The sequence below is a fragment of the Micropterus salmoides genome, unplaced genomic scaffold (assembly GCF_014851395.1).
Source record: "Micropterus salmoides isolate LMB-PRFRI ecotype aquatic unplaced genomic scaffold, ASM1485139v1 Ms_hic_scaffold_1, whole genome shotgun sequence".
NCBI classification, from domain to species: domain Eukaryota; kingdom Metazoa; phylum Chordata; class Actinopteri; order Centrarchiformes; family Centrarchidae; genus Micropterus; species Micropterus salmoides.
In genome coordinates this window covers 60,129,869-60,201,957 of record NW_024040040.1, presented here as the reverse complement: position 1 = coordinate 60,201,957, position 72,089 = coordinate 60,129,869, and the positions used below count along the sequence as shown (strand labels likewise).

The window sequence follows — 72,089 nt, the reverse complement described above, 5'->3', positions numbered from 1 at the left end:
GGTCCAGTGACAAGGACACTTCGACATGCAGACCGGAGGAGCGGGGATCGAACCACCGTCCTTCCAGTTAATGGACAACTGCTGGTTAAAGGTGCAACCGTCAGTGATGCCTGGTGTTCACAGTGTCTCTGCTCTCCTGAACGTCTCCAGAAAGTGTTTGTATTTGTATCTGAGCAGAAACTGACCTCGGTGATGTTGTTGTGGTCCACGTTGAGATTCTTCAGTGCTGGAAACATGGCTGTCTGAGACCCTGCAGAGAACAGGTTCAGACTTTATGGCTGGAGTTTTAGACCAAACGCTAGATAGGATGTGGATGTCTGGCTTGAGGGTGTGGTTAAATGTTTAAATCATATTTTTACCAGGAGCGGCGTCATCGAACCGAATGTCTGTCAGTCCGGTCTTGGACAAGCTCAGCTGCTCCAGTCTGCAACCAAACAGCGCAGAGTTTATTTCAGGAGCTTCAGATTGGTGTTTAAAAGTTTCATGGTCAAGAAACAAACTCAATTCTAGATAATCCAGAAATACTCATATGTATGTGCAATTATTTATAAGGAAAATTCAACAAGGGCCGCCCCCCCAAGAATATGGTATACTGTTTTTATATATTATAGATTATATTATGGTTCTTTATTAAAACAGACAAAGATAAGTATCATTACTTAATCATATATCATATATATACACATATAATCATAATCATATATTTCCTGGTACTGATCACATACGTGTCAGTTTTGTTGGTAATTGTTCTTATTTCTATTTTTTCTGCAACACCTGACTTTCTCCTCTGGGGATCAATAAAAGCTTATTTTATCTGTGCGGTTCAACATGTGCAGAAAGTTGTTGGTTATGGCTGTAGTCATATGAGAGGGGACCACTAACAGCATTTTTAAAGAAATGTTGCATAAGTCCATATAGATTGTATATTTTCATCTACCGGCTCGTGCAGTCTGACACCAACAAAAGGCACGAAGAAGAAGAGTGACAGCTGGCAAACATGAGGTAAACAATTCAATCTAAAAACTGCACGTAACAGAAACAGTAAACAGAAATTTGTTTTTGTGATAAAATACTTTTAAAAATACCGACTGGCTGTTTTTCATAGCTTTCAACTGCATTTCACAGTCGGTGAACACTAAAACACTACGTAGACCTGAAGATTAATTCATCACAATTCCATCTGATAAATACTTCATTAAAATATTTTTCTCAACTCTTAGATTGAACGCTCGGTCCTGTGAGACGCTGGGTACTGTACCTGGGCAGAGCAGCTATCCTGATCAGACTGTCCTGCACTACAGGGTTACTGGACAGACTGAGACTCTTAAGGGACTGCAGGACTCCGTCGGGCCTTTAAAACATCAAACACATCGGAAACGTTACACAGAGTAAAGCCTGAACGAATCAGAAGTAAGAATGAAGCAAACATGGAGGACGGCGTTACCTCTGCAGCTCTGTGATGTTGTTTTCTTCTACGCACAGATCCTCCAGCTGTGGCCACATGGGGGCGCATTCCAGGATCTGAGTCCAGCAGAGAGCCACAGATAATCAGTGTGATGTAAAAATAAAATATACACACCAGGACGAAGGATTTCTTAAAAACCAACAGGAAACAAAGTAGGGCGTTCACCGATGCTTTTATTTTGAAAGGTGACAGGAAGAGAGATTTGAAACTAGCACTGTAAATTTGGACATTTATCAACACGGAAAATACTTTAATCTAAAGTGATTAAAGTTTTATGTGAATCATTTCTGTAAGATAAATTACAGAAATAAATTAATTTTTCATGGACTATAAAAAACGACAATATAAAAAATATAGTTTATGTGAAATGTGATGGAAAACTTATTGTAGTAAATAAATAAACACTTATATTCAGAAATTATAAATAATATTTTAATATGTTTAATATGTCTATGAAGATTCTCAGTCATCCAGGTCATAGTTATCCAACGAAGGTTAAAATGAAGGGCAACTGGACTTGGTTGAAGCTACTGGAAGACGTTTTATAAAATAAAATGCAAATTCATTATTTAAAAATCATACAATGTGATTTTCTGGATTTTTGTTTTAGATCTCTCACAGTTGAAGTGTACCTATGATAAAAATTACAGACCTCTACATGCTTTGTAAGTAAACCTGCAAAATCAGCAGTGTATCAAATACTTGTTCTCCCCACTGTGTGTGTGTGTGTGTATATATACACACACACACACACACACACACACACACACACACACATACATATATACACACAACAAGTATATATAAAACAAGTATTTGAGAACCAATAAGAATATACAGATATAAATATCCGTTGCATTCGTTTCCTCTTGAGAGTGGAGATAACTACAGTAACTGTAAGCATTTCTAAACTGACCCTGGTGATGAAGAGGTGAGCACAGACTGATAGAGAAAGGTGTACCTGAGGCCAGGTGAGGTCGCAGCTATTGAGGGCAAGGACTTTGAGGCTGCAGAACGCCTGGCAGTGAGCCGACGGGTCGGACGGCAAACACAGTCTGTTGTTGCTGAAAAATAAGACAAGATGAAGAGTCCATTGGAAGGAGAGAATTCTTTCAATCACCTCAGAGGACATTACAATGACATATCTATTTCCTGGACTAACCTTAAACCAAGTCTTCACCCTAATGATTTACGTTATGGGGATCACAATGTGACTGTGCAAACTGATGTTTGTCCTCACAACATGAGTAATGAACACACACAGCTGTCCTCTGTACCTGAGCTGAAGTCCCTCCAGTTTGTCCAGCTGCTGGGTGACGGCAGCCACGTCCTCCCAGCTGGACAGCAGAGTCCCACTCAGGTCCAGCCACTGCACGTCTGATCACTGCTGTGAAGGAGTCACTCACTGAGCACGCTGACATTCACACAGACACGACCATCACAGTCAATCACATACAATCACCATAGATGAGCGACAAGCTCCGAAAATCACCTACAAGTCAGTGTCAATCAAAACAATCACCGACAAGCTCATACAATCACCGTCAATCAAAACAATCACCGACAAGCTCATACAATCACCGTCAATCAAAACAATCACCGACAAGCTCATACAATCACCGTCAATCAAAACAATCACCGACAAGCTCATACAATCACCGTCAATCAAAACAATCACCGACAAGCTCATACAATCACCGTCAATCAAAACAATCACCGACAAGCTCCAATAATCACCTTCAAGCTCCGACGATCACCGACAAGCTCATACAATCACTGTCAAGCTCCAATAATCACCTTCAAGCTCCGACAATCACCAACGAGCTCCAATAATCACCGTCAAGCTCCGACGATATCCGACAAGCTCATACAATCACTGTCGAGCTCCAATAATCACCTTCAAGCTCCGACAATCACCGACGAGCTCCAATAATCACCTTCAAGCTCCGACAATCACCGACAATCACCGACGAGCTCCAATAATCACCGTCAAGCTCCGACGATATCCGACAAGCTCATACAATCACTGTCGAGCTCCAATAATCACCTTCAAGCTCTGACAATCACCGACAAGCTCAGACAATCACAGATGAGCTCCAATAATCACCGACGAGCTCCAATAATCACCTTCAAGCTCAGACAATCACCGACAATCAATATCAATCACCGACAATCAATATCAATCACCGACAATCAATATCAATCACCGACAATCAATAACAATCACAGAAAGCTCCGACAATCAATATCAATCACCGACAATCAATATCAATCACCGACAAGCTCCGACAATCAATATCAATCACCGACAATCAATATCAATCACCGATAATCAATAACAATCACAGAAAGCTCCGACAATCAATATCAATCACCGACAATCAATATCAATCACCGACAAGCTCCGACAATCAATATCAATAACCGACAATCAATATCAATCACCAACAATCAATATCAATCACCGACAAGCTCCGACAATCAATATCAATCACCGACAATCAAAATCAATCACCGACAATCAATATCAATCACCGACAATCAATATCAATCACCGACAATCAATATCAATCACCGACAATCAATAACAATCACAGAAAGCTCCGACAATCAATATCAATCACTGACAAGCTCCGACAATCAATATCAATCACCGACAATCAATATCAATCACCGACAAGCTCCGACAATCAATATCAATCACTGACAAGCTCCGACAATCAATATCAATCACCGACAATCAATATCAATCACCGACAATCAATATCAATCACCGACAATCAATAACAATCACCGACAATCAATATCAATCACCGACAATCAATAACAATCACAGAAAGCTCCGACAATCAATATCAATCACCGACAATCAATATCAATCACCGACAAGCTCCGACAATCAATATCAATCACCGACAATCAATATCAATCACTGACAAGCTCCGACAATCAATATCAATCACCGACAATCAATATCAATCACTGACAAGCTCCGACAATCAATATCAATCACTGACAAGCTCCGACAATCAAATCAATCACCGACAATCAATATCAATCACCGACAATCAATATCAATCACCGACAATCAATAACAATCACAGAAAGTTCCGACAATCAATATCAATCACCGACAATCAATATCAATCACTGACAAGCTCCGACAATCAATATCAATCACCGACAATCAATATCAATCACCGACAAGCTCCGACAATCAATATCAATCACTGACAAGCTCCGACAATCAATATCAATCACCGACAATCAATATCAATCACCGACAATCAATATCAATCACCGACAATCAATAACAATCACCGACAATCAATATCAATCACCGACAATCAATAACAATCACAGAAAGCTCCGACAATCAATATCAATCACCGACAATCAATATCAATCACCGACAAGCTCCGACAATCAATATCAATCACCGACAATCAATATCAATCACTGACAAGCTCCGACAATCAATATCAATCACCGACAATCAATATCAATCACTGACAAGCTCCGACAATCAATATCAATCACTGACAAGCTCCGACAATCAAAATCAATCACCGACAATCAATATCAATCACCGACAATCAATATCAATCACCGACAATCAATAACAATCACAGAAAGCTCCGACAATCAATATCAATCACCGACAATCAATATCAATCACTGACAAGCTCCGACAATCAATATCAATCACCGACAATCAATATCAATCACCGACAAGCTCCGACAATCAATATCAATCACCGACAATCAATATCAATCACCGACAAGCTCCGACAATCAATATCAATCACCGACAAGCTCCGACAATCAATATCAATCACCGACAATCAATATCAATCACCGACAATCAATAACAATCACAGACAAGCTCCAACAATCAATATCAATCACCGACAATCAATATCAATCACCGACAATCAAATCAATCACCGACAAGCTCCGACAATCAATATCAATCACCGACAAGCTCCGATAATCAATATCAATCACCGACAAGCTCCGACAATCAATATCAATCACCGACAATCAATATCAATCACCGACAATCAATAACAATCACAGACAAGCACCAACAATCAATATCAATAACCGACAATCAATATCAATCACCGACAATCAAATCAATCACCGACAAGCTCCGACAATCAATATCAATCACCGACAAGCTCCGATAATCAATATCAATCACCGACAAGCTCCGACAATCAATATCAATCACCGACAAGCTCCGATAATCAATATCAATCACCGACAAGCTCCGATAATCAATATCAATCACCGACAATCAATATCAATCACCGACAATCAATATCAATCACCGACAAGCTCCGATAATCAATATCAATCACCGACAATCAAAACAATCACCGACAAGCTCCAATAATCACCTTCAAGCTCCGACAATCACGACAATCAAAACAATCACCGTCAAGCTCCAATAATCACCTTCAAGCTCCGACAATCAATATCAATCACCGACAATCAATATCAATCACCGACAAGCTCCGACAATCAATATCAATCACCGACAATCAATATCAATCACCGACAATCAAAACAATCACCGACAAGCTCCAATAATCACCTTCAAGCTCCGACAATCACCGGCAATCAAAACAATCACTGTCAAGCTCCAATAATCACCTTCAAGCTCCGACAATCACCGACAATCAAAACAATCACCGACAAGCTCCAATAATCACCTTCAAGCTCATACAATCACCGACAATCACCGTCAATCAAAACAATCACCGACAAGCTCCAATAATCACCTTCAAGCTCATACAATCACCGACAATCACCGACAAGCTCCAATAATCACCTTCAAGCTCCGACAATCACCGGCAATCACCGTCAATCAAAACAATCACTGTCAAGCTCCAATAATCACCTTCAAGCTCCGACAATCACCGACAATCAAAACAATCACCGACAAGCTCCAATAATCACCTTCAAGCTCATACAATCACCGTCAATCAAAACAATCACCGACAAGCTCCAATAATCACCTTCAAGCTCATACAATCACCGTCAATCAATATCAATCACCGACAAGCTCCAATAATCACCTTCAAGCTCATACAATCACCGACAATCACCGACAAGCTCCAATAATCACCTTCAAGCTCCGACAATCACCGGCAATCACCGTCAATCAAAACAATCACTGTCAAGCTCCAATAATCACCTTCAAGCTCCGACAATCACCGACAATCAAAACAATCACCGACAAGCTCCAATAATCACCTTCAAGCTCATACAATCACCGTCAATCAAAACAATCACCGACAAGCTCCAATAATCACCTTCAAGCTCATACAATCACCGACAATCAATATCAATCACCGACAAGCTCCGACAATCACCTTCAAGCTCATACAATCACCGTCAATCAAAACAATCACCGACGAGCTCCAATAGTCACCGTCAAGCTCTGACGATATCCGACAAGCTCATACAATCACTGTCGAGCTCCAATAATCACCGACAAGCTACGACAATCACCGACAATCAATATCAATCACCGACAATCAAATCAATCACAGACAATCAATATCAATCACCGACAATCAATATCAATCACCGACAAGCTCCGACAATCAATATCAATCACTGACAAGCTCCGACAATTAATATCAATCACCGACAAGCTCCGACAATCAATATCAATCACCGACAATCAAAATCAATCACCGACAATCAATATCAATCACCGACAATCAATAACAATCACAGACAAGCTCCGACAATCAATATCAATAACCGACAATCAATATCAATCACCGACAATCAAATCAATCACCGACAAGCTCCGACAATCAATATCAATCACAGACAAGCTCCGACAATCAATATCAATCACCGACAAGCTCCGACAATCAATATCAATCACCGACAATCAATATCAATCACCGACAAGCTCCGACAATCAATATCAATCACCGACAATCAATATCAATCACCGACAATCAAAACAATCACCGACAAGCTCCAATAATCACCTTCAAGCTCCGACAATCACAGACAATCAAAACAATCACTGTCAAGCTCCAATAATCACCTTCAAGCTCCGACAATCAATATCAATCACCGACAAGCTCCGACAATCAATATCAATCACCGACAATCAATATCAATCACCGACAATCAATATCAATCACCGACAATCAATATCAATCACCGACAATCAAAACAATCACCGACAAGCTCCAATAATCACCTTCAAGCTCATACAATCACCGTCAATCAAAACAATCACCGACAAGCTCCAATAATCACCTTCAAGCTCAGACAATCACCGACAATCACCGTCAATCAAAACAATCACTGTCAAGCTCCAATAATCACCTTCAAGCTCATACAATCACCGACAATCACCGACAAGCTCCAATAATCACCTTCAAGCTCATACAATCACCGTCAATCAAAACAATCACCGACGAGCTCCAATAATCACCGTCAAGCTCTGACGATATCCAACAAGCTCATACAATCACTGTCGAGCTCCAATAATCACCGACAAGCTCCAACAATCAATATCAATCACCGACAATCAATATCAATCACCGACAATCAAATCAATCACCGACAATCAATATCAATCACCGACAATCAATATCAATCACCGACAAGCTCCGACAATCACTGACAATCATCGTCCAGCTCTGACAATCATTGAAAATACCTCCTGGCAGAGGAACCCGTCTTCAAATGATTTAAACCAACACTGAGTAATTTCCCCGTAGACTAGAAGTCCTCACACACCAGACAGCCGATTGTCCACCGCAGATGAGTTTTGAGAATCAGCATGTTGACAGGACACGATGAACTACTGACACGAGCTTCAACTAATAGTAATTATAATTATTCATACATCTGCCAATTATTTTCTTGGTTAATTGTTCAATCCTTATTTTAAAGTATGTCTTGAAATATTTTCTTCCCCCTTCACTCTGTGTGTTTCCATCCACCTGTCTTTATGCACAAAAAAAAGCTCTGACGTCACATCGCTGTGTCCCCTTCTTCTTCTGCGATGGTTTAACAGCAGCAACTGGAGAATCAGCTCCATAAGCTTTAATCTCCATCAACCAATTAGCTTTGCACTGTGTTCACAGCAGCAGTGGATAGAAAGAAGCATTCATTCACATTTTCTCAAAATGTTACAGTCACAGTTATTTTGTTTGTTTGTCCGACCAACAAATCCTCACAATTTAGAAGCTTGAACGTGTTTTTTCGGCATCAAGACAGACTTTAGGCCTGAAAACTAAAAATATCCTCAGGAACACCAACATTCACATCACCTCAATGACAAGAAGTAAGAACTCTGCAAAAAGATACTCGGCGTTGTTTTCCTGATTTCTCCGTCGGCTCCAGGCCCGTTTACTTCAGAGCGGCTCAGCAACACTGTTGGAAGACTCTCAAAACTGTGGAGACAAAAGGAAAAGAAGCACAGTGTCATCAGTCAAAGGAAATAGATCCTCACAGCCTCTCCTGTTTAATAATGTTACCTCCTCGTCAGTGATACTTCGCTCTCTCCACAGCTGTGAATCCAGAGGCAGAACATGATTCATCTGTAACTTACAGAGTCTTTGCCCTGATGTACAGTAACTCTCACATTAAAGCCAGGATTATAATAAGAGGCGTCTCAACCACAGACGGTATAAAGAAGTGGACGTAGCCGCGGCGACATCTCCTGTTGGCTTGTGGCCCGCCGTTTTGAAACCTGGAGTTTGGCATCTCGGGTTTTTGGAACCAGACAAAATTAACTGTGATATTAACTAGAAAAACTGACTTAAACCAAAATGTACTAAAAGGAATAATGAACAGCCAACTCATTACAGTGTCCTTTAGTACAACCGAACCCGAATTGATAATAATATTAATAAGATTGATTCATCGTTTCAGTAATTTTTTTAAGCAAAATATGAAATATTTGCTTCATCTTCTTAAATATGAGGATTTCATGATAGTGAATGAAGAGTCTTTGGGTTTTGGACTGTTTAAATACGTCACTTTGTGCTCTGGAAAATTGTGACGGTCATTTTTCACAGTTTCTTGACATTTTATAGACTTTATAAACAGCACTTTATAAACCGTTCTGTAAATGTCTGGCTATTTGGTATATTATCACAATAAAACCAAAATAATCCATCTGACTCTTATCAATGTGCTGGAAAATGGATTAGTGTCATTAAGTCAGAGCATATTAATGAGGAAAATATTTGTTTACTACCTATTTGACGGAGATGGTGATGAGCGTCGTACCTGCGCTCCTTGATATTCCCCCACTTGAGCTTCTTGGAGGAGATGGAGATCTCCTCCCTCAGCACCTCCTCCGAGTCCACCTGGTACACCTGCTGCACGGCGGTTAGGAAGTCCACGCCAAAGCTCGCCTTCGCTGGACGGACGAAAGAGCCTCCTTTAGGGTGTCTGAAGCAGTGGAGAGGAAACAGTTACTCACTTCAGATGATCACATTTTTAAGTTAAATCATAAATGAAAGGATTGTTTTCACTGTGGAGTGATTCTTATTCTATTTGTTGAATCTACCAAATATCACAAACAAGCACGTCATTTGTTATCAGACTACATATAAACACAGAAATTCACATATTTGGGGAGAAATTAAATTGTTTTAAAACCCACTGAGCTTTAAGTAAATCTTTACATCCTCACAGGAACCCTCCAGAGGGTCCTCACCTTCTGCCAATGAAAAGCTTTGATAATTAACTACACGGGAACGTCTGCGTGTGGATTAGAGCCGTAACGGTTCTGAAACCGAGACCTGCAACATAGCACACACCTAGCTTAGCACCTAGAAAAAGAGAAACTTTACTGAGTGCGAGATCAAGATGCTGATCACTGAGGTGGAGCTGAGAAGAAATATTTTAACATGATGGTTTGAAATCTGGGATCAACAACAAACACAAACCGACGGAGTGTCACAATGGCAGTCAGCGCAATGCCACAAACCCCACAGACCAAACCAACTGGTACATCTGCAGCGGTGCGTTCACTGTCGCTCCGTGCTTGTAAGATTTGCACCGTGTCATTGTCATGTAACGTGATAACATCTCTCTCTATGTGTCTCTGCAAAATGCTAAAATGTGTCGCCAAGTATACTTTGGCAACTGTTAATATACCTGGACAGTAAAGTACATGTCGAAAACACTGTAGTTAAAGTTGTGACGGCCTATTTTTTGTAAAAATTATACAACACATCTATTTTATTGTCTTCCAACTGTCACGTGTGACATGTGACTATTTTAACACAATCATGATTGAGAGATCATGCCTGCAAGTTAGACTAGTTTTATTAACCCAGGGTGGATGATAATAATAATAATGTTCCTCCTCCCAGCAAAAACAGGGGAAAACCCCCCAGATATTAACCGAACTGTGGATTTGGATATTCATTACGCCCCTAAAGTGGATAATAATTTGTCAAATTTCAGCATGTGGCATCAAAGTGGTAATTACCTGCAGGTAAAATACTGAAGTCCGTCGTGGCTGCCGTCGTGTTTGCCTCTCTCTGGGTTATCCCACTCGACGCCGAGCCACAGCCCTGAACACACAAAGCATGTTTCATTGACCTCTATTTATACTATACATCTTCTTCAACACTAATGATGAAAGTCACATAATGCATAGGTTTTTAAGAGAGTATAAAAAGTGAACAAAAGTTAACATTCAACATTTAATAACATATATATATATAACAACTCTCTCTCTCTCTCTCTCTCTCTCTCCTTCACCCCAACCGGTCGAGGCAGATGGCCGCCCACCCTGAGCCATGGTTCTGCTCGAGGTTTCTGCCTCTTAAAAGTAAGTTTTTCCTTGCCTCTGTCTCCTAGTGCTGCTCTTGGTGGGAACTGTTCGGCTTCTGTAAATAACATCACAGAGTACGGTCTAGACCTGCTCTTTTATGAAAAGCACTGTGAGATAACTGTTGTTGTGATTTGGCGCTATATAAATAAAACTGAATTGAATTGAATATATGTACCTATGGTGTAGAAATCCTTATAAGACTAAATAAATAAGATTAACTGGCTTTTTATTGTGTCTGTAGATGTTGACAAAAACTAAGTAAAGACAGGCAAAACACATATTTTATGAAAGAATTGTAAATCAGGAGGTTGCACCAAAATATTGTTTGATTGGTGAGATCTTGTACAATAAACTCATAAATGTAGATTTCTTAATACAACATTTTAATTCTTTTCAAAAGTAAAAGCTGTTTTATTGAAATTCTCAAGAATCAGTGGCCTAACATTACAGTTATGCTCTGATGCTAGCAGGGCTGTTTTGCTAAATCTCTTGTTTATTTCAATGGGCGTGACTGACTAAACCTTGTGGGGAAGACACCTTCTGCCAAACTCCATTTAAAAAACGAGCCTTTTATCGCTGCTTTATTTATAAACATGTCTTAAGATATTTACATTGACTTCACAACCAGTTCGGACTGTGAATCGTCCACCTGACACCCCGGGTATTGTTGTTGTTATTATTTTTACCTGCTGTCGGCGGCACCGGGCCCACGTACCGCACCGTGGCCCGCTCCCCGCCGCAGGACACCCGCCTGCCCACCGCCTCCGCCGGCACCTCCGGTTCAGTCTGGTCAACTCCCATCTGAGCCTCCCGCTGAGGAGAGAAACCCAGAGATCAATAACGTGCAGAGGCAACACACGTCAGGTTAGCTCACCCTGTACTCCTGTTGAAACGGTTCACATTATGCACGTCGGACGCGCCAGATAAGTTAGTTGCGTTACTTCGCGGATATATAGATATAGATATAGATATATAGATGGATAGATAGATATAAAACAGGTCTAATGAAAACTAACACGGGAAAACTATAACTACCAACATGCCTGTGAGGTTTAAAGATGCAGTTTCTGAGTGTTTGAGCTTCTGATCTCCCCAAAAACCAAAACATGTGACGTCTTCTGGCTCGCCGGAAGTGACCGATTTCATTGTTGCACACATTTCCGCACAAAACATTTCCAAAATAAAACAGTAATAATACGCTTCTCCCCTCATAAAGCTAAAATATGGAACGACAGGTACTTATGTAAGAGGAAAATATTATTTTATATAGATTGGATGGAAAAAGGAGTTTGGGCTATACTACATTTAATGGATGAATATGGGAATATGTTAGGTCATGATGATTTTAAAACAAAATTTAATTTGGATTGCTCATTTAGACAATATTCTCTAGTAGTCAATGCCATTCCCAAGGCTTTGATAAACCAGATAAAAGGAATGTTACAATACTCTGCTGTGATTCCTACATCTGCAAATCTCTTTGTTGATAAGTACAATTTCTTAGATAGTAAATGTGATAAAAAAAAATTTGAGGTCATTAATGACAAAAGAATGTTTTCCTCTTCCTGTGAAAACAAAGGTTTTGTCTGAAAGACTTTCAAGAGTTGACACTGTTAAGGTTTGAACTAGATTTTTTATCATTTCCGTTGTTTCCTAAAATGAAAGAGGTTCAAAACAATTAATGATATTTATCCATGTAATGAATTCTTAAGAGTAAGATTTAATTTAGATTGTAATGTATGTACATTTTGTCAGACTGATATCGAATCTCAGCAACATCTTTTCTATTCAATTCAGTTTTATTTATATAGCGCCAAATCACAACAACAGTTATCTCACAGCACTTTTCATAAAAGCAGGTCTAGACCGTACTCTGTGATGATATTTACAGAAGCCCAACAGTTCCCACCAAGAGCATTTCTACAGCTGTCATGTTATTAAATTGTTGTGTGACAGAATATATGATTGGTTAGGTACAAAGAATGTAATACCTGTGTTTGATTTCCATAATGTGAACTTTGGTTGTTTTATGGAAAACAAAAATACTGAGTTCTTGTGTAATAGTATCTTCATCATAGCAAAATGTTATATTCATAAGTGTAGATTTTTTAAAGCTACACCAAGTTTTAATCCATTTATTAATAATTTGAAGATTTTGTTTCGGTCATTGAAAATACTGGAAAAGTGCCTTAAGATTCTCTGAGTTACTTTCATTGTATTTTGATTAAATCCCTTTAATTTATTTTATTTTTATTAATTTATATATTTTTATTGATTATTTTACTTAGTTTTTATTTTTTTATTTATTTTCTGTTTCTTGCTGCTTAGTTGTAATGTTAGGTCTATGTAACGTTACAATGATGCCTGTTTGTTTACTGAGGATGCAAATAAATTGATTGGGGGAAAAAATATATTATATAATATATTGTTTTTCTTCATCTTTCTTCTTCTTCTGCTCCATGTGGATGTACGTCAGTTTAGACGCTTCTAGGCGTATTACTGCCTCAATAAGTCACTTTAACAATAATGTTATTGCTTTATCGTGTGAGAACTTTACTAGTACATTTACAGTCAAGTCTCACACGTCCTTCTTACTGGGTTAGGGTAACGTTCCTTCTGCAAAATGTTTCTAAGAACTCTGTTGGTACATTTATCAACACAAGAGTCAATTCCATCCATGCAAAGCCGCCTCAGCCCAGGAGGAGCCTCTGAGTACAGAATGTTTTCTTTAATCAATGATCTGAAAGGGATTGGTATAGTTTTGATCACTCTATCATAGTATTTGACAGAATATTAGAGTTCAAATTTTGTACTAAACTTTTCATGCTGTAACATTTTTTAAATTCTCATCCATAAAAGGAGCAACAGCCCCAAACCCCTTTAGATCTCCAGTCCTCCATGGACACAGATTTAAGCAACATGTTTCTGTTCTTCCACACTGGTGTTTATGTGGTGTGAAGTTGTTTTATATTTTTTTATATCCATATATTCATTATATTGTTGTTCTATCCTTACAAATGACAATTCTACAAATATTTAACCTCCTTTTCAAACTTTATATTTGTGGCTGCAGGGGACAATCATGTCACATTTAGCTAGATTCAAGTGTAGCTGTAAGCCCGAGGCCTTAGAGAACTGGCTAATAGTCTGTAACACCAAAATTGTTTCATCTGCCAATTGACATAACATAACATTACTGTTTTAGAGCAGAACAGATAGCATCTCTGCAAACCATTTCAAACAATAATGATGAGCTGCTATCCCCCTCTAAGGCTCCATCCACACAACTCCATTTTTGTTTAAAAACAGAGTTTTAAAACAAATTCAATCTCCGTCCACACCAGTGTTTTAGCTGCGTATCAAAGTTGATCTCCGTCTATATTAAAACGACTGAAAACGCACATCTAGTGGCCATTCATGTACACTGGGCATGTGATGTAAACATGAAGCAGATGGTCTGTTCTGTAGTTACAGACGATTTGGCGAAACAATAAAGTACTACAGATGAAGAACCACACCAGGTTTATTTAGCATGGACCAGTAACGAGCTGGGACTGTTACTGAATGTAACATGGGAGTTAAAAGTGGCGGAGGCGGTGGAAAACAGACTGGGAGTCGTCGCAAAGTAAACGCGACATGCACGGTACAAGCGTAGGCTGTAAGGGTTATTTGCACGGAACAAAATATTTTAATAAAAATACCAAATCAAAACTCTGTCAGTAGCGTCGTGTTTCTGCTTTGCATGACTGGTAAGACCCAATCAGAGAGCCGAACGTGAGCATCTGCGTCATCATTTCCTCCGTTTTTGCCCACCCGCACTGAAACGCTACCTGGAGTTTTAAGTCTTCGTTTTCGCCGTTTTAGTCTGGACGGGAGGTGCAAAACGCAGCAGTGTGGACGAGGTCTTAATCTCAAATCTTGAACAGATGCCGTGTCTTAGAGCTATAGAACTAGTCCTTTGGGGTCCAGGTTTAATTTGGCATGTTTAATCAATTTTTGTGTAGTCATTTTCTCACTGTAGAGTGGATAATCATCAACTTCGAACTAAACTTTGGGATAAGGTTTGTTGAGCTCCAAAAAACACATTAACACACATTTTGCTGATCTGTTCACACAAATAATACTGAAACCAAATTAACTCCAAACAGCAGCTTCCTGTTTGTGAATTTGACGGTAAATTACAAGACACACTCATGTGGAACTGGAACAGATACAAGTCTTCCGTACTCTTCAGGCCTATTGAGCAATATTGTATACAGTGTGAAATTACTGAAGCTGGTTTATAAGACGAGACATTCCTTAGCCTGTTAACTTGCACATCAAATCTAAATCTGAAAGCTGATAGAAATCTTTCCTGCAGCTCACATTACAACAGGCCATTTAGCTTGTGGCTTTTCAGTTCTGTCTTCATATGAGCAGACTTCCAGTTATGTCTGTGTGACGGGTTTTTATCCATCAGGTCAGCAGAAAGCTTTTCAGTAAAGTGTGCAGAGTTGATGAAGTCCTATCATGTAATGCCTAAAGAGTCAGAGTTCCACCAGAAAATATAAGATGTTAGTTAGGAAGGGATCAGTGGACCAAACGTTTCCTTGATGTTTATTGCAACCAAATGGGTTTTTCTGTCTGAGGAGAAGGAAATTACACCTGTGAGCTCTGAATAGAGCTGAAATTTATGGAAGCCCTAAGCAGCCATCGATTAACTCTGTTTTCCCGTGATAACAGGATCATTTTCTCAAGATCTCAAGATGACAAAATAGAAGTTTAACACAGTGGTTGGCGCAAACGTTTCTTAATAATAATTTCAATTTGATATCATTGGTTAGCTCAGAGTGCAGGGTTTTGTGTTTAATCCTCATGGAAAACCTTATTTTTTAAGTCGTAAATCTGTGTAGCTACTGGTCCCAAGAAACAATGGCCACGCATCATACAGATGTCTTTTGAAGATTTATTTTATCTGACTCTCTCCTTCGTCAGCAGACACCGTGAAAACTACAAGAAAATAAAAGACACAGAGCTTAAACCTTAATCTCACATTCACTTTAAGGCCTCTCAAGCTAGTGTCCACTGATACACAGGCCCAAACACGTTAGCACAAGCAAAGTGCAAAGAAATCACATAATATAACCAAACAGAAAGTAGTATGAAGTATTGTCCATGTAAAGCACACCAACAAGTACCAGACACAAAAGTAAACAAATGGAAGGCCTCTTGAACCAAGTGCACAGTACGGTTGTTTGGGGCTGTATGTTGTTCCTCTGCATCCACATTGTCTCTTACCCATAATGCCATGGTTATGCCCTTATCTTAACTCTGGTCATGTGACCCATTTCCCATTACTCTGTTGTTAGGCTACTTGACATTTGACATTATTTAAAATTACATTTTAAGACACATTTTTTATGAACATATATATATATATATATATATATATATATATATATAACATCTTACGTCACGTGTTTTCCTTTTTTAAATGGCTGTATGAACTGAACGTTTGTTGAACTTACACATATACAAAATAAACATTTCAATTAGACATGTCCTTGAGACAGTTACAATCTGTCTCGTTCTGTTGGCCTCCGTTTGTCCTCCTGTTTCCTCCTAACGTATTGTAAAATAAAATAAATAGCTACAGTTGACAAATGAATTTCTGTTTAATCAAATGTATTTTTTAAAACATGAATAACATTAACAATTTAACTGATATATGTTGTTGTTTAGTCCACTCCTACTGCAGCTGCAGAACATCATGGAGCTGTTTCACTAATTCAGTGTTTAATGTATAAGCTCATTGGTTAGGACAGCCTGTCTCCTGTACTCGATGCCCCTCCACTTGTTGAACGCCCTTCTGAGTTTGGATGAGGAGGTTTACATGACTGATTTTCCCCCTCTGTCTGTCTCTAGTATATTTTATGTTTAGAACTGATTCATGTTCTTATCTCACTGAATGTTTATCTGTTTATGTAACTGACTGTAACCTGTCTCGGGTTCCATAACTCCTGGGATTAATGTTGGTTCATTACAATACACAGAAAAACCTTTATAAGCAGGTTCTAGATATCTGAACTCTGGACATTACTGAAATTTATAAACAGCAGTATTACTTTCTTATTTATAGAATTGATACTTAATTGTGCTCTGTCTCATTTTCACCTTTCTTTCTTTACCTCATTTTAATTCATTTAAAATTCTCTTTATTGCATGATGACTATTTTGTGTTTCAAGGGAACAAAAGAGAAAAAATAAAACATAACTGGTTATACTCAGTATTCTGTACACCTAAACCTGCTTGTTACAGTTTGCGGGTTCATTTATCTGTTTATTAATTGATAGAAGAAAAAAGGAATATGACAAAATGTACCTTTAAAAGCTGCGAGACCAGCCTGAAGGAGTTCCTACACCACTGTCTGATGTTTTGTCTTCTGCATCCAAACCTGAAATATGACAAGTGATAACATGCAGCAGGGTGATGATGATCTCCAGCAGGAAAAAGGAGAGGTGTGAACATGTAAATGATGCATCACAGAAATACTGAAAACTCAGACAAGGTTAGCGGGACAATGAACCGTCACTCCTCAACAATTATTTGACTAAGAAATGTGATCCGCTCATGTTAAATGGCCGCAGTGATGTCACACCTGCTGATGGTTTCTTCTGCTTTCCTCTTATTATTTGTTTCTCTTCTAGAGAAACCCTGATTTTAAAAATGTAATCAAACTTGTGAAATCTGTTCTAATAATGATGCTTCTTCATTTATAGAATTTGCACAAGATTTGTTCTGCAAACTGTCTGACAAATCATATAACAATATTCTGTATATATAGCCAATATATATATATATCATCAACATACACACATATATATAACACAGAGTATGTAAATATATTTAGAAACTATATGGAGAGCTGAAGTTTAGGTAACAGGTTTAAAACTTCAACAAAGCAACAGGTGTCTGTGCATGTACGCCACGGAGCGCTGCGAGATGGCCGAAAGCAGGGTGAGGCGAAGCACAAAAACAGTACTGGAGCTCTGGTTTACTCAGAGCATTCAAAACAGTCGCCTGCCCACTGGGAATTTTCAAATAACCAGATATAATTGGTGTTTAGTGTTGTAGCTGTCCTGGGACGGCGCAGGTGTACGACCACCAGCTTGTAACTGGAGGGGAAACTGTTGGTTCCACTGCCTGTGACTTGTCTTTGGTTACACAGGAGACCTTTTATCAATAATCTTATTGACACAACACATGAAACTCTTTTTCATATCTCAGCTGTCCTCACTTACTGGAAAACTATGAACATCAGCCAGTAAAAAGGTTTGAAGTTAGAACGTCAGGAGCGTTTCCTACATATAGGGACGTCTAAACAGAAGCAACAGTTTCTTTTTTCTTCCTTTCTTTACCTCATGTTCTTTATTCCATTCTGATTGTTTTCATTCTCTCTTTGTTACGCAATAAAATGGGGGAGAAGCATGGGGGAGGGTCGTTGCAGGTTTGGGGCTGCATTTCTGCAGAGAGAGTTTGGGTGCTTGGTCATAAATTCATTCTGCAGCAGGACAGATTTTAAAGTTTGATCAGATTTTCTAAATCCCGATTCCTCAGGAAGAGAAATTAGTAATAAATGGAAAGCAGAAGAAAACATCAGCAGGTGTGAGAGTTAATTCAGTCTGTTGTTCTGATGTACTTTACATACACTGTGTTCATTTCTTTGTAGGCAGCTTTGTATTCAAAGCACAAATCATCAAACTATATATAGAACTCAGGCAGGTCAGGTTTTTCTTACATTACCTCTTTTGTTCTACATGTAAATTATTTTCTTTAAAGAAAACAGAATTGCCCTGGAGGTGTACAGTGTACAGTGTACTGCGGTTAGAACAGTAAGAAATATTCATATTTTATTGCGTAACAAAGAGAGAATGAAAACAATCAGAATGGAATAAAGAACATGAGGTAAAGAAAGGAAGAAAAAAGAAACTGTTGCTTCTGTTTAGACGTCCATATATGTAGGAAACTCTCCTGACGTTCTAACTTCAAACCTTTTTACTGGCTGATGTTCATAGTTTTCCAGTAAGTGAGGACAGCTGAGATATGAAAAAGAGTTTCATGTGTTGTGTCAATAAGATTATTGATAAAAGGTCTCCTGTGTAACCAAAGACAAGTCACAGGCAGTTAAAGGTTGTGGAGGTATTCATTTATCTGGCTGTCTGGAGTCCAATAAGAGTCTTAAACGTAACATGATGACACTTCTGTTCTACAAGCTCTATGTTTGTGTTGTTACCCATAGTGAATGTGTCGGCCTGCACTTTCTCCTGATTCATTTTCATGTTAAAATGGTGGTTAACAGTTCACCTTCATGTAAAAATGTTGTTGTTGCAATAAACATCAAGGAAGCAGAGTGTGTTGGAGATAACAAAAATATGGATTTGTGTTTAGTTTAGAAAAAAAGGAGGCATAATCAAGAAATGTGTTTAAGCAATTGATAAAAACTGTACTGTAGGTCAGCACAAACAGCAAGTAAAAAGGTATGAAGTTAGTAACTTTGTGAGCATTTTCATCATTCCTAGTCATCCACATCTTCTTTATACCAATTTTTTTTATTTTCTATGATTTTTATTCTTGGTTAACTCTTTATTACACAATACAATATTTAGATTTCTTACATGGCAAAATTGTATTGAAGAGAAGGAGAGAAGCAGATGAAGTGAAATGTATAACTGTTGTAACCACAGTATACTGTTCACCTGCAGTTCAAAGCTGCTGCACAATCAGCGTGTTACTTTGTTACAATTCAAGTTTTCTTTACAAAATAAAAAAGCTCATGTCAGAAATTTTACCTTTGAACGCTGCATGACAACAATGACCTGCGTGACTTTTAGTTTGATACTTTGTGTTTTGCATTCAAACCTGCTTCTAAAGAAATGAAGGCAGGCGTGAACACAGAGTTTGTAAAGTACATCAGAACAACAACAGGATGGACATACTGTGCAGATGTTTTAGGCAGGTGCTTTCAAAAACAGACACATTAATAAAACATATTTATCAATTAACGAAATGCAAAGTGAGTGAACAGAAGAGATATCTGGTGTGACCACCCTCTGCCTCAGTTCTTCTGGGTTCACTTGCACATAGTTTCTGAAGGAGCTCTGCGGGCAGGTCGGCCCAAACCTCTTGGAGAACCCCCCTCAGTCCTTCTGTGGATTCAGGCCGCCTCAGTTTCTTCTCTCTCTTCCTGTGATCCCAGACAGACTCCATGATGTTGAGATCAGCACCCCTTGTTCTTCTTTAAGTTGAAGATATGACTTTCGCTGTATGTTTGGGGTCGTTGTCCTGCTGCAGAAGGAATCAATCAATCTGCTGCCATTTTTACTGTGCATAGTTTTGCCTCTTGGCCTTGGATATAAATGGTCTTTTTAGACCTTTTCAGTCAGGTTTTCGTCCATCTCACAGCACTGAAACTGCTCTTCTGCGTGTGGTTAACGACATTATTTTGTCCAAGGATTCAGGGTTGATAAACATCTTGATGCTCCTCGATCTAAGCGCTGCTTTTGACACAGTCTGCGATCAACTACTTATTTCTCGGCTTTCTGATATCGGCATCACTGGTTCCGCTCTTTCCTGGCTTATTTCCTATATCAGCGACAGAAAGTATTATATCAGCATACAAGGTCATAATTCTGCCACTATTTCACTTACACAGGGTGTTCCTCAAGGTTCAGTTCTTGGTCCACTATTGTTCATCATCTATATACACCCACTTGGTAACATCATACGCAGGCATGGACTTCAATTCCATTGCTATGCTGATGATGTCGAAATTTATTTCACCACCAGCTCCAATAGGCCATCCCTGCCTGACTCACTCACTGCATGTATCAGGGACATCAAGCATTGGATGTCCCTTAACTTCCTCAAATTAAATGATAATAAAACTGAGATATTACTGATCAGCTCTGCTGCCTCAGTCAAAAGGATGGAGGAGTCCTTCCATATTGATGGTTTCCATATTAAGCCTTCATCACTGACTCGTAACCTCAGTGTCTTATTCGACTCAACTCTATCTTTTGGCTCTCATATTTCTTCTCTTGTTAAAAACTCTCTTTCATTGCTCATCTAAGATCTTCTCTCACTAGCTGATGCTTAAAATCTTAATCCATGCATTAATCACATCACGTCTGGATTATTGCAATGCTTTATTTCTTGGTCTTCCCAAAAAACTTATTGCAAGATTACAGTATGTTCAAAACTCAGCAGCAAGAGTTCTCACCTCCACCAGGCGTTCTGCTCACATTACCTTCACTTGCTACCCGTGGCATCACGTATCCACTTTAAGGTATTGTGTCTAACATTTAAGGCATTAAATGGTCTTGCACCCCCATATTTGTCTCATCTACTTTTCACCTACCGCCCTGCATGGTCTCTCAGATCAACTGAACTTGTTTTATTGTCCATCCCTCGTTTCTGGTTGTCTACAGTAAGTGGAAGGTCATTTAGTGTTAATGCTCCAAAATTATGGAATTCACTGCCCCTTTCACTTCGAAATATTTCATCTGTGGCTACATTCAAGACACAGTTAAAAACATATCTATTTAACATGTATTTTGTTTAAATGTGACTATATGTATCCTATGTGATTGTAAGTTGTGTGTCAGTGTGTAAATTTATCCTTGTAAAGCGACCTTGAGCTCTGGAAAGGCGCTATATAAATAAAACTTCTTCTTCTTGTTTTCAACGTGGAGGCTTTTTTGGCCCCATGTCTCCCACGTAGGCCACTTCTGACCAAACTTCTCCGGACAGTAGATGGTGGTCCAGCTGTTTTCTGCAGCTCTGAGCTGATGGCACAGCTGGACATCTTCTGACCGTGAAGGGAAGTTAGCATGATGTGTCTTTCATCTGCTGCAGGAAGTTTCTTTGGCTGACCACTGCATCTACTGTCCTCAACGCTGCCTGTTTCTTTGTGCTTCTTCACAAGAGCTTGGACAGCACATCTGGAAACCCCTTGAAACGTCTGCCTGGGAGAGACCTTGCTGATGCAGTATAGCCACCTTGTGTCTGGTTGCTGTGCTCAGTCTTGCCATAATGGAAACTGTCTTCAGCAGCCTCACCTTGCACGAGTCTTTCCAGGTCCCACCGTCTCAGAATAGTTCAGAAGTGTTCGGTTCATGGTGTAAAATCAATGTTTTTATTTGTTTATTTTGCGTAATACAAATCAGTCACAGCCACTTAAAGACAAAATATAGTCCAGTGAGGACAGAGCAAGGACAAACAAGGTGCAAATTACAAGCGCAAGTATAAACTTCATGAACATGAAAATTAGTTTTATGGAAATAAATAAACAAATAACTAAAAGACAGAAATGGAAAAGAAAAAAGAAACAACACAAACTATTACATGAGTGTCTAAAGTGTCCTTAGATTAAACTATCTTCATTGAATCTAAATAAAGAGACAGCTCTTTCAAAAAATCAGTGAACTGTAGGTTGTTTCTTAGAAATTTACAGTTGAGTAAAAAATATTTCTCTAGACTGAATTCCAACTTTCCCTCTTCCATTATATGACCCAATCTAACATCACTATAAGTTACTCTGTAATATTCAATTGTAAAAATCCTCCGAAATTACTTGGATGCATTGCAGGAGAACATTAGATATTTAATTGTTTCTATTTCTGTATTACAGAATACACATTCATTACAGTCAATATTAAATTGTAGGCATAGAAATTCATGCAGGGATAATAAATATTTTTCATTGTTTTAAAATGTTCTTCTTTAGCTTTATGAGGTGCAGAGGAACTTAGGTATTCACATCTAATTCTCCTGGAGGTCACAGAGGTGTATTCCTGCAATATATATATTTCCTTTTTAGAGGTGAGGGAAAACATTTCTTGGTTAGAGAAGATCTTTAACATTTACATTTCCTCTCTGAAAAGTGACACTGTGAAAAGTCTATGTAGGCTACAGCTACCATGGTGTGTACAATAAGGCCCTAATCACTTGAATAAGGGCTTTTGTGATCTCTCTGGTCAGCACAATATTCTCTGTTTTACATTTGACTTTGTATTTACGACTAAACCGTTAAAAACTCAACGTTAATCGCTCTAAAAAGAAGAGGAACCTTTGTGCCTGCAGGGTCCGGGTTCCCTTCAGGAAGCCATTCGCTGTAGGACGGCTGTTTGCTGCGGAGGAGAACGTGTTTTAACTCTCACGTTATCGCAGTTTAATTCGTAGAAATGAGTCTAAATGTTTAAATTAACCTGAGAAATTAAGTGTTTCAATACAAATAACAAACCGGAAGTCAGCGTTGGAGCAGCGCGGGGAGAAACCATGAAGAAGAAACTTCCGCAGAGGTTTGTTTACACATTTTATTAGATTAAAGACAAACTGCGTTATTTCTCTAATCACAGATTCATTTAAACAACTTAAAGCAGCAGTCTGACAGAAAGCACGCAGAGGATCATTTAGATTTAATTAAACTGTTTTAAATCCATATTATATATAGAACAGTGTTCCTTATTAAACACACTGGAAAGTCACAAAGCATCACACACGTTACTGTAAACGACTGACCTCAATCAGCAGAAGTTTACTTCAGCTTCAGGTACTTTACAAAGTCACATTTCTACACACAAAACACATGAAGAGTTTATAAAATATGATGTTTAGTTATAAATGAAAACTCCTACAGTTTATACAAGAACAGCTGACAGGACTGGTTGACTAAAAGAAATGTAGTTGGCAACTAATTTGATGATCGTGTAAAACATTATATTTAGCTGCTTTACCTGTTGAAATATTTAGATTTCTATATATTATTCTTTTACTATAAGCACCAATTTATACCAAGGCAAAGTCCTATGTGAAAACGTCCCTGGCAATAAATCTGATTCTGATTATTTTAATACATTTTAAATAAGTTTGAGGTTTAGACTGACAGAACGAGGCATCACTTTGGGCTCTTAGTAACCATGACAACATTTCTAACTATTTTCAGAATATTTACAGTCTATTAATGGAGAAAATAATCAGCAGATTAATTTTAAAAAATATCAGAAAATCCTGCTTTTACATTAAGGCCTGAGTGATAATCTAATGCTGTGAGTAATATAACAGGCACATTTTTCATTCTGCGGTGAGTACTTATTTAATACTTTAAGCACATTTTCCTGATTATACCTGGACATACTTTTACTTTAGTAGTATTTTTACAGTGACGTACCAGTACTTTTACTTAAGTAAAGGATTTGAGTACTTCATCCACCTCTGGACACAAAGTAGTAAAAGTTAATTTCATCAAACATCAAATTTTTGAAATTGCAGAATGACCTGCTGAGGCCCCCGATGGCAGGAAAGAGCTGGGGTCCTATGATTTTATTAAACACGCAATTATTTATTTAAGAATAAACTCCAAGTACGCTTCGGCTTCAAGGGTAAAAATAAAATAAGGGTCCCACTTTTAAGGCTTTAAATAGGAACACAGCAAACACGAGGCCTTCAGGGACCACTCCGCTGGGTGGGAACTGAGCCTTGCTCACTTTTCTTTCTTTAACCTTTAGTTAATCAGGCAAGTTAGTTAAGAACCCGACCACGGCCTGGCGAGCGGGAGACGCCCTCCTGAAGGGAGGGACACACAAGAATAAAGGGGTAAACTGGGACAATCAATTTTATTTATAAAGCACATTCAAAAACAACAAGTGCAGTGCTGAAGTTATCTATAAATAATAAAACATAAACAGGCCAATCAATTTATAACACAAAACAAATAGACAGAAAAACAAGACGGTTAAAAATAAGAGATTAAACACCAGTGTCCCTAAACAGACTCAAAGACAACAGACTTTCTGTGGTGGGAGACGATCTGATCACCAAGGGACGTTCATCCCACAGTCTCGGGGCCACCGCTGAGAAGGCATGAACAGAATATTTTCTCATGCACTTGTTTAAAATAATGATCTCTGAGCCTCTTTAGTTTAGCAGCGCTGTCGTGTTGTCTGGCTGCTGTTCCTCCTTCATCTCTGTGTTTCTGTCCTCAGTGAGGAGGCGTCGCCGGGACAGTCAGCTGACTACGTGGTCGGTCAGGTGTCAGGAAGTCTGTTCAAGAAGAAAAAGGCAGCCTCCGGATCGCTGTCGGCTTTATTCAGCACCGCTGCACCGGCTGCACCTGTTCTGTTTCGGCCTGCACCCGAGGTAAAGCACACACGAGTACATATAGTTTACCTTTTTGAAAAGCAGCTGCTCGCCGTATCAGACAGACAGGAGGGAACAGAGCATCTGCTGGGGACTACTTTCAGCGGCGGATGAATCCACATGTGGAGCTCTTGTGGGACAGTCATTGAAGTTCTGAGCAGCACATCGCAAAGCTTGTGTTTTTAACTTCTTAGAAATATATCAAAACTTTTGGTAATGTTAACGTTTAAGGACACTGAGACGATTTTACACGCCTTCGTCTCGCCTGGATTACTGCAGCAGCCTTTTCAAACTGCTCCAGAATCCAGACTGTCCAGAACTCAGCTGCCAGGCTGCAGAACCAGAACAAAGACTCCCAGTAGAATAGACTTTACACTGTTATTGATCACTTTTAAAGCTCGCCCTGGTTTATCTCTGACCTTTTAGTCCCATACGCCCCAGCCCTTGCCCGGACAGTTTGCAGACGGGGCCCCGAGGCTCTGGAACAGCCTGCCTGAGGAAATCAGGGCGGGGGAGTCAGTGAACTCTTTTTAATCTCTTCTTAAAACAGACTTTTATTGGAGAGCCTTCCCTGATTTTAACTGTATTTTAATTTATTTAGTGTCTTCTTACTTGAACTGTGGCTCTTGTTATCTGTTTTATTGTCTTTGCACGTGTGAAAGCACTTAAATAAAGATTCTTCTTATTTGGGGCAGCAGGACAGTGTGTGGGACAGGGTCAGAATAAACTACAGTGTGTGTTCATGGTGATGAAGGAACATGTGACCCGGTGCTGCAGAGAGGCGCACTGATGGGTTTAATAGTTTCTGGACAACAATGGACACCGGACTCGTTAGGAGAAAGGTTCACTGCTGGTGTGATCAGCAGGTTTACTGTTTAAACGTTACCGTGTCCTGTGTGGCTGGTTGTGTTTTTGTTGCTGCAGCCTGTTCAGAAGAGCTCAGAAGAAAAGGAGCTGCAGAAGGAAACTCCAGACGCCACAGGTCAACTCAGTCAGAAGAAGAAGAAGAAGGCGCTGAAGGAGAAATCCGAAGCCGACCAGAAGCTGGAAAACAGGTGGACGTTATGAATCCACGCAGCTGTCCTGTTAGGATGAGCTTTCACTTCTTTTCTTTCCTCCTTATTCTGTTTCCTTCTCTTCCCCCTGTTATTTCTTCTTTGCATCAGTACGTAATACTGTACATCACTTCCTCTCCCCTCATCTCTCTCTCCATCCTCGTTCTGTTCGCTGATTTCAGAGAGAGCAGTTTACAGAACGCAGACGAGGACGAGCTAGGAGACAAGCCGGCGAAGAAGAAGAGGAAAGCTCCGGAACCGGACGAAGAGAGAAACGACGTGGAGCAGTGGGTGTTGAAGAGACAGAAGCTGAAAGCCAGAAAAGTGGTGGAGGTGATGAAGAGGAAGAGGACGGTGTTCGTAGGCAACCTGCCCGTCGGCTGCACCAAGAAGGTACAGAGAGAATTTAAAGGATCAATTACCACAAAGAACCTCAGCCGCTCTTCTTATCTCTTCTTTCCTCACTGAAAATCATTTCTTTAATTAGTGAAGACGTCAGTGTTTAGAGTTTGATTTCTGATGGGAGAAAAAACCACGCGGCTGAGCAGAGATCTTCGCGCTGAAACAATTCATTGAGTAGTTGTTAAAGAAAACTAATGAACAGAAATCAATCAGAATCAGTTAATTGAGTCATTTATCACAGCCTGGCAGGTAGAAAGAATTACTCAGACCGAAAAGAATAAGCACAACAAAGTCACTGCAGCAACAAAAAGGAAGATGATTCCACTCCCTGGGTTTTCTGTGCGTCTGGACGTCTTTCATCTACAAACAGAAAAATGTCCTGGCAGCGTGTTAGAGAGAGAGCTGAACTGATGAGGGTCTGCTTAACAGATATTAACCCAATAATCAGCTGACAAGTATACGTTACCAGATGATTTTCATAAACACAGCATGGCTTATAAAGATCAATTATAAGATCGAACACATTTCGTCAGCAGATGGATTTATTAGAGGTGGCTTAGCTTTGGAAATAATGCTCCTATCACATGTCTGCTATCATAAAATCCAGTGGTTGGTTCGTTTGCTTTCACACCACAAACGAACCACACCAGAGTTCGTTTGAAAGGGGTGGTGGTTTGAATGGTTCGCTTTTGTTGCGCACCCGAGTGCGACTGCTGCGTTCACACCTGCCAAACGACCCGCACAGAGGGGGAAACGAACTCTAGTGCCATTCAACTGAACTAAACAAGGCAGGTGTGAAAGCACCCTTAAAAGACAATTTATAGTTCTGCGTCGAGAACGCCGCGGTGCTCTGCAGTTGCACAGTAGTATCGGTGTAAAGGCAGCCTTGATTAGAAAACCTCTTTCTACACGACATTCAGTTTTAAAATCTATTAGTTCTTAAGATCGCTGTCTCTGTCCTGACATTGATGCCTGATCATAAATCAGAATCAGTTTTGTTGGCCAGATATGACTTTGGCTTTATGTTGCTCTCAATGTTCAGACACAGAAACGGGTAACATACAGCTACAAAAAAAGGACAGCAAAGCTGTTAAAGTCCTTAATGAACTTGTATCCAACCAGGATTTCTTTCGGCAAATGAAAGCGCTGTGATATCGACTCAGTCTCCCTCAGCTCAGCCCTCACAGCTGACTTTAAAACGTTTGATTTGTTATTTCCTGGATTTTTCAGCAACACGTTGTTTTGTTTGCTTCTTCTTCCCAGACCCTGCAGAGCCTCTTCAGGGATAAAGGACCCATCGAGTCCATCCGGTTTCGCTCTGTGGTAAAAAATACAACACACAAACATCCCAGAAAACAGTCTGGTTCTGAACAGCACATGAGCAAAGGGGGGAGAATGCCAGGGTGAATCAGTCTGAACAGCTCTCAGAGCTTCTTACGGTTTCTCTGAACCGATCCATTTATCCTCCCTGACATTTTGTTCTCAGGATTGTTTGTTACTAGTAGTTACTGAAGAGGGAAAAGAGTTAGCTATCATCAAGCAAACGTATTGGCTTCGTCGCCACCGGAACAGTTCCCTCAGAAACAGTGTCGGGCAAGTTACTGAGGAATTGTAATAAGTTATTTTTACTTATTAGTCTAAAATAAAAGTCATAATATTACTTTACTTATTACTGAGTGATAAAAGTCATTACATAACTCTATTACTATCAGATGCTCTGTACTTGTATAGCGCCTTTCTAGTCTTTTCGACCACTCAAAGCGCTTTTACACTACATCTGCATTCACCAGTCATACACATTCATACACTGGTGGAACAGCTGCTAGGGGCAATTCGGGGTTCAGTATCTTGCCCAAGGACACTTCGACATGGAGCCTGAAGGAGCTGGGGATTGGACCGCCGACTTTTCAATTAACGGGCAACCCGCTCTCTATCTCTATCCACTATCCCCAACCTTAAAAAGTGACGGACAGCGTGTTCAGCAGCTCATTTTACAAATGAATCCACTTTACTGGAACAACAAGAGTCAAACTGAAAACACTGCAGCCCCTCAGACCAGGTGATGCTGTCCTGTAAAGGCTCTGGATATACAGCACCCCCGACTTTCGGACTCCTGTTTTTCTGCACATTTATCAAAGCAGTATTCAGAGTTTTATCAGAACATCAAACGTTCGCAGATTCGTCAGACCAAGGAAGAGGCCTTCAGAAGTGGGGACAGAGTCCTGTACAACCAGGCCAGGAACACTCTGACTAAAGAGGTCAAAGCTGCAAAGAGGTGCTACGCTGAAAAGCTAAATAACAGCTTTTCAGCCAACGACCCTGCAACACTCACAAACTTACAAGAGACCATCCCCCAACACTGCTGGTACTCAACGACTGGCAGACGAGCTGAATGGTTTCTACTGTAGGTTTGTCACACCTCTCCCCCACTCCAACACCATCTTCAAACAGTCACCTTCCCCCTCTGCCCTCTCATCCCGGACATCCTCAGCACCAAATTCACCCAGCTCACTGTGCCAGCCTCCTCCTGACTGACAGGAGTCAGCAGGTGAGGCTGGGAAACATCACATCCAGCACCCGTATCAGCACTGGCGCCCCCCAGGGGTATGTGCTCTCCCCACTGCTCTTCTCCCTCTACACCAACGACTGCACCTCAAGAGACCCATCTGTCAAACTCCTGAAGTTCGCTGACGACACAACGGTCATTGGCCTCATCTGGGACGGTGATGAGTCGGGCCAACAGACGGGAGGTCGATCAGCTGGCTCTCTGGTGCGGTCAGAACAACCTGGAGCTTAACATGCTCAAAACTGTGGAGATGATTGTGGACTTCAGGAGGAGCCCCCCCAACTCTGCCCCCATCACCATACTCAACAGCCCTGTGTCTGCTGTGGAATCCTTCAGGTTTCTGGGTTCCACTATATCCCAGGACCTGAAGTAGGAACCCAACACTGACACCATCATGAAGAAGGCCCAGCAGAGGACGTACTTCCTGCGTCAGCTCAGGAAGCTCAACCTGCCTAAGGAGCTGCTGATCCAGTTCTACACAGCCATCATCCAGTCTGTTCTCTGCACCTCCATCACTGTCTGGTTTGGAGGACAGGAGCAGACTACAACGGACAATCAGGACTGCAGAAAAAATAATCGGTGCCAACCTGCCCTCCATTCAGGACTTATACATTTCCAGAGTCAGGAAACGGGCAGGAAACATTACTGCAGATCCATCTCACCCCGGACACAACCTGTTCAAACTTCTCCCCTCTGGTAGGCGCTACAGAGCACTGTACGCCAAAACCAACAGACTCAGGAACAGTTTCTTCCCACAAGCCATCACTCTGATGAAAAGCTGATTTCTGACTCACAGTGTCAGGAACAACTCCTGTGCAATAACCCAGTAACTCTGTCTCTAATCAGCACCTGTTTACTGGTTTCTACTTTTATTTATTTATTTACAATTATTTATTTATTCACCATTCTCTATTTCAGCGCTGTTCATACTATGTCATATTGTATATACTATATACCAATACACCTACCTCAGGTCATAAGGTCATAGGTCTTGTTTATTATTTCCAGCATCCTTTGCACTATGCTCCATCACACTGTGTACATGTATGTGTACCTGTATATCATATCCACCTTCAACATGTACATAATGAGAATAATAGTTTACTCTTGCATCCTTTGCACTCTCTCACTGCACTATTTGTCAATATGTCTATATTGTTTTGTTCATAGTGTGTATATTAGTGTTGTCTATACTGTACTTTGTGTCTGATTTTATTATTATTGTGTTATGGTATTTTTGTACGAGTAATGTATGTACACATACCTGGCAATAAAGCTGATTCTGATTCTGATGTTGCTGTGCTGCTTTAGATGCTTCAGTAAATCAGATGTAGAAATGTTTGTGGTTGAAAGCTGGTTGGTCACACAGAGTTTACAACGGACGACAATGTTCTTTGCATCTTAGACTGTGACACAATAAAAACAAAACTTCCAGCTGTGGAAAGAACGTGGAAAACAGCTGACTTGAACAACAGAAGGTCTGGTGTTGAACTGCATGCACCTCCAAGTACTGTTTAAAACTGAGACATTCTTTGTGGGGTTCATCAATGGTGACAAATGATGCAAAGTAGCTGTTTTATGAATGTTTAGAGTTAGACACTTAACCCCTAGTTCCTCCAGAGGCGTGCGACCTCTGACATGTATAGCACATTCACTTGAAGGACAACAAAACAAGTGGTGTTCTGGTTTGTTGACTGTTGGTTTCCTGTGAAGTGTGGCAGTTTAAATGTTGTCTGTAAGAACATTGCAATATCAATTTTATTTATATAGCACACTTAAAACAACCAAGGTTGGCCAAGGTGCTTCACAGGTTAAATACAACAACAACACACTACTCACAGAGTAAAAGTACAGCAATAAAATAAGGAATAATAACAAACTTAACTCGAAGGAAATGCGTTTTTAACAGTGATTTAAAACGTTAAAGCGTTGGGGCGGTGCAAACCTTGAGTCCAGTACAGGCTACTACACCTTTCTTGTTTCCTGCATTTTATTGCACGTATTTACTTCATGGACTCTGACATGCTGAAAAAGGTTTTGCAGGTTTTCTCATTCACTTAAATGCATTCAGAGTTTTGTAACTGCGTCCTGTCCTCATCAGCTCATCTAACGGTCACGTGATGTGTTTGCTCCCTGCAGGTCAGAGAGGATCCCGCCATGTCGCGCAAAGTCGCAGCGATACAGTAAGTTTCCAGTCCAACATTTCCAAAACTTCAACTCTGATCTTCTCTTTACTTAAACAAGCTTTTGTTTTTTTGCTTCACAGACGCAAAGTTCATCCCAAAAAGCAGAGCATGAACGCCTATGTGGTGTTTAAAGACGAGGAAGGAGTGGCCAGGGCGTTAGAGAGGTCAGCCGCTCGTTCACCGATGTCCATGAACACGCCGTCGTGTTTATCTAACCACCAACAAGCTTCTGTTTGTCCCTCCTGACAGGAACGGCATGGAGATCGAGAGAGACTTTCACATCCGGGTGGACAGAGTGACGGACAACTCATCGGTAAGCATGGTCACGGTGATCGGTATTTTAAATCTGCTGAAAAGAGTTGTGTAATATTCATGTGGGGACCTGGTTCTTGTCTTGCAGCACGATCACAAGCGCTCCGTCTTCGTGGGGAACCTCTCCTTCGGTGAGCCGCAGTCTTAACGCTGATGACGGACTGTGAGTGTTTGTCGCTGTGTGCTGACGTTAACCCTCTGTGTGTTTAGAGATAAATGAACTGGCTTTTCGCCGCCATTTTGAGGAATGTGGCGCAGTGGAGGCTGTACGACTGGTGCGAGACCAGAACTCTGGACTGGGAAAAGGATTCGGCTATGTCCTGTTTGAGGTAGGACGACTTCAAACGCTGCGCACCTCTTCACCTTGACCTCTGACCTCCAGATTATCACGCCCAAACCAGAGACAGTCACGTTTCCATTTGGCACGCTAACGAGCTGACACTGCTGGATCACCCTGGCAGCGCTGACTTACGTCACCAAGTCACATGATATTAAAACCATGCAGGTTATATAATCACACTCCCGACTCATCGCGTATAGACGCTTGGTCAAGACCGGTTGGCGTGTTTTTAGGGCTCCATGGTCAAGTATGCAACATTCGGTTAGACTTTCAAAACAAATGTTATTTGTTATCATTGTAAAACAAAGCTATTTGGTTAAGTTTAGGGGAAGAGCATGGTTTGGGTTAAAATAACTACATATGTCAGTAAACTTCACTAAGTTAAGTAACGCAACTTAGTAACTTAACCGCCTCCTTACTCAGACTTCCCTGTTAAATATCCTACACCTACCTTTAGCGTTCAAAAGTGACTCTAAGGGCGTTTCCCAGTGCGTTGATCTATGGTGGGAGGTGATGGGGGAGTGGATAAGACACATGTCTTTGATGTGAGAGACCCGGGTTCAAATCCACTGTGAAACACCAATGTGTCCCTGAGCAAGACACTTAACCCCAAACCCGTGCGACCTCTGACATGTACAGCTAAATAGCTAAATAAAGAAATGCAAATGCATGGCGCTACAGCGATCCCAGTGTTTGAAACTGAAGCCGACGGGTCTTGACCATGCGTCCATATGAGACAGGAACTAGAAACATCTGTCTATGAATATAAGAAATGTCCATATGGCGTGTAGACTTGTCAGTTAGGTATCTGTATGGTGAGTGCGTAAAGAATGTTTTCTGACTGACCTTTTGTACGTGGTTTTTATTTGAAGGGTGGAGATGAATTCTAAACGGTTTGTGGTGGTTTGTCTTCTTGTCGCAGAGCGCCGACTCGGTGCAGCTGGCTCTGAAACTGGACGGCTCCAAACTGGAGGGCAGGTCCATCCGGGTGAAGAGGTCGGTGAAGAAGGAGAAGCAGAAGACAAAAACTGACAGCGCAGGGAGGACCGGCAGGGGCCCCATGAAGGGCCCAATGAGGGGCCAGGGGCGGGAGAGAGGAGGCGGTCGGGGAGGTTTCAAGTCTCAACAGAAATTCTCTGGAAACCAGCAGAGGTCGAGCAAAAGCTCAACGTCCTTCACAGGCGAGATGGTGGATCCGACCAAGAAGGCGAAGAAGAAAGGACTGAAGAAGAAAGTGAAGCCGAAGAAGAAGGTTCACATCTGACGTCTCTGATCCAAATAAAAAGGGCTCCAGGACTCTTTGTGATCCGCAGTGATCCAGCTTTTGCACTGAGGATTCTTCCAGTTATCTAGAACGTGAAGAACATCGGCCCATGTTCCAGATCTTAAAAGGAGGTTCTTAGTTTTACTCTCCGGACATTGTCAAGTCAGTTTTAACTTCTCTAATACAGAAGGGGAACAAAAGTTCTACAAACTGACCAAGATTAATCTCTGTAACCCAGCTGATCAAGTTTAACTTTTGTAATGTCGTCTCCTGTTGTTGTGTCCAAATAAAACCTTATCTTTAATGCTGTCAGAATTTATTCTATGAAGATGGTAGTGTTGGGAAATCACATCATCTAAGTCATTTTGTATAATCTGTCTGAATGCAAATCAACACATTTGAACCAAATTCATGTGTTGGGGTCATGTCTCTCAGTAGATTGACATAAAACCTGGTGCTGAGTGATCAGCTCCGTTTGTGTTGCTCAGCTGTAGAGGTGTTGGCAGGTGTGTTTTTAAACTTCAGACAGAGCCAGGTGAGCAGTTTTACCTGCTTAGCCTTCATACTAAGCTAAGCTAACTGTTTCCTGGCTGCCCCTTCATATTCACCATCCAGACGCGGTATCACTCTGCAAGGCAGCAAATACACACACCTCACCCAAAATGTCATCACATCAGTTATAGTAAACCTGTATTGACACTGACACCAACATCTAACACCTCGACTATACTCTGGAGCGGACGTCGACTATTTGTGGAGTCAGCTTGGCGGACACATGGGCAGTAGATTGGTTGGTGCGCTGGTGGTGAAGACGGTCAGCGCAGTCATGAAAAACGGGAGGCACAGGGACGTCTGCGCAGAGCCTACGCGTACCCACTCTGATGACCTGATGGTTTTTTCCCTCACATGGCCCCTCTCGTACTCAAAGTATAATCTTTGCTTAAGTTCTGATCAAAATGATTGCGCCGCCTGGAAAAACTGGCACGTAACTTTGACTCAAGTCACAAATATGATGACTTTAGACTTAAAATCAAAAAAAGACTTTGACTTTGATTTTAACACCAATGGCTCGTGACTTCACTTGGACTTCAGCCTTTTGACTTGAACCAACCTACCAGAAGCTGGGTGGCGTACTGAGTGAGGTAGGGCCTCATTTTCCTTATGTTGTATAAAGCAAAGCGGCATGACAGAGAGACAGCAGCAACATGGTCTGAGAAGGACAGCTGGTCATCAATCATGACACCCAAGTTTCTCACCACCTTGGTTGGAGTGATGGTTGAGGAGTCAATTTGTAGTGTGATGTTATGGTGGATAGATTGCTTGGCTGGAATGACCAAGAGTTCAGTCTTAGAGAGGTTTATTTGAAGGTGGCGAGCCTTCATCCATGCAGATATGTCCGAGAGACAGTCCGTGATCCGAGACGGTGGGATCGCCTGGCGGAAAGGATAGGTAGAGCTGCAAATCGTCGGCTCCAGTGACATGGTGTAAATTGAGAAGAGAAGGGGCCCTAGCACCAAGCCTCGGGGGCCCCACTGTGGAGACCGGTGAGAGGAAGACAATTGTCGTTGGCACGACACACTTGTGACTTGCTCCCGCCTCTGGTACAAAGTGTTGCTTGGCTCAAAGTCACAGTGTTGGGCGAAGTATTCAGATCCTTTAGTACCAATACCACCGTGTAAAAATACTGCATTGTAAATATGGCTAGATAAGTAAATGTTTGTAAGGTAAATGTACTTAAGGTATTAAAAGTCCTCAATGCTGTAAAGTGTGACCAATTTGCTATGTTAGATTATTATTACATGCATGCATTATTTTGTATAAATGTAAAAGCAGGATTTTACAGTAGTTGTTGAGAAATGCTGTCAGTTACCCAGAGCCCAAAGTGACGCCTTGATAGTGCTCGCTTTGTCTAACCAACAGCACAAAGCTCAACATTAAAATAAATTAAAGCAGCAAAGCTTGAGCCATGAAATGTTTTTACATGAAAAACGACTTAAACCATCAATAGTTTCGTTTCAGCTGTACTGTATATTATAACAAAAGACCGTAGTTTATAAACTCTTCATGTGTTTGTGTGTAAACATTTTAATTTGTAAAGTAACTGAAGCTTTCAGATAGTGAAGTTAAAAATTACAATATCTGAGATGTGGTGGAGTAGAAGAAGAAAATACTCAAGTCAAGTACCTCAAAATAATATTTGAATAAATATACTTAGTTGCTGTCCAGCAGGTTTTCACCGTACCTGTTGATCCAGCCCCAGACTACAAGTAAAATAAACTCAAAAGACAACCTCGTACTTTCTTCACATTCTTATTTATTTATTTTGTCCTAAAGAGGGCCGTCCTCTTTAAGACGAACAGAACATTTCATCACTTTCCGAAAGTGTTTCCAGGTCAAGAGCGAAACAGAAAGACGACTGATAACAAAACAATAAATACTGTGAAGCGTCGGCGCCGACAGAAGCTTCCTCTAACTTCCTATTGTGATATAACGACCACGAAGACGGTTCGGACACGGTGGAAACCTGGAGCGGAAGAAGCCGATTCACGTCGTCAACAACCACCGGTCCGGTCAATTAGTACAAAGCTGATGGCGGGGGAACAGGGACGGGCGCTTGTGTTTCTCGAGAGACCCTTAATACCCCAGAACGGGTAATTTCAGTTAGAAACAAACACTGGCTGAAGCAGGGATAGAAAACTGATTCCCTTCAGGACGCCTTGATGGGAAGTGATGGACGTCGGCCGGAGTGATGGAGGCCGAGGTGTTGGCAGGTCGTAGAGAGGAAGAGGGGGGATGATGAAGAGGGGGAGGAGGATGGGGTTATTTCCTGTCGACCCTCTCATTCTATATCGTCCTCGCTCAGACTCTGTGCGTTCACGATCCGCTGCAGGAGCAGAAGACAAACACTCAGAGCTCAGATAATGAACACATGACAGAGTGAATGGTGGGAGTAACCAACCAGGGTGAAGATGGTGGCTACCTGGATCACCTTAGACCAGATAGGGAGATGGGGAGGCTACACAGCTGATTCTGGACTACTTAGAGAGGTGTGGGGGGAGGGGCTACTTGACTGATCCTGGAGCAGTTACGGGGGAAATCAGGACAACCAGGCTGATCCTGGACCAGTTAGGGAGCTGATGTGGATCTAAATAAAGGATCGGGGGACAAGGTTACCTGGCTGATGCTGGGCAGTTTGGTGAGCAGCATCTGGAAGACGGGCGGCGGCAGAGTCTGCTGCAGCACCTGCAGCAGCTGCTGAGGTTGACCGCACACTGCGATGGCGTTGGTCAGGTGGTCCACACCTTTCTCATAGTCTCCTGTGGAGCCAAACACACAAGACTCTTAGAGACCCCACAGAGACCAGCGTAAGGACTCTGACCTGGAACATCAGACTGTGTGGAGGTGTTACCCTGAGCCAGCAGCTCCTCCCCCAGTTGGATCTCCTCCAGGAAGAACTTCTGCACCGCCTCAGCGTCCTTCAGGTCCGGGAGCTGCAGGACACAACATTTAGTCACAGGAAGTACATCTGACACGTCTGCTCTCTGGTTTTTCAGCTGCATGCTGGGAGCAAGGAGCCACTCAGCTCATCTCAGAAACCTCCATCAAACGCCACCATCCAATGAGAAGCTAGAAAAAAGCAGCTTGATCCTGGTGTTCATTCTGAATATTCACTTAATGCTAACGTTAGCTTGTTAGGCTGTGTGTTGGAGATCAGTAATTCACTTGAAAGATATTTAATTAGTTAAATGGTTTAATTAGGGTTAGGGGGTCACAAACATAATTGTGACTAGTTGAATATGTAATTAACAGATTAGTCTGCTACGAAAATAATCCTTAGTTGCGTCGCTACCCCTGTGCAGCACACTGATTTGTTGTGAATTGATTGACAGGTGATTGCTTCGCTGAAGTGTTCAGAGACTGGTCTCACCTTTGCCATGCCAGCCCTCTCTTTGGCTGCCTTCTGCTTTCTCCTCCCTGCGACAGAAACACAAAAACAAACAGTGTAAATTACAGCAGGAAACAGCTGCAGCACACATCGAAAATCTACAAACCTGTTTCTGCTGTGGATTTTACTTTTCCTTTAAACTTACTGTACCATGGTGTCTCTGCAGATACAGCAGGGCTGCAACTAACCAGTATCTACATTATAAATTAATCTGTCGGTTATTTTCTAGATTAATCAATTAATTGTTTGGTCCAGTAAAAAGCTATCCAACCCTACCTGGGTCTGTGTGAAAAAGTAATTGCCAAACCACAAACTATGATTAACCAACATTTTTGGTAAGCTGGATTTAGTTTCACACCAGCCATATCCAGGCCTGATTACTGCCAGAAATCACTTAAATATCACCTGGCTGAAAAAGTGAAGCAGGCGAAAAGATCTCAAAAAGCAACACATCATCCAACAATCTAAAGGAATTCAAGAACAGATGAGAAACAAAGTCGTTGACATCAGTCAGTCTGAAAGGGTTACAAAGCTATTTCTAAGGCTTTGGGTCTCCAGCGAACCACGGGGAGAGCCTTTATCCACAAATGGAGAACAGGTGAACCTTCCCAGGAGAGGCAGACTTACTCAAATGATTCCAAGAGCGCATCAACAACTCATCCAGAAGATCATCTGAAGAACTGCAGGCCTCACTTTCCTCAGTTAAGGTCAGTGCTCATCAACAAGAAGTGCAGAAATGGTTCCAAGGAGAAAACCACTGCGGAGCAAAAATAACTAAAGGCTCATCTCACATTTACCAAAACAGGACTTTTGGCACAATATTTTGTGGACTGACGAGACAAAACTTTTTGGAAGGTGTGTGTCTCATTACATCTTGTGTAAAAGTAACAGCGTTTCAGAAAAGGAACGTCACAGCAACAGTAAAATATGGTGGCGGTAGCGTGATGGTCTACGGCTGCTTCAGGACCTGGAAGACTTGCTGTGGTAAATGGAACCATGAATCCTGCTGTCTACCAAGAAATCCTGAAGGAGAATGTCCGGCCATCTGTTGGTGACCTCAAGCTGAAGCGCACTTGGGTTCTGTCTGGCAGGACAATGATTCAAAACGCACCAGCAAGTCCACAAAAAAAAAAAAAAAAGTTAAACAGGCCGTTCATGCTCAAACCCTCCAGCATGGCTGAATTAAAATTCTGTAGAGAAGAGTGGGCCAAAACTCCTCCACAGCGATGTGGAAGCGCCAGGTATTGGCAATGCTTGATTGCAGTTGCCGCCACAAGGGCGGCCCAACCAGTTGTTTATGAGGTTTTTCACACAGGGTGTAGCAGTCTATGTATTTCCTGCTATTTTAATTTATTTTTCTCATTAGTTTGTGTGACTCTCCACTACTCTTCTGCTTGACTGGGATCATTCAGAGCACCTGCTGGCCATTAAAATACTTGCTAAACCTTTCTACACGGGCTATTGGAATGTTAAGAGGTTATTGAATGAAATCATCTTTTACAAACTAAAAATTTTTGTATTTACACCGGTTCTGTTTGTCTAATAATACTGCGTTACAATATCGCCACCAAGACGAAAGTCTCTTCCTGTTAAAGAACCACCTGCTGTCTGTGACTGGAAAGGTTTAATGATTGACAGTGAAAACACAGCTCAATAAGTGGAACCTACTTTTAAAAATTATTAACCCTTTTAGAAACTGACTGAATATAATAACTTGTTCCGAAGTTTGCAGGTCCTGACCAAAAAGGCTGAACCTTCACATTCCCTGAGTAACGCCATAATCTCCATTTGGCTGAAGGCCCAGCTAATAACAAATAACCTAAATAACAGGAAGAGTGGTGCAGGTCTGCAGCCTCCAAAGGTGAAGTACCCAAGTTAAGGATTATTATTCTGATTAGCAGAAGTATTAACATCAGAATTTAGTTTACTTAGTAACTATAATTTTACACCGGGGCTCGGGTTGTGATCAGGGCGATGTGTGTGACTGCAGTTCGCAAAGCCATCCTGGATAAATAGGATTTAAGAAAAATAACAGTCAGACCAAACTCCATTGAAAAACCCATCAGTTTAACATGACCTTGCTAATATCTACAAGGTGAATACCAGATAGAATAGGACGTGAAGTATTTTAACAATATTTATAAGTATTCTCTTCAATTTGTCATACCTTATCTTACTCCAATGAAATTTCCACTTCAACAGTTTATCGATTACTTATTCAATAAAACTCGATGTGGACAGCAGCTGCTAGAAAAGGTGATACTTCAAAAGGGGCATGCCATCCATGCTGAGAATTAATTAATTCAATCAATGAACATTCACTACTCTGTCTTAGAAGGCTAAGGGAAAATTATGTGAGAGCACCCTGAAAGTGTTTAATACGTATTGGAGTTCAAAACTGACACCAAAAACTTGCAGGTTAACAAAGCAATGCATCCTGCTCACAGTTGATGAAGCAGGGTCAGATTTAAGAAAGTCAGACCGAACTCCATTGAAAAATTAGTTTAACATGACCTTGCTAATATCTACAAGGTGGATACCAAAAAACGACGTGAGGTACTTGAACCATATTTAGGAGTATCTCTTCAGTTTGGCATATGTCATCTAACAGCAATGACATTTCCACTTCAGCAGTGTGTCGATTTTCATTCATTCTTTTAATAAAACTCAGATCAGATCAATAGTTTTTAGGCTTAACGCTAAAAGATTAGGAAAGAGCTGAGATGAAAGCTAAAACGTGGCATTCTCCTGTAACTGGTGTTGCTAGGTTACTATAAGCCGAGTTAAACCTTGTGACCTTGTGGACTAGTGTACGTTCTTAAGTATGCACTGTAAAGTATGTTAACGTTATATGATCATTTATTGAGGACTTTAAAACGGCTGATAATTGAATGGAGTTCGGCGTGAGAGCCGAACGAGCCTGACTACAGAGCCTTTGAGACAAGCTAATCCCGCGACAGCTTTTAAAGCGGCAGCCAAACCCGATGCGAACCGAACCACACCGGACCGGACCGGACCGGGTTCGGGGAGCTCCAAGGCCCGATGAAGGTGAGGAAGAAGAGGTCAGCACTCACGTTCTCGCAGTCGGTTCTTGAAGTTGGGGTCACTCCGTCTTTTCCTGTCGAAATAGATGCAGTAACCGACGAGCAGAGCCCCGCACACCCCGGCGGCCAGCGCGCTGGTCTTACCGCCCATCATGGCTCCCGGGACCCGGTCGGTTTGAGGCGGATTAACGGGTAAATGAACGGGTTTCTTCTCCGGTGGTCGGTGTTTGTGAGGGAGCTGGCGGAGCGGCTCGGGGCAGGAAGGACCTGGAAGGACCCCGGCGGTTGACAGCTTGTAGCCGTCTGTAGGATGCCTGACTGGAAATGTGAAGAAAATAAATATAAAGAAGCTGGAAAGCGTTTGAAGAAATTAAATAACACCGCTTAATTTATTAAAAACAACAATAATAAGTAGTAGAAATATATGACCCTGAATAACACATTTTCCTTTATTTCCTAAAATAGAGACTGCTGTGTTCCTGCTGCCTGGAGTTATTTTCATTCAAGTGTTCTGCATGTTGTTAATGTGTATTAAAACTATTTATATTAGGTGTCCATCCATTCAAGAAAAGGTATTCTGTATGGCAAAACCTTTGGTGATTAATGGTTAAATAATTATTAAAAACAGGCTTTTTTTTCACCTTTACTCAAAACACAATGAAACTTCAGGAGCTGAAAGTAAACATTAATGGAAGCTTTAAAAGACATGTTTTTTCAATATGGAAATAAGGTATTTCCTCATTAAATATGTGCTTGTTTGCATATCAAACAAATCCATTTTTCCAGCACATTGTTAAGAGTCACATGTTTATCAAACAATTGTTTTCTCATGAATTTATTCAAAATCTACCACTCATATGTGTGATGGACCCTGTTTTTCCAGTTATATGTATATGTCTTTATTGTTATAAGAAACTGTGCGTAAAGTCATGATGATCCAACTGCTTTCAAGGTCGAGGAAAAGCCAACACTATAGAAACACACTTAGCATAAAAATGACTATCACGTCTCTTGTAGATATCTGATATATGGACTAGCTAACATTGTGCTCTAGAAAACAAGCTTTCAAATGACATATGATTCAATATGGAGAGTTTTTACATGGATAATACTAACAAAGATGAAATGTACTGAATTAAATGGTAATGGTCTAGCCAGAGCTGTAGCCAGGACTTTTACAAATGATGAATCTAACAGACCCCCAATGAAGCTTAATGGTGCTTTCAGACCAAAAGCGAAGCGAGCGTTCATGGCGGTGAGTTTACATACAAAGTCAATGCAAAGACGCATAGAGCCGTAATTTCCTGTCGGGCGGCGCAAAGCGATGGCAACGCGAAGGAATTCGCCTGAGTTGAATATTTTCAACTCAAACTTGGGGGAGAGGAACTGGGAGCAGCGCTGCAACCTTTGGACAAATAAATGATTCTGCTCTGACAACTACACCAATTACTCGCGGGAGGAGCTCGGCGTTAACTGCTTTTATTAAATTAGCTTTTACTTTAGTTTTTGGGATTACAACGTTATCTTCACTGGAGCTTCTCAGCAGCTAGCTCCTGTGCACAGCCGGTTCCACTGTTGTTGTTAGTGCTGTTAGCTCTGTCGGACTCCGACTTCATATTTATAGAAAAAACGGACAAAACTGGACATTACTTGGAGAAAAGAAAGCAAGGAGGTTGAACTACCTGATGAGGTCAGAAAACATGTGTCTGTAACTTTATTCCAGCTATCATTGTACTTTACTGTGACCCATAGCCCTGATCGATCCAAACTCCATTCAGAAAAGAAACATTTTAGAAGTTGTTGTCCTGCTGTCCTGCTAACAGACCTGACAAAGCATAAATTCACATGTTTAACAAATCTGCATCATGTTGTAGTTATTTCGGCATCAGTTTAATCCGTTTATTGCTATTTAATCACTGCAAAATGTTTACTTTGGGTTCATACAGTTGTAGTAATGGCAAATTGTGTTTATTCACGTTATCGCGTTAAAATCGCCTTCTCACGCTGTTTGTGAACACTTGCAGTGAATGTACTCGCATTGAGAAAATTTGCGGTTGGTTTGAAAGCACCAAAACTCCACCACCTTTTTAAAATTTATTTGCGACCCAAAAAAGTTTGTAAAGTGTTCTTAATTTTTCAAAAATTTAAAAATTACTTTAACTGTTGAATAATGTATTCTATTTTATTTTCTACAAATGCATGATGGTTCAGTTCCAAAATGATTGATGGATTTCTGCCGCCTGAGGGCAGCAGCACACCAATTAAGAGTGTGTGTGCAAACTTTGTGAGGACCAGTTTGAGTTTTAGACCTTGAGAATGAGAAGAGTACATTTTTGTTGAGTAAGGACATTTTGCTCTGAGCTGCTTGAAGGGATTTAGACCCTGCCTGCTTGAAGGCAGCATATCTAGGAAAAGTATTTCACTTAACAGGATAAATAATAATAAAAAATATAAGCACACCACTGAACCGTCTCAACAAAAAAATCTATTTAGGTGGACATATCTAATATCTTATTAACGCTTAGTTACCACTAACACTAATATTGTGAAGTTCCACTTCTGTAGTTCATATATTCCGTTAGTACACTGTGTACTTACTTGCAAAGTGTGTGAATCTTTTGGTGCTTTGACAGAACAGACGTATAATCAGTCTTTCGAGGCTCGTCTCCTTCATCCTTCTTGATTCCTATATTTTGTGTTAGCTAAAAACAAATATCTGTAGGCTTTAATGTTATGTTGTGTGTGGATGCCCGCATGTTGTACAGATTGTGTTTACACCGAGCCTACCCAAGATCCTAACGTAAAGCGAGCCAGACTACCTCCTTGGGGTGGAAATCTCTACGGACACGATTTGATTCAGAGGGTTAGGATGCGATTCTACAACGATTATGTTTTGTTTCTTACTGTGTGACTACTTGGTACTTTTAAAGCAAAGTATTTGTGAGGATTCAACCAAGTAGGCAGTAACGACATGCAGCTAATTCTCATTAATTCCTGTAAATTCAGTTACATAGCAGCCAAAAACATTCAGAAAATCAATTTTTGACATTTGTGAATCGTCAGCATCAGCTTGACAATGCATCTGAGAATCAATTTTTCTACCTCTGCTCAGGCAGATCCACACACGACACATTCACAACTTGCATTAACATGCGTTTTTCCTTCCTTAAGTGGATACAGACTGCATTTTAATAGTAGGTGGGGGTTTCCAGCAGCATCTGTTTACGTACACGAACAGCAGAGAGACTCAGTCAGAGAGCAGCAGGTGAACATAGAGCAGCATTTAGCAGCTAAAGAGCCAGATGTTTCACTCAGCTGGTGGAGACCAAACACAGAGCTAACAGAGAGAGAACACTGGACTCTCCTTCATCAGGTGACTCTAACACAACAAACATCGTTTTGCTCTGTAGCTGCTGGAGGAGGAAGCCGGCAGCTGTTTGCTAACATGTTAGAAATACCAAAGAGTTATTAAAGCTGCGGTAGACATTTTATTGTTTTATTGTTTTATTATCTGAAGCATTTTTTGTTCTTTTTGTTGAAATGAAAGAAATCTGTGGCTGTCGCAGGACTGTAGTAACAAGAATGAAATGAAGGCTGGCCTACCTGCCTGTCTGCCTGTGCACTCACTGCATGTGTTTTGGGGAGTGGCTTTGGAGCAAAATTAACTTTCTTGAATGCTCAAAGTGTACCGGCCACTCAATAGATTACCATTGTTGTTTTGTCTGGTGGGTGAAGTAATCCTACCAGCCGTTTGCATGTTTTACCAGCATTTGGCTGGTGCTAATTTTGCACCCTGCGTTGGAGGGAGGCCTGAAGGGAGGGGGAGGTATTTTTTTGGTTGGATCAGATTCAGGTTGGTGGTTCCTCAGGCGCTGCCTCCTTCTGCAAGTCATGTTGTTTTTACAGCTCATTCTGCTGCCCCCAGATGCCCAGACTCAGCACAGGCCTTCAGCTGCTGTGTTTCTCTGCACTTTCAACATCACCATGATTCCACGGCTATAAAAGGGTAATTTTACCAAAATCCAAAATCAACCTTAAAATCATGGCACATTAAATTTACACTATAAGTGAAAAAATGTTTGGGTTTATTGGCCCTTAACATATCTTAGACACATTTATAAAATACATATTTAGGTTTAAACAGTTTTTTATGTATTATAAATATATATTTCAGTAACATCAGACAAAAGGACTGCTGATGAAAACTACCCTGCAGGTAACTCGTGTACATTTACATTTGTTTTTAATGTTGACAACAATGTCCCTTCTCAATAACTCAAATCAAATATATAATCAATGCATCTCAAATCAAACGTGTTTGCAGCTCCTTGCTGCTGCAGCAGCTGCTGTTTCTCCTCAGCGATCACCACAAATCCAAGTCAAAGTGTGAAATATGCTCCTGTCGGGATGACGCTGAGTCACACAGACACACACAGACATCAGGCCCTGCGGCATTGTGGGTACAGCAGGCTGAAGACACCCACAGTGAGTCCTGTCTGTCAGCAGGGGTAGCTGTTGTTCCACCTCAGCGTCCATAAAACACACACACACACACACACACACACACACTCCGGCTGTGTGTGTGTGTGTGTGTGTGTGTGCGTGCAGACTCTGCATCCTGTCAGACTGTGATATCTTGATATTTGGAGGCCTGATGGTGTTGAGAATTTGCAGCTGTCGTATGGCAGCATGAATGAAACGACACGCAAAACTGGAATGTGTGAGTGTGTGCGTTAAGCAGCGCACACTCACACACTGGCTTATGGTTTAATCCAAACTGTCCTGCGGCATCATGAGACAGCAGGATCGCCTCTGTCACACTGACGCTACGTGCCAGAATAAACCCTGTTTACCGTCTGTGTGAACAGGTTTAAAGCTGCCGTAGCACATTTTGTTATATTTGTTTAAATTCTCTTTACATCTTGTCAACAATCAATAAATCAAATTCTCAGACAGAATGTGACCATATTTGGACAAGAGGGTGGGGCTAGCTAGTTTGGTTAGCAAGGTGCATGTGTAATTCACGTTACCTGTGATATCAAAGGTTCAGTGTGTAATATTTCTGAGGCTCTATTGACAGAAATGCAATACAAGATCCATAACTATGTTTTCAGTGCTGTATAAAGATCTTACATAATGAACCATTATGTTTTTATTACCTTAGAATGAGACATTTATAGCTACATAACCGCCGGCACCCCCTTCCAAGGACGTTGCCACGTTGCATCTTCATGTTCACAGTCACACTTCTTTCTGCAGCCAGTGGAGTCGCCCCCTGCTGGCCGTTAGAGAGGATGCAGGTTTAAAGGAGCTCTGGCTTCACTTTTCAGACCCGAAGGTTCCCGCTTGGCTCTGACACAAAAATGAAAAAAGAATCTGGTATCTGTGACTGTAATAAGCACAGCCAAACATTTCACTCGGACCCTACCTCAGCTTTAGCGTGACCCCCATGTGACCCTGCTCCACTCCGGTGTGAAAGGAGGAACACCAACTATACAGCTTTGTAGTGGTGTGCCGCCATCTTTACCACTTTGTTCTTTTATCAATTTAGCAACAAGTTCATGTATTTTATGCTTTAGAGTCTCTCGTGGGTAAAGATGTAAACACTTTTGCCTTCAGGCGTGTTTGATCAACACGTCTGAAGGTCGTCCTGCAAAATGGCTGCAGAGGCTGGGCGAGAAGGTTAAATGATGACGATGTAAGAAACATTTCATTTGAAGCACACGGAGGCCTTTAATCCTGATCTTTATTTGAATCGCTGCCACTGATCAGTGAAAACTTCCAAATCACGTTAGTTTGGAAAATAACTGAATGTCTTATTTTGTATTGGCATATCTGAGAGGTTGCCTATACAAACACTGTCGGCCATGTTTAGTGTGTTTTAAAGGTATCTTCATCCTGTGGTTGTGTGTGTGTGTGTTTGCTGTAAAGTGTGTGTTTGATTTGGCAGCAGCTCTCCACAGATGGCACCTCTCTGTGTGAAGCCTCCACTGAGGACCGTTAGCAGGGCTGAAGCTGCTGAGACAAAGAGGACCAGAGAGCTGCACGAGCCCACAAAATGGAGCGAGTCAATGAGAACACGGTAAACTCCATAAAGCTGCACGTCTGTCTTCCAATGTGAACCCAAGGGACGCGTCAGACTGCAGACCAAAGTGACCCAAATCACTTATACTGTCAGATAGACTCGGTTCAGATTCAAGCAACTTTAATATGTGGTCCAAATCAGATCCAGGTTGGATTGTTTGAAATGCAACCTCAGTCTGGACGGTTGCCAAATGACAGCTGGAGGCCTATATCAGACTGTCCACGGCCTGAAAGTGACCTGCATGCTCAGAAGAATAATACGACGTCACATGCAGCACGCCATTGTACAGAAGTAAACAAGGAGGCCACAGAGGTTGGTTCCGGTTAGCTCATACTTGCTAACCCTCCTGTATTTAATCGCCCTCTCCCGGTTTCCTCCCGGGGTCACATTTCTCCTGATTTATGACTTATGACTTTCTGTCCTTTTCATTACATCCGTTCCTGTTTTTGTGCTGTACAACACATCTGCCCCACGCCTCTCTCATTCTCTGTCTAGTGTTTCTGCTCAGACAGCCACCTGAGTTGTTATATATATATATATATATATATATTTGTGTTACTGAGTATCATGCAACACGTCTGCATGATGTGTCAGATGCTGTATAAGCTGTTAATGAGGCATGTATAATGTATAATGTATAATGAGGCATGAACCCAGGCACTGATCTACCAGCAACACAGAGATGATGTGACACGACATGTGAGCACTTTCTTTTCACTGCTTCACTGAGGCCCCGTCCACACTGCTGCATTTTGGTTTTAAAATTGAGGCCTTTTGCGTTACGTTTGCACCTCCCATCCAGACTAAAACGCCAAAAACGAAGAACTAAAACAGAGAAGTTTGAAAACGCTGCTGACCCCGTTATTCGTTTTAAAACATTTCAGTTCGGACGGGCAAAAACGGAGGACTTTATCGGTCATGCAAAGCAGAAACATGACGCTACTGACAGAGTTTTTGATTTGGTATTTTGATTAAAATATTTTGTACTGTGCAAATAACACTTCCAGCCTACACTTGTACTGTCGCCGTAATTAGTTTGCATCCACAGCCTTTTTTTAGCTCCCATGTTCCATTCAGTAACAGTCCCAACTGGTTATTGGTCCATGCTAAATAAAATCTGGTGTGGTTCTTCATCTGTAGTACTTTATTGTTTCGCCAAATCTTCTCTAACTACGGAACAGACCATCTGCTTCATGTTTACACCAGCACGCGCATGCCCAGTGTACCTGAACGGCAAATAGATGTGTGTTTTCAGTTGTTTTAGCTAAAACGCTGCTGTGGACGGAGATCGCATCCGTTTTAAAACTCTGTGTAGATGGGACCTAAAGGGCCCCTTTGCACTGTGGGAAACTTTGGCTCCCTAACAAAACAAACTGGGTCATGTGATTGGTTGGTCAAGAGGACGCTGATGTCTTGGGCGACTGAGAGGTGGGATTTCTTTCTTGAGGGGTAAGTGGGCAGCCGGACAGAACAAGGAAACATGAAATATACAGACACACACACTCCTGAGCTGAGACTCTCGGGGATTAGTAAGGAGTTGTCTGAGCTCCGGTGGAGTTTCCCCACATACACACTAATTCCCCTCGGCTTTAGATTCCAGAGAGAGGGGGAGTCGGGTGCTGGGGGGAAGGGGGATTTTAAAGAGGAGTGTCCTTAACAGGAAGTGATGGAGCTCATCCAAACAAGCTGTTGTGCGGTTAAATCTTCTGTGCTCCTGTGTGTATTTGGATGTAAACAGAACCATGTGGAGCTGCAGAGTTCTAGTGTTATCTCCTGTTCTTCTGTCCAGCTTAAAAAAACAGCAGCAGCTGTGTGTACATTCAAACTTGATTATAACCTAAATTACTACTAAGCTGTGATTTATGTAAAATAAATAAAAGAGATAAGTTACAACATAACTACGTATAAAGTGAAAGGTTTACACATGCCCCAGGGTCAAAGAATTACACCAATGTCCTTCTATAGGAAAATCCAGGCAGTTATTTCAGACTTACAAGATCTGGACCCTCTCTAAATGAATGGGCTGGGAGCCATAACTGCGCTTTCACTGGACACTGGGACAATAAACTGACAAAAGCGCTGGAAAAGTTTGATTCTTTGCCCCAAAATAAGGTGTTTTTTCCCCACAGGTTATTAATAATTATTAATTTAGTTTAGACGCTTTTATCCAAAGAGACTTACAATTGCTATACATGTCAGAGGTCGCACGCCTCTGGAGGAACGAGGGGTTAAGTGTCTTGCTCAGGGACACATTGGTGGATGGGTCACAGTGGGGAATTGAACCCCCTACTGTGCCATCTTATCTACTGCGCCATCACCACCACATACTTCTACTATGCATGTGTGTAGCAGAGTTTATATAGTCTTTGATTCCACTTGCTGTAAGTCATTCATTATCTATGTATCTGTGTTTTGAGTGTGGTTCTGTTCTTTGTAATTGTTCAGTGTATAAGTTTTAGTGGCATCTAGCAGTGCACCCAGCGGCTCACGGTGCATTCATGTGCTCCTCAGATAGTCCCATTTCCCGAGTTGTGAAGTCGTTCTTACGACTTCAGTGTGTGTTTATGTGCTCTTAAGTCTGAATGTGGAATCAACATGGAAGCTGCGCAAAGATGCGTTGGATTAACATTATCAGAGGATATAAACAACACAGACATCTAGTTCACTCTACATGGACAGCAAACTAACCAGATTACACATTACCTGTTTGCAAAATATGTATATGCAGTACCTGAAAGTTCTGTATACTCCTTCATCTCCCATATACACTTTATTTCTCTTTTCGCAATAAAGATTTAGGGAAGAAAAAAAGATCCTGATTAATCCGACACCACATGAATGCACCATCAGTCACCACGCACCCCCTCTTTGTAAGAGTGCAGGTGAAGCTACGGTGGCCGACACGCTCTGTCGGCTCTGAGCTAAATAATACGTGTGGTCCTCCATGTGTCCAAATTTCACTTCTCTTCTTACTTCTAACAAACCAGACGACTACTGCTACTACTACCATTACTTCTATTTCTTTTTTACGTAAATCAGCTGTTCTTGACTCAACTAGTTTTGGAGCCGATTGACTCTTAACTCCTAGTTACTAAGTTAACCTCTAGTGTCGACTTCACGCCCTTGGCCTAACTTCAGAATCAGAACCAGATTCGATACCCCACCCTGTGTGTGTGTGTGTGTGTGAATGGGTGACTGTTGGCAGGAAGTGTTGTCAGGTGGGCTAGAAAAGGGTTTCTATAAATGTAGTCCATTTACCATTTTGCACACATTTATATAAAATGGCAAATATAACAAACACACAATGAACAATTCTGACTCATTTCACACACACACACACACACACACACACACACACACACAGTCTGAGCGTCTCTAATGATGGCGACATAATGACAGAATTAACAGATGTTTAATGTTTTAATCTTCAGACCACACACACTGCGTTTATACTAAACGGTTTCAGAGTGGCGGGAATCAGGATCTCACAGAATCTCGCGGGATCAAACGTGACTTCAGACAGAAACAAACATGGAGGCAGACTGTCGTCGTCAGCTGGTTGACCTTGTGTGTGCAGCCTGTCCTCACCGGACAAACGGCCTTAGTATTGTTTATTATGCTGCTCGTTATGACTCATGTTTACATTTTCTGTGACTTCTAGTGGCCGTACGACGGTGGCGACGGATGAAGCGACAGGGCGTATTGTAAATAGCAACTTACTTCTGCCATGTGCTGGTTCCCTAGTAAATCACATTAAGCCGGTGGCAAAGAACCTTGGTGTTTGGTTTGATAGTAATTTAAATTTCGAGCAGCACACCACAAAGCTTGTTCAACCATGTTTTTATCAACTTAGAAATATAGCAAAAATTCGATCTATGTTAACTTTTAAGGACACCGAGACCATTTTACACGCCTTCATCTCATCACGCCTGGATTATTGCAACAGCGTTGCAATCAGGGCGTTTGCTGTCAGGGCCCCGAGGCTCTGGAACAGCCTGCCCGAGGAAATCAGGTCGGCTGAGTCAGTGAACTCTTTTAAGTCCCTTCTTAAAACATACTTTTATACTTTTCCCGATCTTATTAGACTTTATTTTATCCCTTTTATTTTGTTCTATTTTACTTATTTTATATTTATCTTAAACTTGTATTTTAGTCTTTTCAATGTTTTCATGCTTTTATCTTGTATTGTTTTTGTATTATTGTCTTTTGGGCATTATTGTCTTTATACTTGTTAAAGCACTTTTGTTTTTGAAAAGTGCTCTACAAATAAAGATTATTATTATTATTATTATTACTTTAACCCAAATGACGATTTGTTCCTAAACCTAACCTAGTAGTTCTGTTGCCTAAATTTAACCAAACTACAACCTTTTTAGAACATTTTTTAAATGTTTCATGACTTACAGGACCAACGTAACATCCGATAAGCCTGTCACTGCACTCATATGGAAAAAGCTACTTTCCAATAGCTGTATTATTTTTTTTTATAATAACCTTTACTTAACCAGGCAGGACACTTAAGAACAAGTTCTTATTTACAAGGACGGCCTGGCAAAAGGGGAGGAGCCTCTTAGGGGTAGGGGGGAGTAGATACAGGTTTAGACAGACAACATTTAGTGTTAAGGAACAGACAACGCCATATCATACAGAGGTAAAAAACAACCAAAGGTGGGTATATTGTTTTGAGAAACTTGAAAATCGACCTATATTGTCAGTATATATACTATATTGTACAGTCTTCTTGTGCATGATTTTTTTTTAAAATAATGGCGAAAAAAACTATATAAAGGCTCAACTTTAAGTTGCTATCGACCATTTTCCAAGCTTCAAACTGTATTAGAATTAAGGAGTACTAATAAGGCGGGGGCATAAAAAGCATTTTAAAATTTAAAAAAAAGAAAAACAATGAGGAAAAAGTTAGAAATAAATAAAAAATTTAATTAATCACTAAAAACATCTAACATCTAACACAAGTTTGAAATGTTTTAGTCCCCACAAAAAACTCTCCTGTCTCCATTTTTTCCCACAAGCTCAATATTCCAGTCAGTTTTAAATTGTTATCTTCAGTCCTGGTAAAGGGAGGCAACATGGTGTTAAAACTCTGACTTTACATGTTTGAAAAGACGTTTTGAATGGGTAGATGGGATTTGTAGTTAGTTTTCTTTTCAAAATGCCTAGAAGAAAAAGTCCACTGTTGCTAATGTAGGAATGTGTGTTGGATTGAGTGTTGCATGACAGGATAGACTTACCCTGCAGGTTGACCTTTGACCTTTGACCAGCAACCTTAATAAAAACACAAGATTTGTTCGGTCCACTTCTTTACACTGTCACTGTCTGTCTCTTGTCTCTTACCCACAATCCTCTGGGATAAAACAAACTCTCTCACACAGCTGAGCTGACCTTTCTAATGACAACCTGCAAGTGTCACCTCCGGTGACCTCTGACCTCCGTGCAGCGCATGGCAGTGATCACAGGAGCTGCGAGGGAAGTCCATCTGATAGAAGCAGCAGTCTTCCCACGTGGATCATCAAATTCTGTTGTGTCAGGAGGCTGTAGCTGCTGTGCTTGATCTGAATTTTGGCTCCTGGTGCCAGCGCAATGACCAACGTGTCAGAGGAGCGAGTTTGTTTAAGAAGCAACAAGGACGACATTTCAGAATCAAATCAGTTGCCTAGTCGTCCATCAAAAGTGGAAACTTTCTCACTCTCAACTCAGCATATATGGACATTTGAACATCAGTCTCCTGGTTGAATGTCCGGTTTCTGACCCATCTATCCGTCCAACCACCTCCTTACTTGGACTTTTCTGTTATTTATATACTACAACTACTTTTAGTGCTACTTTTGGCTTCCCCCAGTGAGACGCCAACGGGTCTTCACCATGGGTTGGTGTGTTTTCAGCCTGCTCTCACTGCCAAGTTCATGTGACTCAGGAGAAGACAGTGGCATGGTGGGTTATGCAGGAAACCTGTCTGCCAAAATGCCGCATTCGCCAATTCATAGCGAACTGGGTTTCCGAGTTACCTGCAAAGTCCACTGAGTCTGCCTGCGCTGCGGCTGCAGGAGCTAGTGATGTGTGATACCACTTAATTCCTATCTGATCCAATACCAAGTAATAACCAGGCTGGTATCGCCAATACCAATACTTTTTATATATTTTATTTCTAGTTTAATGTGACCTCCCTCTCCCGTTTCTGTATTTCTGAGAGAAATAAGGAGTAGGCTGTAGCCTTACCAATTCAAAATAATCAAACTACTGTCATATTCTTTAATTATAATCAAAATCTCCTGCTCAGAGCTGCCGCTTCATAATATCATCATATTATTTTGACTTAATCTCAAATGTTTAGCGAAGTTTGCGGTGTTGCCAAAGTATTTCTCTGTCTTTGCACACAGATCACACACAGCATCATTATTACCTTCACAGCTAAAACACAGCCAGACGTGACTGTTTTTACAGTCAGCCAGAGTCAGGATTCAATCGTGGGAAATGTAAAGGGCTGCAGCGGCTCACTTCAAAGAAGCTCTGTGACAGAGCCGTAGCGCAAGCATGACTTTGAAAGGTGGAAGGAAAATTAGTTCCTATCAAGTATAATTAGACCATCCTGGTGACAGTAAGATACTTATAATAAAACACTCACTCCAAATGACTGTGTTTAGATATTGATCCTTTTATATGAGTATCGATCCTAGAGCAGGAAATGTTGGTATCAGAAATATCTATACTTTAGGATCGATCTGCACGTCACTAGCCGGAGCTAATCCGGTCAATTTTCAAAATAATATAACCTGTGCAGACAAATAAAGAAACCATTTAACTACGTAGCCTACTTATTCATAGTACAAAAGCGAGCACTGCTTACCAAATTAACAAAATCTAAAGAGGTCAGCAAAATCAGTCCGTGGACTTTCGCAGTTAGACTCTAAAAACAAACAAACGTTGACAACAGAGTTGAAATGTCACTCTTGTTCCAGCATGCCGGCTGTGGCTTTTCACACAGACATCCTTCCACCTCTGTTAGTACCAATATTGCCGGCTCAGAGGCGGATCAAATCGCACCGTACCTTTCACACAGCGCAGCGAGCCGGCATATTGCCGTAATAATCCCTGAAAATAAGGCAGTGTGGAAGCGCCTCAGGTAACTGCAGGACTGATGTGGGAAGTTCGAACAGGTGTTACAGTTTTTGACCGTTCTGACTCTGGGGATGGAAATGTTGCTCTGTTGGTTGAAACATCATCAACAATTTGAGAGACTGCAACTAAAGTTTGGGCAGACATTCGTGCATCAGGGCCTTCCTGCAAAAGAGAAGAGATTAATGAGCAAAACCCCTACACGTCCTCATATTTCCGTCCAGCGACAGGCTTACTGGATGTTACGTTGGTCCCATGATGTAAGTCGCGTAACATTGAACACGTGGAAAATGTTGTTAAAAAAAGGTTGTAGTTTGGTCATATTTAGGCAACCAAACCATTTCGTTAGGTTTAGGAAACGAACGTTGTTCGGGACAGAAGTCAGTAATGCTATCTAACTTATCGTAAAACTCAAAATGGCTACATTTACATGGTTTTACACGGGACTCACACACTGTTTTCTCCTGTGTTAAAGTCCCGGGTTTGATCACCCCATCCTGCCTCCTTACATAGACTTTGTTGCTATTTATAATAACTCTTCTCGTTTCATTCATTGCTACCATCGTACGGCTACTAGAGGTCGCTAAAAATGTAAACCCGGGTAGTAACAAGCTGCATAGTAAACGACCTGCACGTAAGTTCTACAGCCCGACCAATTTCAATATTAAGATTTTTAAAATCTGACAGCCAGTATATTGGTCAATATTGTTTTTTCCCCTTTAAAAAAAAAACGCATGACATTAACAAATATTATCCCTAAAATGAGAATCAGAGAATAAGAATCAAATAAAATGTCAGATTCTTTTATAAATTATAGAGTACTACTAATGAACATTAAAGTAAATAGTGTATTGTGGGGCCAGCAAAACAGGACCTGTAAAAAATACCTATATACTACTACTACTACTAATAAAACCATATATCATATCTCATGTCATTGCTATAATAATGATAAACAGGGCTCTTTTATTCAGGCAAATAATCATGGTTCGAATTACAGAGGGATTGGGGGCGTCTGACCCCCCTAATTAAGGCTTGGACCCCCCCTAAAAGCGGCAAAAACATCAATTCATGGGGGTCTTTCTTACCTGCATTTGTAAATATTACAATATATTTCCCATATTCATGCCTTATATTCAAGAATCTTAAAATACGATTTCAGACACCCCTAAAATGGACCGTACCATTTCCTAACTTTGACGTAAGTATAACCTCTTATCTGCCCACATCACTCGCAGTGGCAGCTGCTCCAGTCCAGCCCACCAAACGCTGGTGGAGACACTAAAAGTTAATGTCAGTACTTAGCTATCTAGCAGCTTTAATACACTTACCTTTCCTACCTTAAGAGTTTCATACTTAAAATGAGCCATTTAACGTTAGCTAGCTGATAGCTTATCATATCATTTCATATATATATGAAATACTATATCCATATTTCATCTAATTATCTAATTATCAGCTAACGCTGGTGCTTAGGCATGAGCAGTGAAATAGAGGATTAGTTATTGTAGAGATACAATCCATCTTCATCCGCTTATCTGGGATCGGGTCGCAGGGGCAGCAGCTCCAGCAGGGGACCACAAACTTCTCTTTCCTGGCCCACATTAACCTGCTCTGACTGGGGGATCCCCGAGGTGTTATCAGGCCAGTGTGGAGATATAACCTCTCCACCTAGTCCTGGGTCTTCCCCGAGGCCTCCTCCCAGCTGGACGTGCCTGGAACACCTCCCTAGGGAGGCGTCCAGGAGGCATCCTTACCAGATGCAAACAACCTCAACTGGCTCCTTTCAACGCAAAGGGAATGAGTCCTTACCCCAAGTGAAGGAGTTCAAGTACCTCGGGGTCTTGTTCACGAGTGAGGGGAGACTGGAGCAGGAGATTGGCTGGAGAATCGGAGCAGCAGGGGCGGTATTGCACTCGCTTTACCGCACCGTTGTGGCGAAAAGATAGATCGGTAGATCGAGAGCTTTGCCTTACGATTTTCGCTCCTACCCTCACTATGGTCATGAAGGCTGGGTCATGATCGAAAGAACGAGATCAACACAAACGTAAAGGTACAAGCGGCTGAAATGGGTTTCCTCAGGTGGGTGGCTGGTGCGTAAGAAAGAGAAAGATAGAAGCTAAAGCCTACCAATCACACAGTACAAGTGAACCACCGCATCGCCCGACAATTGAATACAAAAGACAACGAAATGAACGCCAACAACAGTGTTCCTGTACAGCTGGGTAGGCCTCTATTCATTATTACAATCATTAAAAAGCAGAACAGTAGGGCTTTATTACGTTACATTCAGTAGGAAGTTAGCTAGCGTTAGCTAACTAACATCACATTAGGAACAATTCACAGACAAAATTTTTCTGGATTTATTTTAGGTTTTGGAAAGAGAATAAATCGTACTTCTCCTTTCAACCTCTCTGGGTAGCGACTGTAACTATTACAAGTGCTCCAGGAACAGCGTTCATGTCTGGGAAAATACAGCGAAAGAAAGCTAGAAAACGACTCCATTTGCAGTCAATGGAGCGCAGCCATGAAAGTGTCCTATACTGCGCTGTGATTAGTCAGCTTTGTAATCGGGGCGTGGCTTAGTGAAGGGTCAATTACCCAACAGTGTATGACTACTGCTTTATTGAACACAGATTACACTGTATTCCCAGTCAGCATGAGAGATATTTGCTAAAAAAGAGTAAGTTGAAACTTGAAATGATAAGAATTAGGAATTAGAGAAGATAATGCAACCTGTATGTTGTGTTTGTGTCTTTGGTTGTGGTTCAGCATTGTGTGGGTCTGTGTTTGAGCGTGTTGGTGGTCTGCTGTTGTGTGATGTATTTAGCTCTAGAATACTTATTGACCTCTGACTACAAAAGCTGTTGTGTGGTATGTGGCACTCATCAACTGGTGGAATGAATTTGATTTATCATCTACAGACTGATGACATTAGTTAAATAAGCAAGGATATTGTAAGATTTTAGTTCACTGTCGCATGTACCTGGGCTGTACTGGATTTTCTTTATGAACTAGAAAAAAAGTTGACCCCTCAGTTGTCACTGTATAATTCACACCCTGCAAATAATTATATATATATATATATATATATAGTAGTGTTACTGTTATCAGACGAAACTAAACAAATCGTCAACGACCTTTTTGTTCCCTGTCGAAAACAACACAAAGACGAGACGGCGACAATGTCCTTAAATGCTGACTGTGACTATATTGACATGCAATATTGTTGACGAAAAATGACGAGACTAAAATAATAAATTAATAAAATCTCTCTTTCATTTTGTCAGTATATTGAAGAGACAAAATATTACGGGCCATATTTTCTCCCTCAAACAGTGTGTTCATTCAGCGGTATTTTTAGCTCCCTGTGCTTTGAATGCTGCCATTACTGTGGAGGATGCGAACTCTGGTGATGAACACAACATGCTGGGGAGAAAGAGGCGCTTAGACATGAAAACATGATTTGGGATATTTTGGGGGGTCTCCAAAATATTGACAGCTTTCTTTATTAATCTCTATATTTCTCTATCATCATGCGGAGCGTCAGACTTCAACCAGCCAGAGGGAACTATCACCTGACAGGATGCAGCGGGCCAGTCGCTCCGCGATCTCCTGTCCCTGGTCCGTCCCTCTCCCTCTCAGGTACGGGTTGTGTCGCTAGTACGACCGACGCGCTGTTAACGGTCCGTGATCGTTCCCTCTGGCTGGATGAATATTACCCATGATCCATGTAGGCATACTACTGCAGCTGGGGGCTTCCTGCAGGGCCACGCAGCTTTCTAAATTCTCCCCTCTCACGAAGAAAAGAAAGGTCAGGTTGCAAACACAGCTGCAGCTGCTGTGTGAAGCGTAATTGTAGCACAATGGCTATTTATTATTATTATAATAAGTGAAACATGCCTGATACTTCCACAGTCGGCCCCAGGCCTACATGCTTGCAGCTATTAATGATTCAGCTGTAAGAATCACAGTTGGCCCCCCTCCTCCCAGTCACGGGAAAAAAACTGAGCTCCCCTGAAAGCTACACCCACTGATGTGGTTGTAAGGTTTTTGGAAAAAACACTACGAACTTGAAGCGGCATATCAAGGCTAACCACCTGGGAATTGAGGTAAGTTAATGTATCCTTTGCAATCAAAAAGGTGAACAAAACTAACATTCAAATCATATCTCTGTTTTGGTCAGAGCAGATTGACCAAAATGCGAATCAAAATTATACTAATGAGTTAGAAAAGTCTAAAATGATGGTTAATGACAAAAACTAGACTAAAATACTTTTGATTTTCTTTTGACTAAAATACCCAGACTTTTGGTCAACTAAAACTTGACTTAAAAAAATGATATATATATATATATATGCACACACACACACACACACACACACACACACACATACATATATACACAGTGGACTAAATATGACAAAACTAACAAGGACATTTGACACAGGACTGAGACTAAATTTTAAAATGGCTGACAAGATTAACACTAATATTGTACATAGTCATGCAGTAGTTACTTAGTTACTTTACATATAATCTGCTACAATGACTACTTTCTACTATGTAGCATTTCACATCTAGTTTATCCCTTTACCAGCACTTTTAATTCTATCCAAAGCTACAAGAAACCATTTTTGAACCAGCACCTGCTGGTGTCTGGCCTGAAGCGTCTGATGTGTGCGTTCTGAAGGTTAAAACATTAAAAATCAATTAATCCCCTGTTATGTCTGTGGTGTACCCCCTTTTTAAAATCCTCTGGTGTGCAGCAGGCGTTACCCTGAAGCATCATTTTGTTGTTTGTTTATTGCTGTTGCTTTGTTTTCAGTTGATTTGTGGTATCGACGGTAAAAATGCTGGAGAGATTCTCAGATTCTTGCAAACTTTTAGATCTTTAGACCTTAAACAGTTAAAGTCACCAAGTTAAGTCACTTTATTTTATTTATTTTTTACACAATAAATAGACTTTTTAAAAAAGAAAAGAAAATATTTTCAAAAAAACTATTTCTTTGTGTTAAATAACACATCTCTGTCTACTAACTCAGCATCTAGTGTCTCCTCGCTGCTGTTTTGCATATGGGTATTTTTTTCTGTGTGTTCATGGTTAACATTCAGCAACCCCTTCTCTGATGGTGCACTAATAGCTGAGAATCATGGGAGCTGGAGCTGGCCATGCTAACAAAATTGTTCCATTTATATCTTTAGCTTTGATTCTTTATAAATGAGCAAACTGTCTGTCATGTCACTTTTGTTTATACACACGGGTTGACCTGTGATTGGTAGGTCACAGGAAAGCTAATCAAAGATTTAGCAGACTGCTATCACACACACACACAAACACACACCGTGTGACAAGCTCTTCCAGTCAAGGATGAGTGAGATTACATGGGATTATTTTGGATTTACAGTACTTTTCAAAGCCCACTGACCTCTCTGTACCACACACGCATAGGCAGAAATCATGGAGGGTCAGGGCCAAACCCATCTGAGGGTTAATAAATAAAATGTGTTTTAAGATTAGAAACATTTTGAGACTTCTTCCCCCTTTTGGCTCAGAGCAGACTAACTTTGGTTCCTACATGTCGTTGTTTCTGGGGGACAGGGAAGTGTGTAACAGGCAGTGGTGGACAATAATTGTCTGTGTCCGAAATCACGCACTACTCACTACATAGTGGACTATATACTGAGCTCGCCATTTTGTAGTGCTGTCCGAATGTATAGTGAGAATTATTATACCCTATTTAGTCCACTCAATGTATCCCACAATGCATTTTAAAAAGTAGTGTACAAACGATGGTCATTAACCAAGTCCTATACCATCATGCATTGCGCTGGTAGATAAAACAGTCAACCAGCTAATTGTCCGATCGGAGTAGTGTCAAAGTGTTGTTTTAATAATGTGAGTGAGCTCAGAATTTAGTCCACTACATAGCTTCCTACGTAGGGAGTAGGGAGTAGGGAGTAGGGAGTAGGGAGTAGGGTGTAGGGAGTAGGGAGTAGGCAGTAGGGTGTAGGCAGTAGGGAGTAGGCAGTAGGGTGTAGGGAGTAGGGTGTAGGGAGTAGGGAGTAGGGAGTAGGGTGTAGGCAGTAGGGTGTAGGGAGTAGGCAGTAGGGAGTAGGGAGTAGGGTGTAGGCAGTAGGGTGTAGGGAGTAGGGTGTAGGGAGTAGGCAGTAGGGAGTAGGGAGTAGGGAGTAGGGTGTAGGCAGTAGGGAGTAGGGAGTAGGGAGTAGGGAGTAGGGTGTAGGGAGTAGGGAGTAGGCAGTAGGGAGTAGGGAGTAGGCAGTAGGGTGTAGGCAGTAGGGAGTAGGGAGTAGGGTGTAGGGAGTAGGGAGTAGGGAGTAGGGTGTAGGGTGTAGGGAGTAGGCAGTAGGGAGTAGGGAGTAGTGAATGGGGGGTGATTTCGGACACAGCTATTAAGTACATTTACTCAATTCTTGTACTTAAGTACTTAAGTTTACTTGAGTATTTTCTTTTCTTTCTACTTCCACTCCGCCACATCTCAGAGGGAGATATTGAACGTTTTACTTTACAAAGAATTTTACAAACAAAACACATGAAGAGTTAATAAACATATTGTGTTATAAATTAAACTCCAAGATTTTATACAAGTACAGCTGAGACAATTATCAGATGAACTGGCAACAACCTCGATGGTTAAAGACATTCTCCATGTATAAACATTTCATGGTTTCAGCTCCACAGATGTGAAGATTTGCTGCTTTTTCTTTTAATTATTTAATTTTATTTTGGTATAATTTTGATCTTTTGTTCTGTTGGTTAGAAAAAGGACGCACTGTGAAGACGTCACTTTGGGCTCTGAATAACTGTGACAGCATTTATCACTATTTTCAGAATTTTTAAAACAAATAATGGAGAAAATTATCAGCAGATTGATCCAGAATTGATATTATTACTGTCCACCACTGCCTTTCACACTTCTCTGTCCTCCAGAAACAACGGCAGGTAGGAACCAAAGTTGGTCTGAGCAAAAGGGGGAAGAAGTAGCAACTTGAATGTTACACATATAAATGAATTAATAATATAACAGTTTGTGCTACGAAGCTAAAAAAAAACAACTTCTACTTTAACTTAAGTACAGGATTTGTGTACTTGTTCCACTGCTGGAAACAGGAAGCGAGACGGGAAAGTAACGTACTATGATGTTGACGTTGTGTGTACCGTCGTGCATCTTCTTGTTGATTAAAGATTATTCAAGAAGAAATTGTAGCAGCTTATTACCCAGAGGCCCTAAAGACAGGAGAACGCTACCAACCCAGACACCAGGGGTACACAATTTTGAAGTATATTCCAGGCAGGTTCAGGAAGCCTGGATGCTCTTTTTTTATAGTTGCTCACAGTCAGAGCTGGAAGCTGCCCAGTACCACCAGTTGTTGCTGTCTGTGGTTATAGAGCGTTTGGGATGTAAAGACTTGCCCAAGGGAAACAGTTTTCAGCGCAAATGTTTTCTACCAAAAGCTGAAAGCAGTGAAACTGTTCACAGTGAGGTGTGGACCCTGAGTGTCTGCAGCACACAGAAACATAGAGGACAAAGCTCTCTCACTCTCTGTCTTTGCCTTCCTCGTTATCGAGGAGTTGGAGAGTTTGTTTGTTTTTTTTATTTTGGAGTCACATTGGTGTCTTTTTCCATTTGCTGAAAACCAGCAGAGGTCAAGAGGACAGGAAGTCTGGAGGATTTTGTCTGAATGCTTCTAACAGACAGACATGGTAATTCTGCAGGTAAAGTTTAAACATGCAGAACCTTCAGCATTCACAAAACTGTTGGGGGCCTGGGTTTTGTTTTCATAGTTTGGTCCATCAGTAATAAAAACATTGTACTCAACAAGTTGTAAATAGCTGAGATGAACACAAAAAGAAACACGAGCAGTCAGATTAATTACAACTGCATTTAGATTAAAACATCTAAAGCTTTGTGCAGGCTGCTTTTAGTTATACCTCAAATGGAATACATTCCACTTCATCATGTCACCTAAACTGAACTGATTTGTAACAACTAACCTGTTTGCTTTGGTTAAAATGAACGCTGGTTTATGGCGAGCCTATGCATCAAAGTCCTTCTATAGGCCGGTCCCGCCACTCAGCAGCCATCTTGGTGACGCCTCCAGTTATTTGGGACTAAAGCATGATTTATACTTATGCGTCAATTCAACGCGCACCTCATGGCTATCGTCATGGAACCCGAGACAAAATACGAGACAAAATAAGTATTGCATGCCATCGTTCTGAAATGCCGTTTTAATGTATAAATGTCACTCTGTCATAATCTGATACCATTCATGTATCTTGCTTATATTCTCTAAGTAAGAACGTGTAACAGCCAATATTATCCAGGAAGCTAGTTAAGTTCCTCTCATCTGATGTGATTCCTAGGAAATGCTGACCTTAAGGTTGAACTACTGACAATTGTTTTCCTTTTATCAAAGGCTTAAAACTAAGAACGGTATAACTGTTTGACAATTAAGGTTTGATGGTGGGAAGATATTTGATTACAATACGCGCAAATAGAATTTAAATAGACATATTAAAAGTCTCAGGAAACCTGAAACTAGCCCTCCCTCAGGGGAACAAAGGACTGCCCTCAGGGAACCACGCCCCAACAAACAAAAACAGCGATACGCTGTCTTGCAGCGAAGGGTCTTTGTTAGTTTCAGGCCACACACCTCCGCTGCAACCTCGACCTTTCCCTCGTTTCCAGCAGCTTACTTGCTTTTTATTTCCTTTTGTTTGTTAAAAGTTTAGTTTAATTCGAGAACGACCAAGTTCTTTTTAAGCTTAATTTGTCGAGCTAACTTACACTGATCCCACCGAAGCCGGACCCAGACACGTGGGCCCGCCAGCAGTAACAAAGGACGACCAAACCTCTGTCCCGAGCCAGGGTTGTAAAGGCCCCCACTGCGAGTTTCTCCAATAAGCCGACAAAAGACGGACCTCCGGAGCAATTCCCTGGCAGAGAAAGCGACGGCTTTAAGCTGTCCTAACCGAGAACGCATGGAACTCCACCAGCGTGAGGCCGCCGACCAGCAACCCGGCTGGGAGAAACGACAAGCAGTAAGAACAAACCAAGGCATTCTGTGATCAGTGATGTCCAATAGTCTGTAAATAGACTATCTTTGACTCTTAAAACTCTTATAAATAGCTTGTGTTCATTAGCTGCCCGTATGAATCAAATTCTCCCCACAATAGAACTCCACATTCTCATTGTTTATTTCTTTGATGTACATGTAACCGCATTTATATCCACCTTAGTTAATAAATTTCACCACAAGTCCCTGTCACGAGAATTTACTACTTCGATATGAGACTGACTGATTGATGTAAGATAATTGAGCGATTATTAACTAACTGATCACTAGTGAATGATTGTGTCATTTTTAACCATACCTAGGGAATCCTGAGTCCCTGGGCGAACGGAATCTCGGGTGGTGCCCCGCGAAACGAGAGATTTATGAATTAATATTCTCTGAATATTAAAATTCATAATTTTGTATTAATTCTCATAAGTTTATTAAAATTAAACTAACTGATGTTATGGATACAGTCAGCATAAATCATATATGTTTATATATACGTACAGTATTTTGGCGGACATGTAGTTCATCTTACCTGGTCACACACCTGCTCCTCGCCACCACCACAACATCTGAAACTGTCGCAAACCTCAGCTGTGCTCTGACGTCAGTGAAGACACAAGATTTCAACGGCTCGGCTGAGAGAAAGCAGTCGATTGGCTTTCTTGTGGGAGGGGGCGGGACATGTGCGTACATGGCCGCCAACTTTTCAATTTAGTTTGGAGTGAGATTCGGTATTGGAGGTCAGTTCATTTTAGGCCTACTGTGCCATATCCCACCGCAGGGGTCGGGGTCATCACTCTTTAATGCTCAGGAAGTTTGTTTAAATGTTCAACAGCCATATGTATGTGTAGATGAAAAGCCGAGTCAATAATCATGGTCAGGTCAGTGTGATCAGGATACTTGCCACCCTCCAGACATGATAGCCTTAATTTTGACCAAACCTAACCATGTAATGGGGAGTCTTCAAACCAGGGACTGTATTTCTTTTAATTCTAGAGAATGTATGGAATATTAAAGTTCGTAATAAGCAAGACTGTAGGTTATCCTTTAGCAATGGACGAGCCGATTAATTGGGCGGGGCGCCCTCTCCTTTCTTTCATGATTTAGTCTTCCCTCCTCTTTGTCTTAGTTTGGGGAAGTTCCTCTTTAAATGCGGCACCTTTTCACTTCAAGGATAAATTCATTTGAATTCAGTTGGAAACTCCTGGACTGAATGTTCAAAACGTTTTGCATCCATCCCACATAACTGTGTAATCTGACATCTCCAGAAAGATTTTTTTATGAGAATAACGTCATCATTTAATCAGACACAGAATCCGTTATATACCTGATCCCGATACCTGTACTAAACAAAACTATCTGAAAACACTTCACCACTGCAGCTCTGTGCAGCTCTCATTCCCAACAGAGCAAGGCTGTGTTTCAAATTATACATTATATTGCAAAACTCTACCTCTATCTGTGTGCAGTGCGTACAACCGCCATCTTTGGCTTTCCCCGTACGATTCTATTGAGGATTCTTTAAGTGGCGTGACTCTGACTGGATATTCATTACTCATATCTGTAATCTCATTTGGCCTACTCAAAACTCTAATTTTAGATATCTGTAATGACATTTTGACTAGTAAGATTTCTACTTCTTCCATTCATGTGTGAGGTTTCTCTTAACAGATATTTACAGTGTGAGTTGCAGATATCTGACCAGCTGAACTGAACTGCAGGTGTGACCTCAGTGGAAAATATAAACAGGAGATTAGGAAAACGTCCTCTGACCAGTGGCTTCTGTCTCCGAACACACAGCTCAGCTTAAGGACAGAATGAATGTTACTAACTTTACATGTTTGTTTACCGGCCTGCTTTCAAGGGATTCCTGTCTCTGAAGGTCAAAGTTCACCAGTGAGGGACCAGAGAGTACAGAAGCTCTCTTATCCCTGCTCCTCGTCTTTAAAGATAATCTGGAGTGATGGAAATGCCCGTGGCACCACCTGATTGATAAAACCCCGGTGGCCCTCGACTCCTCCCCGCTGCTGGTTTCCAGTGAAATGAGGACATTTGGCTGAACTTCCAGAGAAGCAGGCCAGGCATGAAGCGAACACGCCCACATGGCTCGGTGTCTCTTATCTGCCTGAGCTGGGAGCGTTTTCATTCAGCCGTCCAGGGAGGAGATGTGGCCAGGAAAAACTGAAAGCAGAAACAGCCTCCTCATGACTCTGAGCCCACTTCCTTTCCATTCAAAAGGTTTATTGTGCGGGTTTCCCGATCCTGCACGACCTTTAACAAATACATTTTTCTTTCTTCTAGATTTCGTCTGTCAGACGAAGGGAAAGCTTTTTCGAATCCTCTCCTACATGTCTTAATCTGTTGCCTCTCATGACAGCCTGACACAGTGACCTCTGACCCTTCCACCAACACAGAGTTGGAGTTGCCAACAGCGACTCCGTAATAAATCCCAAACTGGTGTGTATTTTGGCGCCGGATGTCAAAATGTACTTTTGTCTTGATTTAGTCGGCAAAAACAAAATACATTTAGTTTAGCTTTTGCAGCGTGGCTGTAGGGATGGCCATGTTGGTCAGGTGTTGGTTGGTCCACTACTATTTGTCCAAAAATACTCAACAACTATAGGACAGTTTATCATGAAATATATCTCAGACTTTCATGTTCCCCTCAGGATGAACTGTAATAATGCTGCGTTCCATGTACCAAATTTCATGAAAGACGCTATAGGAATTAAAGTGATTATTAGTTAATGTTATTATTATAAATCATGAGCTTTGACTTAGACAAGTTACTAATTCCATGTGAGTTGGAATTAAACTAAAGGTTTCTAAAATCCCGCAGTGTAAACCCAGCTTTAGCTAACATCGTAGTAATAACATTACAGAATGCAAAAAAGATATTATGGACCGGTCTCATCAGGAGGTTACACTGTTTGATTCTGCAGGTCGTTAAATAAAGCTTCACATTAAAGTTTTGTCCAGCTTGCACATTATTTGATGGTGAAAAGTGAATGGTATTTTCAAAATACCAATACGAATCCAAAAGCTCCAAAAAAGACAATAGTTGTGTATTTCTGATTAATGCGCTGAATGGGTGATGGAAACACCTTTGCCGAATAAGTTCTGACAGAGTTAATATTTACCTCACGAATGATCAGCTGTCGGCAGCTTTACCGTCTCCAGGCTGTTCAGAACTCTGCTGCAAGGCTTTTAACTCACATTAACATAAGAGCGCACATCACACCTGTTTTAGCAGCACTTCACTGGTTACCAGTCCAGTATAGAATTCAGTTTAAAATCCTGGTTCTTACTTTTAGAGCCCTGCACGGTCAAGTTCCTCCCTACATCTCTGAGTTGATACAGTTTCATCCTCCGACCTGTGGTCTGAGGTAATCAGGTCAGAGGTTGTGAGTGGTTCCCCACACTCATTATAAAACCAGAGGGGATCGATCATTCCAAGCAGCGGCACCTAGGCTGTGGAATGCTTTGCCTTCCTTTCTACGTTGTGTGAATTCTGTTGATTCTTTTAAAAAGCAACTGAAGACGCTGCTACTCAAGCAGGCTTTTAGTTAGACGTGGGGTTTTTATGGTTTTGTTCTATGTTTTCCATTTGTATTAAATTTTCTTATGCATTGTATTTTACTTTGTTGTGTTGTATTACATGTTATTGTGAAGCAATTTGTGATTTTTATCTGTGAAAGGTGCTGTACAAATACAAATAATTTACTTACTTACTTGAAGACCTCTCCTCAGGTCCATGGTCTTTATGCCATGCAACTGGCTTTGTTTCTGGATTGCAACCTCCACTTTATGTTTATTACAGCCATGTGTGATGACAACCTCTGGTGTAACTATGCTTAGCTTTCCCTGGTTTATTTTCTCCAAACCAGTTGATGGAAATCTTGACATTTCAAAAGTTTGTTTTAAATTCGCTACTGAGACGTCCTGCTTTCTGTTTTAAAACCTCACTTTCTACGTCTACCTGAGAAGGCAGGGTAAGCACGTCATGTGATACCTTGTGAACAGAAGAGACTTCATCTTTTCTTGATCCTGATGCAGGTTTTTTTCCCCCTCTTGTTGTTGTTGAAGGGAACAGACGCCAGCCTCCAGAGGACGAGGAGTCTGGGACGTGAGCCAGCAGAGACGGCTAACAGAGAAGCAGCCATTTGTTTCTCATCTTGGCCTCACGAAGAAGCTTCATCTACAGCGACTCTCTTTCTTTCTCCGGTTACCAGCTCAGTCCTGTTTTTGTTCCGAGCCAGAAAGATGAATGCTTTGAGCCCTCACACACACTAAAAGACCCTCAAAACCCAGGAGTTAACTGCTCCTTAAGAGGGGAGGGGGGCCCTGAGATTTGGATGATTTGGGAGGTCTGTCAGATTGACTGAAGGCTTACGGTTTACGGCTGAAGCCTTTCCAACCCATCTCGGATGTTGCCAAGTGTAATTCTTGGACCCCGTTTGGTCTGCAGAGATTTATTAAAGAAAAAAGAAGAATCTGATTTCAGCATCGGCTGTTAGTTCTGGTGGCTGGCAGACAGGACGTGGGCTTTTTCCATCATTGCTGGGATGCTCTCCAGTCTTTTGGCGACTGGCCTTAAACGCATCTAAATGTGAATGTGTGCTGATCCCAGAGCAGGCTAATGAGGACAGCACATCAGAGCTGGTAGACTGAAGGGTTGGTCAGTCTTCAGTTTCACTTTCACTGGGGACGGTTTGTGAATCACGCAGGAGTGAAATAAAAGTCAAGAGAGAGACCAGCTCATCCTGCTGTGATGGGCGACGATATGAAAGACTATATTGAGAGGGGTTGCCAAGCTCTGAATACAAATAATACAAATTTAGCATAGGCTTTCCGATCTGTAGATGAAATATGTACTTAGTTAAGATTCCATGTTGTCATGATTATAAAATTAACCTCTCTTTTCTAACCCTGGACAACACAGAATGGAAAAAGACGCAGCCACAGACAGAGGTAACCACGCGGGAACCTCAAGAACTTTGATTATGTTCAGTTTGGATTTGTTTGTGTTGTCTGCTACAAGTTTGTGATGCCGGTGGTTTGCCAAGCTGGACGGCCAAGAAGGGTTTAAAGAACAGAAGTACAAACTAGCGACGGACCAGAATCTGTCTTGATACCTACAACCAAGCCCAACCTCCGGGTCTGAATAGCGTATTGGAAGTACTTCAAACCTACATTCTCTCTAACAGCCAGCAGGGGGCAACTCCACTCGATGCAAAAAAGAATGTATAGAAGTCAATGAGAAAAGGAGGCTACTTCTCAGCTGATTTATTACAAGACGGCTGAGTAAGCGAACTCTTTTAAAGGTTCAGTGTGTAATATTTCTGAGGATCTTTCGACAGAAATGCAATATAATATCTATAACTATAAAGACCTTACATAATGAACCATTATGTTTTTATTACCTTAGAATGATCCATTTTAATCTACATAACCTGCGGGCACAAACAGCGCTACAGAGCGTGTTTCATCATTCTTCTCCTTCTATAATTCCGCCAGTGTCGACGCCTGTCACTACTTTAAATGTGTCCATAGGAGGAAGAAATAATAATAATAAACAGTCTCTGAGTAGTCTTCTGGTTTATTAGAAGTAAGAAGAGAAGTGACATTTGGACAAATGAACAGACACACATGTGCTATTTAGCACGAGAGCCAACAGCATGTGGATGTTTATACCATGAAGCCAGACCGGGACAAATACACACAGCTGACAGCAGAAATCACAGAAGTGGATTGTTATGTGGTTTATAATGGACTGTGGTGCAGAAACAGTGAGGCTTACATTGTCCTGTTATCTGTCAGTGGTCATACTTGATGCACTAGATGTGATAGTGTTTGTTCTTCATTTACTTTGGTATGTTAGTCCACATGAGCCAACCCTTCCAAGTTGTAAAAGAATGTATTACAGGAGTATGACACATCATGTAGCACTTTATTTCTTGATGTGGCTGTTTATTAATGAAAAGTAACAATAATATTTAAATTAAAAAAACATATGGTTTTACTGAATAATTAAGTAAATATAAGTTCTTAATATTTCTATCTAAAGAAACCTCAATTGACTGGCAACTCTCTGCTATCTCACAGAAGACATCTTTTGTCCTTTCTCAGGCACCGTAGCTATACAACGCGCTTGTATAGGGGAGGGGTGGTGCAATTCGCAACCCTCACCACTACATGTCACTAAAACTTAACCACTGACCCTTTAAATCCCTTCTTAAAAACATTAATTTATAGGAGAGTCTATATAATTTTCATTTAACTGTATCTTAATTTCTTAAAATTTTCTTGCTTTTAACGTGTATCTTATGTTTTATGTGCTTTTTTATGTCTTTGCTCTTGTAAAAGCACTTTGTAACATTGTTTTGAAAAGTGCTGTATAAATAAAGATTATTATTATTATTATTACCCCAGTAAACACTTTCCTAATGAGTTTATGGTCTCAGTCACTAGTTTCAGGTCAGCATGATGTTCATTTTTTAAATTATGGTCCCAATTAGAGGAAACGAATTCCTCGAATTATGTGTTTTTATTTGTTCAAACCAGCAGCTAAAGAGCCAGATATTTTTCTCAGGAGTTGGTGGAGACCAAAAAAAGAGGCAATAGAGAGTGAATATGGGACTTACATTTATTAGGTGGACACAAATTCCTAATAAACATGTTGCTGTGGATCTGCCAGATGTGGAGTAGACACATTTCTAGCGGTTTATCTGTTGGCGTGTTTTAACAACACATTCTCATCCCCAAATCGTCACATATCAAAAATCCGGCCAAGACCCGTTGGCGTCCCTTTTAAACGTCCTGGGTACTCCTTAGCGTCGGTTTTGCTCCATGGTCAACAATAAATATGTAACGTATGCTTAGACTTTCCTATAGTGCACATTGTTGCTTCGCAGACAAGACAATACATAAACAGATAAAACCACGTGCCAGCCCAGATAGTAGGCGCTGATGTACCGGCAAAAAGAACACAGCAGTTAATAAAAGAGAAGAGAAAGCAGGAGACTATACAATGTAAAATGCACCTTTCCACAATAAATAAATACAGCTGTTAATAAGCTAAAAGAATCAAAACACGGCACCAATCCAAGATCAGCTGGGGTAACAATACAAAAGCGGCCATGTATCTTATTTATTTGATGTGTTTTATTGTCTTTCCTCTTGTTAAAGCACTTTATTATTCACTAGTTAATTATTATTATTATTATAATTATACTAATATAATAAGACCTAATAAAACCTGCCCCATGCCGTCACCAAGGGATTTGTTTATTGAATAAAGAAAATGGATGAGGGGAGGAAAGAGAGTTTAAAATAATTACCTCCATCTCTGGTTAGGTTTAGGAAAAATTGGTTAAAAATAACCATCATTTGTTTTACACAGGAAACAAAATGAAAGATCCTAAATGAAGTCTGGTTTCTGACCCACCCCAAACACCTTCTTAATCAGACCTTTCTGTTATCTACACTGAACAAAATTATAAAGGCAACACTTTTGTCTTTGTCCCCCATTCATCATGAGCTGAACTCAAAGATCTAATACTTTCTCTATGTACACAAAAGGTCTATTTCTCTCAAATATTGTTCACAAATCTGTCAAAATGGGTATTGCGCAGGTGTGCCTTAGGCTGGCCACAATAAAAGGCCACTCCAAAATGTGCAGATTGACTCTATTGGGGGGTCTGGAAACCAGTCAGTATCTGGTGTGACAACTATTTTCACTGAGGACCACGAGCATGCAGATGAGCTTCCCTGAGACGGTTCCTGACAGTTTGTGCAGAAATTCTTTGGTTATGCAAACCGATTGTTGCAGCAGCTGTCCAGTGGGCTGGTCTCAGAAGATCTTGGAGGTGAAGATGCTGGATGTGGAGGTCCTGGGCTGGTGTGGTTACACGAGGTCTGCGGTTGGGAGGCCGGTTGGATGTACTGCCAAATTCTCTGAAACGCCTTTGGAGACGGCTTATGGTAGAGAAATGAGTTTTGTGAATATTTGAGAGAAATAGGCCTTTTGTGTACATAGAGAAAGTCTTAGATCTTTGAGTTCAGCTCATGATGAATGGGGGCAAAAACAAAAGTGTTGCCTTTATAATTTTGTTCAGTGAATATCCTACACCTACTTTTAGCACTCAAAAATGATTGATTCATAATGATGGAAATTGATGAATGATTAACTAGAAGTCCCTCCACCATGGCTGAATATGGGTACAATATCTTCAGAGCTAAGTGAAAGTGATTTGGCACTGCGTGTCTCAGAAGAGTCCCTGTTACCTATTCAGCCACCTTCGCTTCAGAGGCTCTTTGATGAGCAGGGAGACGAGACCGATGACGACTGATGAACCTCTGAGGCCGTGAAGTCCTGACAGCCACATGCTGAGCTTCAGTCAGAATAACGTCGGACTGATTTCCCACTGATGAGCCAGCGCTGCCTCACAGACTTGGACTTGAGAGGACTTCGCCTCCTCAAAGTCTGATTCTTCCAGAAGCAAAAGTTCAGTAACTAAGACACATATCAGGTCTGACAGAGCGAGAGAGCTGCTGGAAAACTTCTGAGAATATTTAGTGCCGCATTGTGTCTTAGAGCAGCATTTACAGTCTGAACAAACTCATAATGCAGATTTTAAATGTTATGTTTAAATATACATTTTTCAGTTCTGTGGTTTCTAGCAGTTTAATCAATACCATTCTAGTATCAGCTGTAAAGCTGACGAGAAGCAAAGTTAGGGATTTATTAAACAAACAGGGTGAGACTTGTCGTGGAAATTGTATATTGATGGTGAGGGATTATGCAAATAATTGAGTAATTGAAGAATTTATTAATAAAAAGAGAATGACAGAGAAGTACTAAAATGTTAATCATCTGGGCCAGAGGTTCTGTCTCCTGGGACAGTCACTAACGCCTGGCCTCGAGGAAAGGGATGCATAATCATTTACACAGTCTGGGTTTCTATGTTTTGGGGAACAGAGTTCCTCTCCTCTCCTTGAATGAACATTCAAACAGAGGAGAGGAACAGCAAGGAAGAAAATACCAAAACAATCTTACAGCTCTGACCTAAACCTAGGGGTGTGTGGGGGGGGGGGGATTGGTACAGTATAGTATCACAATATTTTCCGTGGCAATATTGTATCGATACACGGAGGTCAAGTATCGATCTTTTATTATATAAA

General features: G+C 41.0%; 3 protein-coding genes across 3 annotated transcripts in view; 1 reads left to right on the top strand and 2 right to left on the bottom strand.

Moving 5' to 3' along the window:
- The window catches only part of tbce (tubulin folding cofactor E), a 19,597-nt gene extending 7,142 nt beyond the window's left edge, over positions 1–12,455 (bottom strand). The window contains 11 exon segments of the mRNA XM_038700121.1: positions 1–250; positions 360–424; positions 1,259–1,351; positions 1,445–1,521; positions 2,427–2,529; positions 2,743–2,842; positions 8,822–8,907; positions 9,749–9,913; positions 10,962–11,046; positions 11,996–12,122; positions 12,353–12,455. The exon segment at positions 1–250 is cut by the window's left edge and continues 51 nt beyond it. Of these exon segments, the coding sequence (XP_038556049.1) occupies positions 1–250; positions 360–424; positions 1,259–1,351; positions 1,445–1,521; positions 2,427–2,529; positions 2,743–2,842; positions 8,822–8,907; positions 9,749–9,913; positions 10,962–11,046; positions 11,996–12,110 (1,139 nt within the window). The 5' untranslated portion in view covers positions 12,111–12,122; positions 12,353–12,455.
- A 10,994-nt stretch (positions 12,456–23,449) lies between these two features.
- Positions 23,450–33,914, top strand: LOC119914592 (RNA-binding protein 34-like). Its single transcript, XM_038733991.1, has 11 exons — positions 23,450–23,648; positions 25,332–25,485; positions 26,410–26,540; positions 26,723–26,933; positions 28,206–28,265; positions 31,648–31,691; positions 31,775–31,858; positions 31,944–32,007; positions 32,095–32,137; positions 32,217–32,335; positions 33,269–33,914. Exons 1-11 carry the CDS (start codon positions 23,626–23,628, stop codon positions 33,608–33,610), a joined length of 1,275 nt encoding a protein of 424 aa, XP_038589919.1. The 5' UTR covers positions 23,450–23,625; the 3' UTR covers positions 33,611–33,914.
- Positions 33,915–35,904: 1,990 nt separating this feature from the next.
- LOC119914584 (mitochondrial import receptor subunit TOM20 homolog) lies at positions 35,905–40,877 on the bottom strand. The gene is made up of 5 exons (XM_038733982.1): positions 40,631–40,877; positions 37,539–37,585; positions 37,020–37,101; positions 36,785–36,927; positions 35,905–36,494 (listed from the first exon to the last, which is right to left on the bottom strand). The coding sequence occupies exons 1-5, from the start codon at positions 40,752–40,754 to the stop codon at positions 36,450–36,452; spliced, it is 441 nt and encodes a 146-aa protein (XP_038589910.1). The 5' UTR covers positions 40,755–40,877; the 3' UTR covers positions 35,905–36,449.
- Positions 40,878–72,089: the final 31,212 nt, after the last annotated feature.

Bases quoted from the DNA above. Each gene is read 5' to 3' on its own strand.
- LOC119914592 (XM_038733991.1), top strand. From the start codon at position 23,626: ATGAAGAAGAAACTTCCGCAGAG. The intron at 26,934-28,205 runs GTACAGAGAGAA...TCTTCTTCCCAG, and splicing joins CCGTCGGCTGCACCAAGAAG to ACCCTGCAGAGCCTCTTCAG. The intron at 31,692-31,774 runs GTAAGTTTCCAG...TTTGCTTCACAG, and splicing joins CGCAAAGTCGCAGCGATACA to ACGCAAAGTTCATCCCAAAA.
- LOC119914584 (XM_038733982.1), bottom strand. From the start codon at position 40,754: ATGATGGGCGGTAAGACCAGCGCGCTGGCCGCCGGGGTGTGCGGGGCT. The intron at 37,102-37,538 runs GTGAGACCAGTC...TGTGTCCTGCAG, and splicing joins AGAGGGCTGGCATGGCAAAG to CTCCCGGACCTGAAGGACGC. The intron at 36,928-37,019 runs GTAACACCTCCA...TTGGCTCCACAG, and splicing joins GGAGGAGCTGCTGGCTCAGG to GAGACTATGAGAAAGGTGTG.